Source organism: Nerophis ophidion, linkage group LG01 (genome assembly GCF_033978795.1).
Source record: "Nerophis ophidion isolate RoL-2023_Sa linkage group LG01, RoL_Noph_v1.0, whole genome shotgun sequence".
Classification (NCBI taxonomy): Eukaryota; Metazoa; Chordata; class Actinopteri; order Syngnathiformes; family Syngnathidae; genus Nerophis; species Nerophis ophidion.
Window position 1 is genome coordinate 17714347 of NC_084611.1, and position 72089 is coordinate 17786435.

The 72089-nt window shown below is 39.8% G+C and overlaps 2 protein-coding genes across 2 annotated transcripts; one reads left to right on the forward strand and one right to left on the reverse strand.

The window, feature by feature from the left end:
• Window positions 1–13084: 13084 nt before the first annotated feature.
• Window positions 13085–25976, reverse strand: smn1 (survival of motor neuron 1, telomeric). Its single transcript, XM_061897624.1, has 8 exons — window positions 25819–25976; window positions 20146–20217; window positions 19963–20070; window positions 18567–18758; window positions 17848–18027; window positions 17684–17758; window positions 13272–13379; window positions 13085–13208 (listed from the first exon to the last, which is right to left on the reverse strand). The coding sequence occupies exons 1-8, from the start codon at window positions 25864–25866 to the stop codon at window positions 13152–13154; spliced, it is 840 nt and encodes a 279-aa protein (XP_061753608.1). The 5' UTR covers window positions 25867–25976; the 3' UTR covers window positions 13085–13151.
• Window positions 25977–25980: 4 nt separating this feature from the next.
• hspb11 (heat shock protein, alpha-crystallin-related, b11) lies at window positions 25981–50487 on the forward strand. The gene is made up of 5 exons (XM_061897637.1): window positions 25981–26181; window positions 33550–33656; window positions 49507–49575; window positions 49660–49703; window positions 49806–50487. The coding sequence occupies exons 1-5, from the start codon at window positions 26090–26092 to the stop codon at window positions 49896–49898; spliced, it is 405 nt and encodes a 134-aa protein (XP_061753621.1). The 5' UTR covers window positions 25981–26089; the 3' UTR covers window positions 49899–50487.
• The last annotated feature ends 21602 nt before the right edge of the window (window positions 50488–72089 follow it).

The window sequence follows — 72089 nt, forward strand, 5'->3', positions numbered from 1 at the left end:
AATACAATGTTGGAAAAACATGCGTTTTGACAACATTTAATCAACGTTAGTTTCTGTCGTTTATTTGACCATTAAATTTTGGTCAATTCCCAACCAATATTCTACAACACAAATACAACGTTGAAACAACATGCTTTTTGACGACGTTTAATTAATGTCGGGTTGTGACGTTGATTTGACCATTGAATTTTGGTCATGTCAACGTGGATCCAACGTTAGACACCAGCGTTGTCTCATTTTAAAAATACAACTATTTTTCAACGTTGTTTCAAAGTGAGCTTTAAAGGACAAGTATCTATAACCAACGTTGTATCAACGTCTTGTGCCTGCTGGGCTCGGACTGTGAATCTTTGGGCACCACCCAATTTGATTCGAATCTCGATTCAAAGTCAGTACATTTTTTAATAACACTGGTTGCCAGTTTTATGATTTACTACATTCCTCCATATAATAGATAAACAGCTGTGGTAAATGTTTGTATCCCTTAAAAGAAAACTGGTTTTGTTTAATACAATCCTACGCAAACAATTAATGAAGTCAATTTTTGTTTGATTAGGAATGGTTACAAATTAGAATGGCGATGCATTCGACAATCGTTTTTTTTTTTTGCCCGTGCTAACACATGGTGAGTTGGCGTGGAATGCAGTGTCGTGATGATAGCTGCATGTTGGAGGGTGAAAGGAGCCATCTTCTTTAAAGGCTGGATGTTTGTTGACGGCTGCTTGTGTAAATAGCTGAAGGCTCTGCATCTCATGCAGCAATGTGATTCAACTCCGACATGTGTGTGTGCGTGTGTGTGTGTGTGTGTGTGTGTGCGCGTGTGTCTGCATGTGTGTTCTTGTATTTCTACCCATCTTGAGGCATCAACAAAGAAAAGTATCTTCCATATGAGGACCGGTGAACAAGTTAGGACCCAAATCATGGTCCCAATACGGAAAACCATTTAATCGAATAGAGAGTCAAATACTATAGTCCGTGAACATTGCTCCAAAGTCAGGATTTTTTTATTTATTTAATGTGCATACAAAAGTAAACATTGACAGTTACAAAGCCACCCATTGTGCAAGTTCTCCCACTTAAAATGATGACAGAGGTCTGTAATTTTCATCATAGGAACACTTCAACTGTGAGAGACAGAATGTGAAAAAAAAATCCAGGAATTCACATTGTAGGAATTTTAAAGAATTTATTTGTAAATTATGGTGGAAAATAAGTATTTGGTCAACCATTCAAAGCTCTCACTGATGGAAGAAGGTTTTGGCTCAAAATCTCACGATACATGGCCCCATTCATTCTTTCCTTAACACGGATCAATCGCCCTGTCCACTTAGCAGAAAAACAGCCCCAAAGCATGCTGTTTCCACCCCCATGCTTCGCAGTAGGTTTGGTGTTCTTGGGATGAAACTCAGTATTCTCCTTCCTCCAATCACAACGAGTTGAGTTTATACCAAAATGGATACATGGATGATACAGCAGAGGACTGGGAGAATGTCATGTGGTCGGATTAAACCAATGTAGAAATTTTTGGACATACTGATAGACATACTATATTAACTTCAAGTAAATAATGAAGATTAAAAACCAATTACAAACAGACAAACAAAATTAAAATGAATAAATTATCTAAAAGCAGTCTTTTTCTCACAATGTGTTGACTTCTTTCTGATAAAATTGGGAACTATTTCTCATATTCTTTCTGTTTCTGTGGTATTGCAATATTTTCTCGTAAAATTATTACTTTTTTGTGTAGAATGGCGACATTTGTCCTAAAAAATTCTGACGATAGTCATTTTTTTTGTTGTTCTTGTAAAATAGTGACATTTTTATTCACTTCATAATTTAGCATAGTAAAATTCTGATTATTATTATAATATTGCCAGATTTTTTTTAATTTTCTTATAAAAAATGTGACTTGTCGAGGAGAATTACCAATCTTCTCATAAAATTGCCAAAATGTTCAGCTTTTTTTGTAAAACTGCGACTGTTATTGAGTAAAATTCCAACTTTTATCATAATATTGCACAAATGTTCCGTTTTTCTAGCAAAACTTTGACCTGCGTTGAGTAAAATGACGAATTGTATCATAACACTGTAAAAATTCTAAGTTTTTCTTGTGAAATTGTGATCTTTTTCTTGTAAAATTCCAACTCATTTTTCACAACATGCTTTTTTATATTTGCATATTATGTGTATATTAAATAATGTTGTAAATAAAAATCTTTATATATCTAGAAAGGGTGGTCCTAAAGAGGTAGGCATTATTCGGAGGTCTCAAGAAGGTAAGAAATACAAAACTGTTTGTAAAATATAAAAATGTGCCCCCTTTGGCAAAAATTTATTTAAAAAATACAAATAAAATATGTATATGGAGACACACTTTAGTACATTCAAGTAAATAATGTAGATTAAAAACCAATTACAAAAAAAAGAAGAATAAATTAACTAAAAGCAGTCTTTTTTTCACAAAATTGGGAACAATTTCCAGTAATCTTTCTGTTTCTGTAATATTGCAATATTTTCTCGTAAAATTATTACTTTTTTGTGTGGAATGGCGACATTTGTCATGAAAAAAAATTCAGACTTTTATCACGATATTGCCCATTTTTTTGTAGTTCTTGTAAAATAGTGACATTTTTATTCATTCCATAATTTTGCATAGTAAAATTCCGATTATTATTACAATATTGCCCATCCATCCATTTCCTACCGCTTGTCCCTTTTGGGGTTTCGGGGGCCCAAATTATTTTTATTTCCATATACAAAATTAAATTTTTGTCAAGAAAAATTACCAATATTTTCATCCATCCATCCATCCATTTTATTCCCTCTGGGGTTGCGGGGGGCGCTGGAGCCTATCTCATCTACAATCGGGCGGAAGGCGGGGTACACCCTGGACAAGTTGCCACCTCATCGAAGGGCCCAATCTTTTCATAAAATTGCCAAAATGTTCAGCTTTTCTATTAAAACCGTGAAAATTCCAACTTTTATCACAAATGTTCCGTTTTTCTTGCAAAATTTTGACCTGCGTTGAGTAAAATGATGACTTTTGATATGAAACTGCCAAAATTATACGTTTTTCATGTGAAATTGTGACCTTTTTTTTGTCAATACAAATCGTTATAAATCTAGAAAGGGTGGTCCTAAAGGGGTAGGCATTAAATGGAGGTCTCAAGAAGGTAAGAAATACAAAAATGTTTGTAAAATATCGAAATGTGCCCCCTTTGGCCAAAATTTATAAAAAAAAAAAAAAAAAAAAAATATGTATAAGGAGACACACTTTAATAAATTCAGGTAAATAATGTAGATTAAAAAAACAATTACAAAAAAAAAGAATAGATTAATTAAAAGCAGTCTTTTTTTCACAAAATTGGGAACAATTTCCCGTAATCTTTCGGTTTCTGTAATATTGCAATATTGTCTCGTAAAATTATTACTTTTTAGTGTAGAATGGCGACATTTGTCATAAAAAAAATTCTGACTTTTATCACGATATCTCCAATGTTTTTGTTGTTCTTGTAAAATAGTGACATTTTTATTCATTCCATAATTTTGCCTAGTAAAATTCCGATTATTATTACAATATTGCCCATCATCCATCCATTTCCTACCGCTTGTCCCTTTTTGGGTTTCGGGGGCCCAAATTGTTTTTATTTCCTTATAAAAAAATTTGATTTTTGTCTAGTTAAATTAGCAATATTTTCATCCATCCATTTTTCTACATCCATTGTATTCCCTCCGGGGTTGCAGGGGGCGCTGGAGCCTATCTCAGCTACAATCGGGCGGACGGCGGGATTACATCCTGGACAAGTCGCCACCTCATCGAAGGGCCCAATCTTTTCATAAAATTGCCAAAAGGTTCAGCTTTTCTTGTAAAACTGTGAAAATTCCAACTTTTATTACAAATGTTCCGTTTTTCTTGCAAAATTTTGACCTACGTTGAGTAAAATGACGACTTTCGTTATATAACTGCCAAAATTCCAAGTTTTACTTGTGAAATTGTGACCTTTTTCTTGTCAATACAAATCGTTATATATCTAGAAAGGGTGGTCCTAAAGGGGTAGGCATTATTCGGAGGTCTCAAGAAGGTAAGAAATACAAACATGTTTGTAAAATATTGAAATGTGCCCCCTTTAGCCAAAATTTATTTAAAAAAATAAAAATAAAATATGTAAATGGAGACACTTTAATAAATTCAGGTAAATAATGTAGATTATAAAACAATTACAAAAAAAAAATTCCCGTAATCTTTCTGTTTTCTATAATATTGCAATATTTTCTTGTAAAATTATTACTTTTTTGTGTAGAATGGCAACATTTTTCATTAAAAAAATTCTGACTTTTATCACGATATTGCCAATTTTTTTGTTGTTCTTGTAAAATGGTGACATTTTTATTCATTCCATAATTTTGCATAGTAAAATTCCGATTATTAGTATAATATTGCCCATCCATCCATTTCCTACCGCTTGTCCTTTTGGTGTTTCAGGGGCCCAAATTGTTTTTATTTCCTTATACAAAATTAAATTTTTGTCAAGGAAAATTACCAATATTTTCATCCATCCATCCATCCATCCATCCATTTTATTCCCTTCGGGATTGCGGGGGTCGCTGGAGCCTATCTCATCTACAATCGGGCGGAAGGCGTGGTACACCCTGGACAAGTCGCCACCTCATCGAAGGGCCCAATCTTTTCATAAAATTGCCAAAATGTTCAGCTTTTCTCTTAAAACTGTGAAAATTCCAACTTTTATCACAAATGTTCCGTTTTTCTTGCAAAATTTTGACCCGAGTTGAGTAAAATGACGACTTTTGATATAAAACCGCCAAAATTACAAGTTTTTCTTGTGAAATTTTGACCTTTTTCTTGTCAATACAAATCGTTATATATCTAGAAAGGGTGGTCCTAAAGGGGTAGGCATTAAATGGGGGTCTCAAGAAGGTAAGAAATACAAACATGTTTGTAAAATATCGAAATGTGCCCTCTTTGGCCAAAATTTATTAAAAAAAAATAAAAATAAAATATGTATATGGAGACACACTTTAATAAATTCAGGTAAATAATGTAGATAAAAAAAACAATTACAAAAAAAAAGAATAAATTAATTAAAAGCAGTCTTTTTTTCACAAAATTGGGAACAATTTCCCGTAATCTTTCTGTTTCTGTAATATTGCAATATTGTCTCGTAAAATTATTACTTTTTAGTGTAGAATGGCGACATTTGTCATAAAAAAATTCTGACTTTTATCACGATATCTCCAATGTTTTTGTTGTTCTTGTAAAATAGTGACATTTTTATTCATTCCATAATTTTGCCTAGTAAAATTCCGATTATTATTACAATATTGCCCATCCATCCATCCATTTCCTACCGCTTGTCCCTTTTGGGGTTTTGGGGGCCCAAATTGTTTTTATTTCCTTATAAAAAAATTTGATTTTTGTCTAGTTAAATTAGCAATATTTTCATCCATCCATTTTATTCCCTCCGGGGTTGCAGGGGGCGCTGGAGCCTATCTCAGCTACAATCGAGCGGAAGGCGGGATTACACCCTGAACAAGTCGCCACCTCATCGAAGGGCCCAATCTTTTCATAAAATTGCCAAAATTTTCAGCTTTTCTCGTAAAACAGTGAAAATTCTAACTTTTATCACAAATGTTCCGTTTTTCTTGCGTTGAGTAAAATGACGACTTTCGATATAAAACTGCCAAAATTATAAGTTTTTCATGTGAAATTGTGACCTTTTTCTTGTCAATACAAATCGTTATATATCTAGAAAGGGTGGTCCTAAAGGGGTAGGCATTAAATGGGGGTCTCAAGAAGGTAAGAAATACAAGTGTGTGTGTGTGTTTGTGTGTGTGTGAGAGAGAATTGCAGATGATGTTTACAGGCTGGTCAGCAGGGGGTAGACCGGCGGGGTGAGGTTTAAGGGACGCTTTCTTTTTCCCGACCAACTTTCAACTCCTGTAGGGGGGTCGGGGGGGGGGCTCCGCGCCAGCCCTCTGGGCGGCTCAGAGGCCCGCGCGCGATGTGCTCAAGCGCACGCCTTGTCACGGCACATTTGAAAAACCATCTGGAAGGAGAAGATAGGCCTGCTTTTATCGCTTCTCGATAAAAACGCATCTTCCGTCTGTAAATCTGGCCAACTATATACTTTTTGCTCGGGGAAAAAAAAAACCCCAACAAAGAGTTGACACTAACGGGGCAGCTGCTCATCACGGAGAAAGAAAATGATTGCGCAGCTTTCTCACTTGCTTCCTGTAAATATACTGTACGCCGACTTCGATCCGTGTCAAATATACTCGGGATTTGGCTTCTCCGTGAACCAAAGTATCCAGGAGAATGACTGTGGCCTCTTCAGGCTAGCATTATGTGGTTGTCTGGCTTCTAAATATAGCCGACATAGTTGTAGTGCTTCCACTGCCCTCTTTACAACTTCTCACATAGTCAGGGTCTTATGTGGATCACACACCAGGAATGCAAATCTAAAAAGTCAAAGATTTATCACGCACCAAAACTCCAAAACCAGTGAAGTTGGCACGTTGTGTAAATGGTAGATAAAAACAGAATACAATGATTCGCAAATCCCTTTCAACCTATATTCAACTAAATACTCTGCAAAGACAAGATACTTAACGTTCGAACTGAAAAAATTTGTTTTTTTTGCAACTACTAGCTCATTTGGAATTTGATGCCTGCAGCATGTTGTCAAAAAAGCTGACACAAGTGGCAAAAAAGACTGAGAAAGTTGAACGCTCATCAAACACTTACTGTATTTCCTTGAATTGACGCCGGGGCGCTAATGAATTTAAAACCTCTTCTCACTCCTGCGCTTACCAAAGGCATGCGGTAAAAGTAAGCATGCGCTAACTGTTTTAAAACCTCTTCTCACCCCGGCACTTACCAAAGGTATGCAGTAAAAATTTGAGTGTGATGTAAGCTTGGACCTTAAATCCTACTGAATAGCTCCTAATCTTCTTCCCTTTATGCGATTTCAAATTACCGGTATTGAAATCAGACTCCTCGATTTTGAAAATGATGACAGGGTAAGTGTCAAAAGTTTGACCAGGCGGTTTTACTAAGCATGCGCTAATTATTTTGGGAAGCGAGTTTGACCCGGCAGTAATTCAAGGCAGGCGCATACTATATGCCCTGCGGAAATTTGAGGAAATACGGTAAATTCAATTGAATGGACTGCAAAGACAAGATATCTAACGTTCCAACTGAGAAAATGTGTTATTTTTTGCAAATATTAGCTCATTTGGAAAATGAGCAAATAAAGCTGGCCCAAGTGGCAAAAAAGACTGAGAAAGTTGAGGAATGCTCGTCAAACACTTATTTGGAACATCCCACAGGTGTGCAGGCTAATTGGGAACAGGTGGGTGTCATGATTGGGTATAAAAAGAGCTTCCCAAAAAATGCTCAGTCTTTCACAAGAAAGGATGGGGCGAGGTACACCCCTTTGTCCACAACTGCGTGAGCAAATAGTCAAACAGTTTAAGAACAACTTTTCTCAAATTGCAATTGCCAGAAATTTTGGGATTTCAACATTTACAGTCTATTATATCATCAAAAGGTTCTGAGAATCTGGAGAAATCACTCCACGTAAGCGGCATGGCCGGAAACCAACATTGAATGACCGTGACCTTCGATCCCTCGGACGGCACTGTATCACAAACAGACACCAATCTCTAAAGGATATCACCACATGGGTTCAGGAACACTTCACAAAACCACTGTCACTAAATACAGTTGGTCGATACATCTGTAAGTGCAAGTTAAAGCTCTACTATGTAAAGCGAAAGCCATTTATCAACAACATCCAGAAACGCCGCCGGCTTCTCTGGGCCCGAGATCATCTAAGATGGACCGATGCCAAGTGGAAAAGTGTTCTGTGGTCTGATGAGTCCACATTTTCAAATTGTTTTTCGAAATATTCGATATTGTGTCATCCTGACCAAATGGGAAGCGAACCATCCAGACTGGCATCGACGCAAAATTCAAAAGCCATGGGGGTATGGGGGTGCATTAGTGCCCAACGCATGTGTAACTTACACATCTGTGAAGGCACCATTAATTCCCAAAGGTACATACAGGTTTTAGAAGAACATATGCTGCCCCGTCTTTTTCATGGACGCCCCTGCTTATTTCAGCAAGACAATACCAAGCCACATTCCATCTTAAAGATCTAAAAAAAAAATATTTGGGAATGTGCGGCGGGCCCGATTGAAAAGCTTAACGAGCAGCATGTGGCCCCCAGGCCTTAATTTGCCCAGTTCTGTTCCTTGGAATGCCTGGTCGTTCACAAACAAGGATGGGGCGAGGGTCACCACTTTGTGAACGAATGCGTGAGCAAATGGTTTAAGAACAATTTTTCAACCAGATGTTGCAAGGAATTTAGGGATTTCACCATCTACGGTCCGTAATATCATCAAAAGGTTCAGAGAATCTGGAGCGAGGCGGTGACCTTCGATCCCTCAGGTGGTACTGCAGCAAAAAGCGACGTCGGTGTGTAAAGGATATCACTACAAGGGCTCAGGAACACTTCAGAAAAACACTGTCAGTAACTACAGTTCGTCGCTACATCTGTAAGTGCAAGTTAAAACTCTACGGTGCAAAGCGAAAGCCATTTATCAACAACACCCAGAAACGCCCCCGGCTTCGCTGGGCCCGAGCTCATCTAAGATGGACTGATGCAAAGTGGAAAAGTGTTCTGTGGTCTGAGGAGTCCACGTTGCAAATTGTTTTTGGTAACTGTGAACGTCGTGTCCTCCGCACCAAAGAAGAAAAGAACCATCCGGAATGTTATAGGCGCAAAGTTCAAAAGCCAGCATCTGTGACGGTATGGGGGTGTATTAGTGCTCAAGGCATGGGTAACTTACACATCTGCGAAGGTACATACAGGTTTAGGAGCAACATATGTTGCCATTCAAGCAACGTTATCATGGACGCCCCTGCTTATTTCAGCAAGTATATGCCAAGCCACTTATTACAACAGCTTCATAGTAAAAGAGTGCGGGTACTATATCTTTGGAACCCTCAAGATGCTGGCATGGCTACTCCAGCAACCGAGCTATACCGGCTCCGTAGTCGTGTAAATGATGCAAGACCGCGCTCACCCTTTAGAGCACAGCCGTAATTTCTAAACCTTTCTCTATGTTTATTTTTTCCAAACTATTTTCTTACACTTTATTTTTTTCTCGCATAATCCTTACTTTTGCACCTCCACTTTAAGAGCGTATTGTTAAGCGTTCAATGAGATTTTACTATTTTGTTGACATTCTCTTTTCCGCCTTGATAGCAGAGGAAAAATGTTTTATTCAGTTTTCTCCTAGGCAATATTTTTCATAGGTCATAACAAATATCAATAATCATCAATATCGAGCGATACAAAACTTATCGTGATAGTTTCCATCCATGCACGTGACTGGTTTCGGTAGGTTGTGAGTTCAAACCCCGACTATAAAAATGGGACCCATTACCTCCTTGCTTGGCACTTAGCATCAAGGGTTGGAATTGGGCGTTAAATCACCAACAATGATTCCCGGGCGTGGCCACCGCTGCTGCTCACTGCTCCCCTCACTTCCCATACTGGGTCAAATGCAGAGAATAATAACATTGGTACTTTAACTTTAACTAGGTGATGCTAAAATGTCTCTCCACCTCTTCTTCATTCTCAGCAGAAGAGCGCCTCATCATGACTGTGCGAGTCTGCCTCCTGCTGGACAACTCGCGCCATTACGACCACCGGCCACAACATTAGGTACACCTGCACAATATGCTAACTGAGAGAGGCGGGGTTGTCCAAAGTTAAAAATACTATTACAACAAAATAACTTTAAGAAGTGGAGTAAAATATTATCCAGGTGAAATGTGACAAGAAGAAGTTGCAATGTTGACTCTAAAAAAACACATGATGCTTTTCTTTAAAACTGTCACTGCTCAGACATAATAATGAATCAAAATCAATGTTGTTATGCATTATTGACATATTCAAGGCTCCAATTACTTCACATCAAATATTCCACTTTATAATATTTTTTTTCCCGGCACTGCATATTTTGTGTTTGCCATAAAAAAAATTGGTTGTCTTTAAAACAATGGCTACATTTTTTTTTAATATTAAAAATGTAAAATCTTGAAGTTGATTTTGTTGAAAATTTAAAAAAATAAAGAAAGAAAAAGGATGTATGGCTTGTTTTTAATAAATAACACCTAATCATTTTAGAGGGATGTTTTTGCCTTTTAATTGGTCAAAAAAAATAAAAATAATTATTGACAGATTTAAGGCTCCAATTACTTCACATCAAACATTTTACTTTGAAATTGTTTTTTTGTGAAAAATACTGCATATGTTTTGTTTCCCAATAAAATAACTGTGTTTTCTTTAATAAAAGAAACAACGTATAATCAACATAGATCCTGAAGTTGATCTAGAGATTTTAGTGTTGAAAGTTTAAAAAAAAAATTAAGACTTTGGAATTTTAGTCAAATTTTTCTTTAAAAAACCTCTTTGCTCCAAAAATATTATTGACCTATTTAAAGCGCAAATTACTTCACCAAAAATATTACACTTTGAATTTTTTGGGTGGGAAAATGTTGCATTTTTGCCATAATTTTTTTTTTTTTATTTAACAAAAAGGGCATTGAATATTAAAAAAATACATAGAAATTTAAACTTTTTTTAACGACAGATCTTAAGTTGATAATTAAGTGTTGAAAGTAAAAATAAAATAAATGTATGATTTATTTTTAACACTTAACACCTGATCATTTTAATAGGATGTTTTTTTTTTATAAATCACAAAAAACCTAAAAAAATATTGACCTATTTTTTGTGGGAAAATGTTGCAATTATTTGTTGGGCCCAAAAAAAAAAAAAAAGGGTTTCTTTAATAAAGAGGGCATAAAAATGTAAACTTTACATCAACAGACCTAAGTTGATTTAAAGAATTAAGTGAAACGTCAACACTTTAGAATTTTAGTGGGATGTTTTCTTTAAAAAAAAAAAAAAAAAACCTCATTGCTCCCCAAAAATATTATTGACCTATTTAAAGCGCAAATTACTATACAAAAAAATATTGCCCTTTGGAATTTTTTGGGTAGGAAAATGTTGCATTTTTCTTTAACAAAAAGGGTATGGAATGTAAAAAAAAATAAAAAAATACATACAAGTGTAAACTTTATATTAACTGATCTTAAGTTGGTAATTAAGCATTAAAAGTAAAAAAATTAAATATTGACCTATTTTTTGTGGGAAAATGTTGCAATTAAATTTTTTTTTACAAAAAGGGCATAAACCATAAAACAAACAACATATAATCAACAGATAGATCCTGAAGTTAATCAAGAGATTTTATTGTTGAAAGTAAAAAAAAAATAACACTTTGAAATTTTAATGGGATGTTTTTTTAAAAAAACAAAAAACCTTATTGCGCCCCAAAAATATTTTTGACCTATCTAAGGCGCAAATTACTTCACAAAAAATATTGCACTTTGATTTTTTTTGTCCAAAAATGTTGCATTTTTGTCATAGAAATGGGTTTCTTTGACAAAAAGGGCATAGAATGTAAAAAAATAATAATAATTCAACAGATCCTAAGTTGATAATTAAATGTTGAAAGTAAAAAAATAAATTAATGTATGATGTATTTTTAACACTTAATACCTGATCATTTTATTGGGAAGGTTTTTTTTAAATAAAAAACTAAACAAAAACGAACTTATTGCTCAAAAAATGTTACCTATTTAAAACGCAAACTACTTCACAAAAAATATTGCACTTTTGGGGGAAAATGTTGCATTTTTGCCATAATTTTTTTTTTAACAAAAAGTGCACAGAATAATAATAAAAAATAAAAAAATTAAACATTATATTGACAGATTTTAAGTTGATAATTAAGCGTTGAAAGTACAAATGAAATAAATGTATGATTGATCATTTTAGTAGGATGTTTTTTATTTTAAAAAACTAAAAAAACTCATTGCGTAAAGAAAATATTGACCTATTTCTTGTGGGAAAATGTTGCATTTTTGCCATAAAAATGGGCTTTCTTTAACAAAAAAGGCATAGAAAATACATTAATGAAATATACATACAAATTTTAACTTTATATCGACAGATCTTAAGTTATCTAGAGCAGTGGTCCCCAACCCTTTTGTAGCTGCGGACCGATCAACGCTTGAAAATGTGTCCCGCGGACCGGGGGTGGGGGGGGGGTTTGCTTTCTGTGGTGGATCGTCCGAAGCTTAAACAGCAAACAAAGTGGTTTTAATACAAAAGTTTTATTTAATCATATTCAAAAGTACAAGTTGGATTGAATTGCGAATGCAAACAGACAGCATCCTCCGAAGGATCCGGAATCAAGCAAAATTATGCAAATCATATCAAATATTGGTCTACTGGCTTTTTATATGTTTCTCTCATGTGTCAAGGTCTCGTTGTTTTGCAACTGCTTGCTCCAAAACAACCGTGGATCCCTTAGTAACAAACAATCAAAACATTTTGTAGAATGGTGAGAGCGACCACAAATTCAACGTTCCCATACATATGTTCTTCCAGTGATTCAGAGGCTTATAGATAGACTTTCTTTTTGGACTAAAACAGACATAAAATATGGTATAAAGGTCAGAAATTCCACTACATTTCATAAAGAAATACAATCATGTGTGCTTACGGACTGTATCCCTGCAGACTGTATTAATCTACATTGATATGTAATGTATATATTGTTTTTTTTATGTTGATTTAATAAATTAAAAAAAAAAACTTTTTTTTTTGTTATTTCTGGTGGTTGGGGACCACTGATCTAGAGAATTAAGCATTGAAAGTAAAAATAAAATAAATGTTTGACTTATTTTGAACACTTACCACTTGATAATTTTAGTGGGAAAATGTTCAATTTTTGTTTTGTTTTTAATGACATTTTGATTTTTCAGTGCAAAAAGTTTAGACACCCCTGACCTAAAATATATACCAACTAAATTTAGAAGTGGGTCTGTTACCCAGGGAGTGTAATCAGTAATACATTGTGTGTGAATAATTAATAAAGTCAGTGCTGAATTGTGGCAAAAAGTACATTACCAGAGCGCTTTTAATATCCTTTATTTTATTTATGTACAGAGAATACAAAAGTGTCCTAAACAAACTCAAGTCTTATTTCTGATTGGGTTTGGTCCATTTGGCCGCTTCTTTACGTCCTTGCTTTAAACCCTGGACAAAGATGAAGTGTGAACAAGTCTCCAAAGTGTTGTTCGTGTGACGACCCTTACTCACCAAGTAGTAACCCGTGTGATATCCACTCATGTACCAGGAGATGAGCATGCTGCCCATGGCCTCGTCATCACCCATGTCCGCACTCATGGGTGGAGGCGGAGGCATCATCTGGGGAGGGAATAAACATTTGTTTGATTTCCACCCGAGAGTGTGCTGACATGAGTGGAGGATAGTCACTGAATTAAAGGGGAACATTATCACAAGACCTATGTAAGCGTCAATATATACCTTGATGTTGCGGAAAAAATACCATATTTTTTTAACAGATTTCCGAACTCTAAATGGGTGGATTTTGGCGAATTAAACGCCTTTCTATTATTCGCTTTAGGAGCGATGACGTCACCTAGGTAGTCAATCCGCCATTTTGTCAAACACATTACAAAAACCGAGTCAAATCAGCTCTGTTATTTTCCGTTTTTTCGACTGTTTTCCGTACCTTGGAGACATCATGCCTCGTCGGTGTGTTGTCGGAGGGTGTATCAACACGATCAGGGACGGATTCAAGTTGATTTACGTGGAGTGTGTATCGATTAGCACGGCATGCTAATAGTTTGGTCTGCACATTTTACCGGCGATGCTACGACAGACATGGCACAGAGATGTATGGATATACTGCGACACTCAAAGCAGATGCATTTCCAACGATAAAGTCAACGAAATCACAAAGGTGAATTTTGTTGATGTTACTGACTTATGTGCTAATCAGACATATTTGGTCAGGGCATGACTGTCAGCTAATCGATGCTAACATGCTATTTAGGCTAGCTGTATGTACATTTGTAGCTATATTTGCATCCAGCCTTTCCTTCCACCCACATTTAATGCCAAACAAACACTTACCAATCGACAGATTTTAGTTGCTCTAGTGTCAAAAGATGCAAAAGTTCCTTGTTTGGTCTGCTACAACAGACATGGCAGAGATGTATAGATACCCTGCGACACTCAATCGTTGGTTGGAAGGCGATCGCCGAATAGCTTCAATAGCTATTCGCTCAATAGCTTTAGTTTTTTCTTCAATTTCGTTTTCGCCATCTGCCTCCATACTCCAACCATCTGTTGAATCGCTTTAGCCGCTGAAATCAGAGTCTGAATCCGAGCTAATGTCGCTATATCTTGCTGTGTTACCCGCCGTGTTGTTTGTATTGGCATCACTAGATGACGTCACAGGAAAATGGACGGTGGATTTTTCGGATAGCGAAAATCAGGCACTTTGAAGCCTTTTTTCGGGATATTCCATGATGGGTAAAATTTTGAAAAAATTTTCGAAAAATAAAATAAGCCACTGGAAACTGATTTTTTTATTGGTTTCAACCCTTCTGAAATTGTGATAATGTTCCCCTTTAAAAAAAGATAAGAAAATCATCAAGCGCGTCATTGCTAGCCTGCACCACGCTGAAGCAGAATGAGTCCAAGAATGTGAACATAATATCTAAAAGGTGGACATTTATCCATGAAAATATGAAGAAGCTGCTGACGGAGAAGCGGCGGGAAGGAAATGCTGTAAAAGTCCACTCTCCAAGGTATATTCTGGACCCCAGGAAGAATAGTCTCCACTAATTGGGATCCTTAATAAAAATAAACAAGTAAAGTATATTCTGCATATTATGACTACCTTATTTCATAGTTTAGAGCGGGGGTCAGCAACTCGCAGCTCTTTAGCACCGCCCTAGTGGATCCCTGGAGCTTTGGATGGAAATGTAAAAAGATGGGGGAAAAATGTCCATTCATCCATTTTCTACCGCTTGTCCCTTTTGGGGTCGCGGGGGGTGCTGGAGCTTATCTCAGCTGCATTCGGGCGGAAAGCAGGATACACCCTGGACAAGTCGCCACATCATTGCAGGGCTAACAGAATATAGTTGTATTTAATGTTTCCATAGGAGGACAGACAAAACCAAAACCTTTTTTATTGTTATAAAGCCCACTGTTTAATATGTTTGTGTTTATGCTTCATTGATGACAGTATTTGGTGAGCGCCGTTTTGTGCTACTAATTTTGACGATACTTGAACTCACATGAGTTGGTTTATGTGTACAACTTTCTCCGTCGCTGCCACAGAGAGACGTGATTATGCCACTCCTTCTTTGTCTAATTATGTCCACCAAACGTTTTATGCTGTGCGTGAATGCACAAAGGTGAGCTTTGTTGTTATTGACTTGCGTGGAGTGCTAATAATCTATGCTAACATGCTATCTGTGTGTACATATTGGTTCATTATGCCTCCTTTGTAGCTATATTTGAGTTCATTTAATTTCCTTTACTTATGTTCTCTGTGTAATTGATTTATATTTGCATGTCTCATGACACATTATCTGTATGTAATATTAGCTGCATTTCTGATTGTGTGCCATGTTGTTCCAGACCACAGCAAACATTACCCAGCTTGCAAAGATTGTAAGAAATCCATTGGAAGAAGACAGCCGGTCCTTTCCTTTAACTTGGGAACAAACATCTGTACCTTTGGCAGTTTTAAGCCAGTAGTTATCTCACCCTCTGAGACACTAACTCATTGTGTTGCCGTCATTATAACACTTACATAAGGCTTATACCTTTTAGCGGCTGCAGAAAGATTTGTTTTTTTTATTTTTAGTCCGATATGGCTCTTACAACATGTTTGCTGACTCCTGGTTTCGGGTGTTGTTTTCATACAATATTTATTATCGAAAAGTCATGTTCCGTGTAAAAATGTGCACTTTTGAGAGAACCAAACACCAATCAAATTGGTTCTAATGGAAGACGATGCGCGATACAACAGTTTTGATACGGAGCCAAAAACAGAACCACTTGTAAGTTGAGGTAAAGTTGTCCTGACTTTTGACATAGCGCTGATTTCAGGGTTCCTGCATGTGCCAGCAAATCTAATTCTATGCTTTTTAGTGCCTTTTCACTGCAACTTAAAACTAATGAAATGTCCATGTCCAACTGCAGACGTTATATACAATTAAAAGCACACAACCGACAACAAGAATGTTGAATAGTTGAAAAGTTGATATTAACTCTGGCCAAATTAAGAGCTAATGTAAGCAGAACAAAACAATAAAATTGTGTAACAAATAAAAATGTAAGTAACTTTAATGTGCAATAAACATATTTTTCAATACTGTGGTATATTGTACTATTTATTGTAAGTGGAATTTAATTATGCTAATTAGGTAAAGAAACATCAACACAAAATGGACTCTCAATATTTGTTAGCAAAAATTGCACTTTGATAAATATTGAAAATCTTAAAGTGCAGTTTTTCCCCCCAGATTGGAAAACTGGATCGGGTGGTTTGTTTTGTTGTCTTTTTTTGTTGCCATTTGCAATTGCATTATTTGTTTTCTAAAGGTCATTGGACATCAAATGTATTTTTAATGCCATTTTATGAATATTTTAATTATGCTAAATATGTAAACAAATATTTAAAAAAAATGGACTCAAATATATAGTTAGCAAAAATTTCACTTTAATAAATATTGAACATCGAGAAGTGCAGTTCCCCCCCAAACCCCCCACCCTAATTCGAAAAACTGAGTCGGGTGGTTTGTTTTGTTGTCTTTTTTGTTGCCATTTACAATTGCATGATATATTTTTTTAAATGTCTTTGGACATTAAAATTTTATGATTTTTAATGCCATTTTATGAATAATTTAATTATGCTAAATAGGTAAACATACATCCAAATAAAATTGGCTCAATATTTGCTAGCAAAAATTGCACTTCAATAAATATTCAACATCTTAAAGTGCAGTTTTTCGCCCCCCAGTTGAAACAACTGGGCTGAATGGTTTATTTTGTTGTCTTTTTTGTTGCCATTTGTAACTCTATGCTTTTTTAAAATGTCTTTAAACATCACATTTAATTATTTTTAATGCCATTTTATGAATAATGTAAGTATGCTAAATAGGTAAACAAACATCAAAATAAAATACACTCAATATTTCTTAGTAAAATTTGCATTTTAATAAATATTGCACATTGTGAAGTGCAGTTTTTATTTTTATCCCCATTGTAAAAACTGAGTCGGGTGGTTTGTTTTGTTGTGTTTTTTGTTGCCATTTGCAATTCCATGATTTTTTTAAAATGTCTCTTTGGACATTAAAATGTTATGACTTTTAATGCCATTTTAGAAATAATTTATTTATGCTAAATAGGTAAACTAACATCAAAATAAAATGGACTCAATATTTGTGAGCAAAATTTGCACTTTAATAAATATTGAACATCTTAAAGTGCAGTTCCCCCCCCCCAGGTAAAAAAAAATGGGTTGGGTTTGTTTGTTTTGGGGTTTTTTTTGTTGCCATTTGCAATTGTATGATCTTTTTTTTTCACATTTGTTTATTATGAATGTTATTTAAGGCCATCGTTTTCACAAAATCCTTTTTAAATGACCCGCGGAAACCCTGGATTTACTTCAATCTGTCAAAACTCACCGGTGGGCCAAAGTGCATCATGGGAGGCCAAGGGGGCGGCACAGGCCCATGACGACCAGATTGCTTTTTCCCACCCTGGAATAAAAGTAATAAGGAAAAGAGCCGTTAAGAGACTGTGGCTTTACCATCATGTTGAGGTGTCAAAGGAAGAGATGGCATCTCACCTGTCTGAATGGCGGCATAGGAGGCAGGCCAGGTGGGAATCCTGGACCCCACATAGGAGGAGGCGGACCTTTGTGGTTTCTGGCCTTTGGGCCTTTACTGTGTGGCTGTGGTTTGAACTGGGTCCGTTCTGGTGGAGACCTGCTGCCGCTCTCCTCTGTGGAGGAATCTACCTCGCATGTCTGAAATGTGGTAAAAAAAACACCCCGAAAATAAAGTATGTATTAATTAGTTTATTTAGGACAATGTGCATTATATGACATTGCTGCAAATGCACCGGAATTAGCATAAATGCTATTTTTCATCTCCGGTTCCAGGACAGATCTTCAAACGTTCTCCCCAATAACCGTGAAAATATTACACGGTGAACAATGCGAATACAAACGGAATTAGCGATCCACAGATTACACACAGTAATATGTTTGCACTGAGCGGATTGTCAGAAGAAAAAAAAAAGCCTTCAGGTTACACAAAACCGGGAGGTTTCAAGTTACGTCTTTAAGGCTGCAACGATTTATGGCTTTTCTTTGCTAGACTTCTTCAATAAAGGATTGTTAAAAGAATGACAAGATGAGAATATTTACATTGAGTGATACAAGCAGTAGAAAGAATCCTGATACTTTTGTCCTCATCATGCATGTCAGCACTCGTTAGCAAAAGTTAGTGTTTTCTTTTTTTACTTGCCATACAAGTATTTTTTTTAATATATACGATGCTTTACCTTGTAATTGTTTTCGTCATCCCCCTCAGAGATCTCTGAAAGCAAGTCCTCAAGGTTATGCTCCTCCTCATTGCCGTAGTCCGTGTAGACAACTACGCATGTTCCCTTTTTCTCGTCCAGAGAGGAGATGGTCGCTGAGTATAGTTGGCCATCTTCTGACCAGTAGGCAGAGCAGGAATCTCCAACCTGCCACTGTGACAAAAATGGTCCAACAAGAGGTTACTAACCAATTTTCCCTCCAATTTTTCATGTGTGAGCAAACGCCAAAACTCCTTGAGCATTCAGTGGTGCACGTGAGCGACGGCAGACGTGCACACTGTTATGCGCATATCTTTTCATTCGATTTTGTGCGCGGCCTAGATTTTCTGTGCGCAGAGGACGCGTGTGCACTGTGCAATTGCACAGGCGCGTACCTTAGAGGGAACATTTTTACTAACCAAAGAAATGTAAGGTCCTCATGTTTGGTATAAATTATAGAGATGGGACGTTCGCAAACAAATCCAGTCTTTTGAATGGCTCTTTTAGTTAAGCAAACGATGATAACCGATTCCCACTTGTGAGCCGTTCGTTTGTGAGCCGTTTTTCTGCACATGCAAATTTCAACTTTTTTTTAAATCAAATAAACCCACTAAAATCTATTCACATATATATACACACACAAATATATATACACACATATATGCATATATATATATATATATATACAAACATACATATATACACATATACATATATACAAACATATATATTTACGCGTACATATATGGTATTTTTGTAGTTTAAGCGTACATACACTATGTATGGTAGAATAATTTTGTACTCACATTTCTATAACATCCTAATTTTTATTGTAGTATTATTTACACTTTAATGCTCTTACTACTTGCATATTTTTTTAAGAGCATGGAAATACGGCAGCACCTTATGAAATGTTTACAATGACAACAACAACAAATAAAATGATAGCGAATATTTCCGAATAATTACCATCAAAGTAGTAATATTTGTGTAAATCCATCATTCAGATCTTTGTCTTATCATAAAACTGATACTATTGTTTAAATTGTTTACTTGTTGAACTTTTTTATTACAACAACAACAACCCAGTTTTTTTAATGGCTCCTTAGGATCCGACTCTCTTCAAAGAGCCATAAATCCCATCCTTAATAAATAAAGTGCGTCCGGGAAGTATTCACAGCATTTAGACACGTTACCTTTTTCAAAATTTCTAAGAAAAAAAAATTCCCCCCAAAAAAATTGTATGGAGTATTGTGTGCAGGATTTTGAGGATTTCATTCATTTATTCCATTTTGGATAACAAAATGTGGAAAACTTGAAGCGCTGTGAATACTCTGTCAATGGAAGGATTTTATGAACGCCGATTTCATATTCATACCTCTTTATCGGTCGATGCGTCTGCTTTTGTCCTTCTGTTGTTTCGTCGCTTCTTTCCCGGGGGTACTTGGTCCGTAGACTGAGGTTCTTCTTCACCCTTCAGGGCGGACTGTCGGCAAGAACAGACAGTGTGAGCAACAAACCAAAAACTAGGAGTATTTCAACATGACTTCACTCTGGATACCTTGAACGAAGCAACAGCTTTATCGTAGGCAATTATTAAGGCGGTGTCGTCCCAAATATCTGAGTCTTCACTCTGGAAAATAACAGTTTACAGGTGGACACAGAAGTTAATTTGACAGAAAATATGACATTTTAACACCCTCATTTTTTTGTCATAAAATGAGTAGTGGTTGCAAGGGCAGCGAAAAATGGAACAATATTTCGGTGTGTCACTAAATGAAGCATCCACTTTATTTTTACCTATTTTACAACCATAAACATGTTATTTAGAGTGGTGTAGACGCACTGCATGGAACTAAAAATTAGGCTCTCATATCCATACATAAATATATATATATATATATATATATATATATATATATATATATACATACATACACATATAAACACATACATACATATACATATGTATACATACATATAAACATGCATACATACATACATACGTACTTAAACACGTATGTATGTATATATATATATATATATATATATATATATATACATACATATACAGTATAGCGTGGCGCTCCAGACTATAATTGATAGCTGTGGTCTTACACAAATAATAAATGAACCGACGCATCGCAACGGTAATACGATAGACCTAGTGCTTGTCAGAGGTATCACCGTCTCCAAAGTTATGATACTCCCGTATACTAAAGTAATGTCCGATCATTACCTTATAAAATTCGAAGTTCAGACTCATGTTCGGCAAGCTAATAATAATAATAACTGCTATAGCAGCCGCAACATTAATGCTGCCACAACGACGACTCTTGCGGACCTACTGCCCTCGGTAATGGCACCGTTCCCAAAGTATGTGGGCTCTATTGATAACCTCACTAACAACTTTAACAACGCCCTGCGCGAAACCATTGATAGTATAGCACCGCTGAAGTTAAAAAAGGCTCCAAAAAGGCGTACGCCATGGTTTACTGAAGAAACTAGAGCTCAGAAATTATTATGTAGAAAGCTGGAACGCAAATGGCGCACGACTAAACTTGAGGTGCACCATCAAGCATGGAGTGATAGTTTAATAACTTATAAACGCATGCTTACCTTAGCTAAAACTAATTATTACTCAAATCTCATCCGCATTAATAAAAACGATCCAAAATTTTTGTTTAGTACAGTAGCATCGCTAACCCAACAAGGGACTCCTTCCAGTAGCTCCACCCATTCGGCAGATGACTTTATGAAGTTCTTTAATAAGAAAATTGAACTTATTAGAAAGGAGATTAAAGACAATGCGTCCCAGCTACAACGGGGTTATAGTAACACAGATACGATTGTATATACGGCGGATACTGCAAATATCCAAAATAGTTTCTCTCGTTTTGATGAAATAACATTAGAAGGATTGTTACAACGTGTAAATGGAATAAAACAAACAACATGTTTACTTGACCCACTTCCTGGGAAATTTATCAAGGAGCTTTTTGTATTATTAGGTCCATCAGTGCTAAATATTATAAACTTATCACTTTCCTCGGGCACTGTTCCCGTTGCATTCAAAAAAGCGGTTATTCATCCTCTCCTTAAAAGACCTAACCTCGATCCAGACCTCATGGTAAACTACCGACCGGTGTCTCACCTTCCCTTTATTTCGAAAATCCTCGAAAAAATTGTTGCAGAGCAGCTAAATGAGCACTTAGCGTTTAACAATCTATGTGAAACCTTTCAATCCGGTTTCAGGGCAAATCACTCGACTGAAACTGACTAATGATCTATTGCTAACGATGGACTCTGATGCGTCATCTATGTTGCTGCTCCTCGATCTTAGCGCTGCTTTCGATACCGTCGATCATAATATTTTATTAGAGCGTATCAAAATACGAATTGGTATTTCAGACTCAGCCCTGTCATGGTTTAACTCTTATCTTACTGATAGGATGCAGTGCGTCTCCTATAACAGTGTGACCTCGGACTATGTTAAGGTAACGTGTGGAGTTCCCCAGGGTTCGGTCCTTGGCCCTGTACTCTTCAGCATCTACATGCTGCCGCTAGGTGACGTCATACGCAAATACGGTATTAGCTTTCACTGTTATGCTGATGACACCCAACTTTACATGCCCCTAAAGCTGACCAACACGCCGGACTGTAGTCAGTTGGAAGCGTGTCTTAATGAAATTAAACAATGGATGTCCGCTAACTTTTTGCAACTTAATGCCAAAAAAACGGAAATGCTGATTATCGGTCCTGCTAGACACCGACCTCTATTTAATAATACAACTTTAACATTTGACAACCAAATAATAAAACAAGGTGACTCTGTAAAAAATCTGGGTATTATCTTCGACCCAACTCTCTCCTTTGAGTCACACATTAAAAGCGTTACTAAAACGGCCTTCTTTCATCTCCGTAATATCGCTAAAATTCGCTCCATTTTGTCCACTAAAGACGCCGAGATCATTATCCATGCGTTTGTTACGTCTCGTCTCGATTACTGTAACGTATTATTTTCGGGTCTCCCAATGTCTAGCATTAAAAGATTACAGTTGGTACAAAATGCGGCTGCTAGACTTTTGACAAGAACAAGAAAGTTTGATCATATTACGCCTGTACTGGCTCACCTGCACTGGCTTCCTGTGCACTTAAGATGTGACTTTAAGGTTTTACTACTTACGTATAAAATACTACACGGTCTAGCTCCAGCCTATCTTGCCGATTGTATTGTACCGTATGTCCCGGCAAGAAATCTGCGTTCAAAAGACTCCGGCTTATTAGTGATTCCTAGAGCTCAAAAAAAGTCTGCGGGCTATAGAGCGTTTTCCGTTCGGGCTCCAGTACTCTGGAATGCCCTCCCGGTAACAGTTCGAGATGCTACCTCAGTAGAAGCATTTAAGTCTCATCTTAAAACTCATTTGTATACTCTAGCCTTTAAATAGACCTCCTTTTTAGACCAGTTGATCTGCCGCTTCTTTTCTTTCTCCTATGTCCCCCCCTCCCTTGTGGAGGGGGTCCGGTCCGATGACCATGGATGAAGTACTGACTGTCCAGAGTCGAGACCCAGGATGGACCGCTCGTCGGGACCCAGGATGGACCGCTCGCCTGTATCGGTTGGGGACATCTCTACGCTGCTGATCCGCTTGAGATGGTTTCCTGTGGACGGGACTCTCACTGCTGTCTTGGAGCCACTATGGATTGAACTTTCACAGTATCATGTTAGACCCGCTCGACATCCATTGCTTTCGGTCCCCTAGAGGGGGGGGGTTGCCCACATCTGAGGTCCTCTCCAAGGTTTCTCATAGTCAGCATTGTCGCTGGCGTCCCACTGAATGTGAATTCTCCCTGCCCACTGGGTGTGAGTTTTCCTTGCCCTTTTGTGGGTTCTTCCGAGGATGTTGTAGTCGTAATGATTTGTGCAGTCCTTTGAGACATTTGTGATTTGGGGCTATATAAATAAACATTGATTGATTGATATACCGTATTTCCTTGAATTGCAGCCGGGGCGCTAATTACTTTAAAAACTCTTCTCACTCCTGTACTCACCAAAGGCATGCGGTAAAAGTAAGCATGCGCTAATTATTTTAAAACCTCTTCTCACTCCGGCACTTACCAAAGGTATGCAGTAAAAATTTGAGTGTGATGTAAGCTTCGACCTTAAATCCTACTGAATAGCTCTTAATCTTCTTCCCTTTATGCAAATTCAAAATACCGGTATTGAAATCAGCCTCTTCTATTTTGAAAATGATGACGGGGGAAGTGTCACTCGTGACGTCACGAGTTTGACCAGGCGGTAATACTAAGCATGCGCTAATTATTTTGGAAAGTGAGTTTGACCCGGTAGTAATTCAACGCAGGTGCATACTATATGCCCTGCGGCAATTCAAGGAAATACGGTATACACTTACATATGTATACATACATATATATACATACATATAAATATATACATAGATATATTTACACATATACATACATCTTTACATACACATATGTATACATCTAAATATACACACATATATACGTATATAGATACATACTATATATATATATATAACACACACATACATATATACATATATATATATATATATATATATATATATATAAAACACACACACACATACATATATACATATATACATATATATATATATATATATATATATATATATACAGTATTTCCTTTAATTGCCGCAGGGCATATAGTATGTGCCTGCCTTGAATTACTGCCGGGTCAAACTCGCTTTGCAAAATAATGAGCGCGTGCTTAGTATTACCGCCTGGTCAAACTCGTGACGTCTCGAGTGACACTTCCCCTGTCATCATTTTCAAAATGGAGGAGGCTGATTTCAATACCGGTAATTTGAAATCGCATGAAGGGGGGAAGATTAAGAGCTATTCAGTAGGATTTAAGGTCCACGCTTACACCACACTCAAATTTTTACAGCATGCCTTTGGTAAGTGCCGGAGTGAGAAGAGGTTTTAAAATAAATAGCGCATGCTAACTTTTACCGCAGGGGTCGGGAACCTTTTTGGCTGAGAGAGCCAAAAAGCCAAATATTTTAAAATGTATTTCCGTAAGAGCCATATAAAAAAATGTTTAACACTGAACACAACTTAACGCGTGCATTTTTAAGTAAGACCAATGTTTCTAGAGTATAATAGGTCTCTTATTCTTTGTAATAACATTGTTATTCTGAAGCTAACTGTGAAGGTGGCGTGGCCTGCCGGCCTGCAGTAAACTGGGGTGTGCCAGGACCGGCCTCTGAAAGAGCGACAGGTGCGTAGACGGCCCACCTGGGCCTTGTTATCTAATCACCTGTCGCTCTGTTATAAGCCGCAGCTAGGAGGAGAGACGGGGTTGGGGCTGGAGCCAGAGCGCGAGCGAAAACGAAAGAGAAAAAGACAATTGCTGGAAAACAACTGAGAGACTTATTGAAAAATAAAACAATATTGTAACCCTGAAACAGGCTCTCATGTCGGTGCTTGGTGGTCTGAAGAACCCCCAGGAGGGCAAGCCCCACACTAACCAATAATAAATAAATAACTTCTTAGCATTAACGCAACTTCTTGAATAGGTGCGGTAGAAAACTGATGGATGGATTAAAAACGCATGAGAATGTTTTATATTTTGAACCCGCCTTCCGCCTGATTGTAGCTGAGACAGGCGCCAGCGCCCCCCGCGACCCAAAAGGGAATAAGCGGTAGAAAATGGATGGATGGATTATTGTTAACACTGTGATTACAAGTGGATTTATTAATTACTTATCGTGTTAAGCAATGCCAGCTCAGATTTATCCGAGAGCCAGATGCAGTCATCAAAAGAGCCACATCTGGCTCCCGAGCCATAAGTTCCCTACCCCTGTTTTACCGCATGCCTTTGGTAAGCGCAGGAGTGAGAAGAGGTTTTAAATTAATTAGCGCCCAGGCGGCAATTCAAGGAAATACGGTGTATATATATACACATACTGTACATATATACATATATTATTTATTCCTTCAGGAAAAAAAAAAAATATATATATATATATGCCTAACTCTCTTATATGTTAAATATGACCTCCACCGCTACATTTATATTCAATATTTTCTGTCCAGCTTGGTTTGAGCGTTGTCTGCTAGCTCAGCAAGCTAGCTCATCCTTCCACACCAAAAAAACAGCTTCTTAAAATACTTTAACATTTGTTATTCTCATTCTACTCTTTCACAGTCCGGCATGACTCACCTGTCCACTCCCCCGCCTGAATAACTCTTCTTTGCATTCATTCGCCATTAGGAAAACATTACTTTTCAAAGACGGGCGCTAACCGACGTTCGTAGTAGCTGCATGCATGGAGGATGACGTCGGGGGGCGTCAACTAGCGTGATGACGTACCAACCGCGACGTGACGTCTGTATAATGCGACGCCGAGCGTTGGCTTGGCAACGCGCGGTTGTGGTTAATTATTAGACTTTATCCAGAGGTTCGAATCTGTGTCGTTTAGCACACTTTGACCATGTTCGATGCCCACCTTCGCTCTTTGGGTGCGAAAGTGGTCGTGGCCACCTCCAGCGACGAGAACCACCCGTCAGAAAACATCATTGACGGGTAAGTGTATCCTTGTGCTTGTCTTGTCAGAGTGAATCCATCCATCCATCCATTTCCTACCGCTTATTCCCTTTCGGGGTCGCGGGGGGCGCTGGCGCCTATCTCAGCTACAATCGGGCGGAAGGCAGTGTACACCCTGGACAAGTCGCTATCTCATCGCAGATAGACAGACAACATTCACACTCACATTCACACACTAGGGCCAATTTTTTAGAGTGAATCGATTTCTCCAATTTCTCTCTCAAGCTGTAAATTTTGTTTATTCAAACTAAACATCACACTTCATTCTAACGCACGTCTGACATGTACTTGTTGGTTACAAAAAAACATTCATGGAGTTTGGTTCTTTTATGAATTTATTATGGGTCTACTGAAAATGTGAGTGTCAAAAGTATACGTACAGCAATGTTAATATTTGCTCACATGTCCCTTGGCAAGTTTCACTGCAATAAGGCACTTTTGATAGCCATCCACAAGCTTCTGCTTGAATTTTTGACCGCTCCTCTTGACAAAATTGGTGCATGGACTTGTTTTGCTAAATTGCTAAATTTGGTGGTTTTCTGACATGGACTTGTTTCTTCAACATTGTCCAAACGTTTAAGTCCGACCATTCTTAAAACCCTAATTCTATCAATCAATCAATGTTTATTTATATAGCCCTAAATCACAAGTGCCTCAAGGGTCTGCACTAACCACAACGACATCCTCGGTAGGGCCCACTTAAGGGCAAGGAAAAACTCACCCCAGTGGGACGTCGACCATGATGACTATGAGAAACCTTGGAGAGGACCACATATGTGGGTAACCCAAATCCACAATTAATTCTTCATTTTGGCTTCTGTTTTTTCGACGAAGAATATTTGTGAAATATTTCTTCAAACTTATTATGATTATCAATCAATCAATCAATCAATGTTTACTTATATAGCCCTAAATCACTAGTGTCTCAAAGGGCTGCACAAACCACCACGACATCCTCGGTAGGCCCACATAAGGGCAAGGAAAACTCACACCCAGTGGGACGTCGGTGACAATGATGACTATGAGAACCTTAGAGAGGAGGAAAGCAATGGATGTCGAGCGGGTCTAACATGATACTGTGAAAGTTCAATCCACAATGGATCCAACACAGTCGCGAGAGTCCAGTCCAAAGCGGATCCAACACAGCAGCGAGAGTCCCGTTCACAGCGGAGCCAGCAGCAGGAAACCATCCCAAGCGGAGGCGGATCAGCATCGCAGAGATGTCCCCAGCCGATACACAGGCAAGCAGTACATGGCCACCGGATCGGACCGGACCCCCTCCACAAGGGAGAGTGGGACATAGAAGAAAAAGAAAAGAAACGGCAGATCAACTGGTCTAAAAAGGGAGTCTATTTAAAGGCTAGAGTATACAAATGAGTTTTAAGGTGAGACTTAAATGCTTCTACTGAGGTGGCATCTCGAACTGTTACCGGGAGGGCATTCCAGAGTACTGGAGCCCGAACGGAAAACGCTCTATAGCCCGCAGACTTTTTTTGGGCTTTGGGAATCACTAACAAGCCGGAGTCCTTTGAACGCAGATTTCTTGCCGGGACATATGGTACAATACAATCGGCAAGATAGGATGGAGCTAGACCGTGTAGTATTTTATACGTAAGTAGTAAAACCTTAAAGTCACATCTTAAGTGCACAGGAAGCCAGTGCAGGTGAGCCAGTACAGGCGAAATGTGATCAAACTTTCTTGTTCTTGTCAAAAGTCTAGCAGCCGCATTTTGTACCAACTGTAATCTTTTAATGCTAGACATGGGGAGACCCGAAAATAATACGTTACAGTAGTCGAGGCGAGACGTAACAAACGCATGGATAATGATCTCAGCGTCTTTAGTGGACAGAATGGAGCGAATTTTAGCGATATTACGGAGAGGAAAGAAGGCCGTTTTAGTAACGCTTTTAATGTGTGCCTCAAAGGAGAGAGTTGGGTCGAAGATAATACCCAGATTCTTTACCGTGTCGCCTTGTTTAATTGTTTGGTTGTCAAATGTTAGAGTTGTATTATTAAATAGAGTTCGGTGTCTAGCAGGACCGATAATCAGCATTTCCGTTTTTTTGCCGTTGAGTTGCAAAAAGTTAGCGGACATCCATTGTTTAATTTCATTAAGACACGCCTCCAGCTGACTACAATCCGGCGTGTTGGTCAGCTTTAGGGGCATGTAGAGTTGGGTGTCATCAGCATAACAGTAAAAGCTAACACCGTATTTGCGTATGATGTCACCTAGCGGCAGGATGTAGATGCTGAAGAGTGCAGGGCCAAGGACCGAAACCTGGGGAACTCCACACGTTACCTTAACGTAGTCCGAGGTCACATTGTTATGGGAGACACACTGCATCCTATCATAAAATTCAAAAAACTTATTCTGGCAAGTCTAGAAAATCTTTAGAATCAAATTTAAATCTAATTTCAAAGTATTTTGAATTTCTTTTAAAATTTTTGTTTTGGAAAATGTAGAAGAAATATTGATTTTTCTTTGTTAGAAATATAGTTTGGTCAAATTTGTTATATAATCTAACAAAGTGCAAATTGGATTTTAACGTATTTAAAACATGTCATCAAAATTCTAAAATTAATCTTAATCTGGAAAAATTACTAATGATGTTCCATAAATTATTGTTTTTATTTTTTCCAAAAATTTGAATCAGCTTGTTTTTCTCTTCTTTTTTTCGGTTGGATTTTGAATTTTAAAGAGTTGAAATTAAAGATAAACTATGTTTAAAAATGTAATTTTCATTTTTTTTCCTGTTTTCTCCTCTTTTAAACCGTTCAATTAAGTGTTTTTTTCATCATTTATTCTCTACAAAAAACATTCCGTAAAAAGGAAAAAAAATGTACGACGGAATGACAGACAGAAATACCCATTTTTTTAATGTATATATCGATTTATTTATTAAAGGTAATTTGAGCAAATTGGCTATTTCTGGCAATTTATTTAAGTGTGTATCAAACTGGTAGCCTTTCGCATTAATCAGTACCCAAGAAGTAGGTCTTGGTTTCAAAAAGGTTGGTGACCCCTGATCTAACGTAACTGTGAGAATCAAGTCCAAAGTGGATCCAATATAGTAGCGAGAGTCCCATCCAAAGTTGACCCAGCAAGAAACCATCCCAAACGGTGGCAGATCAGCGGCACAGAGATGTCCCCAACCGATACACAGGCGAGCGGTCCATCTTGGCTCCCGACTCTGGACGAGCGGTCCATCCTGGGTCCCGACTCTGGACAGCCAGTACTTCGTCCATAGCCACCGGACCGGACCCCCTCCGCAAGGGAGGGGGGGGCATAGGAGAAAAAGAAAAGAAACGGCAGATCAACTGGTCTAAAAGGGGGGTCTATTTAAAGGCTAGAGTATACAAATAAGTTTTAAGATGAGACCTAAATGCTTCTAGCCTGATTTTGCCATTCCTTTACCCCTTTTGACGTGTGTTTGGGATTATTGTCCTGTTGGAACACCCAACTGCGCCCAAGACCCAACCTCCAGGCTGATGATTTTAGGTTGTCCTGAAGAATTTGGAAGTAATCCTTCTTTTTAATTGTCTCATTTACTCTCTGTAAAGCACCAGTTCCATTGGCAGCAAAACAGGCCCAGAGTATTATACTATCACCACCATTCTTAACGGTAGGAATGGTGTTCCTGGTAATAAAGCATTCTTGCCAACCCTCCCAATTTTTCCGGGAGACTCCCCAATTTTAGTGCATCTGCTTTTTCTGTGCGACACATTGAATGCGGCTTCTGCAGAAAGACATTCTTGATCACCAGCCATACAGGTCAACCTGAGGGTGGCCGTATAATCAACTTTAACACTGTTCCAACTATGCGCCACACTGTGAACCCACACCAAACAAGAATGACAAACACGTTTCGGGAGAACATCCGCACCGTAACACAACATAAACACAACAGAACAAATACCCAGAATCCCTTGCAGCCCTAATTATTTCGGCACACTACAATTATACACCCCCGCTACCACCAAACCTCGTCCACCTTCAACAACACACACACCTCAAAATACCCCCCCCCCCCCCCCCCCCCTTGCCGCCCTTCTCCCGAATTCAGAGGTTTCAAGGTTGGCAAGTATGGAATAAAGGCCTCACCTGGCAAAACAGCTCAGTTTTTGTTTCAGATAAACACAGAACTTTCGTCAAAAAGGTCTTATCTTTTTTCATGTGTTTTCATGTGGACAATGCTGAAAAAACAAGTCAATGTCAGAAAACCAACACATTTAGCTGAACTACACCAATTTTGTCAAGAGGAGTGGTCAAAAATTCAACCAGAAGCTTGCCAGAGGTTAAGTTAAAGTACCAATGATTGTCACACACACACTAGGTGTGGTGAAATTTGTCCTCTGCATTTGACCCATCTCCTTGATCACCCCCTGGGAGGTGAGGGAGCAGTGGTGCCGCGCCCGGGAATAATTTTTGGTGATTTAACCCCCAATTCCAACACTTGATGCTAAGTGCCAAGCAGGCAGGTAATGGGTCCCATTTTTATAGTCTTTGGTTTGAACTCCCAACCTACCGATCTCAGGGCGGCCACTCTAACCACTAGGCCACTAAGTAGACGAAGCTTGTGGATGGCTACCAAAAGCGCCGTATTGCAGTGAAACTTGCCAAGGGACATGTAACCAAATATTAACATTACTGTATGAGGGAGGTGTTTAGGGCACGTCCAACCGGTAGGAGGCCACGGGGAAGACCCAGGACACGTTGGGAAGAATATGTCTCCCGGCTGGCCTGGGAACGCCTCGGGATCCCCCGGGAAGAGCTAGACGAAGTGGCTGGGGAAAGGGAAGTCTGGGCTTCCCTGCTTAGGCTGCTGCCCCCGCGACCCGACCTCGGATAAGCGGAAGAAGATGGATGGATACTTATGACCCAGCACATTTGGTCACATTTTCAGTAGACCCATAATAAATTCTAAAAGAACCAAACTTCATGAATTCACTGTATATCACAAAAAAAAAAAAGAGTTGTAGAAATGATTGGAAACGCAAGACAGCCATGACATTATGTTCTATACAAGTGTATGTAAACTTTTGACCACGACTGTGAGTATGCGACAACAGCCAATTGCTAATTTCCACTAGTCCCTTGGAAAGTTGATGTTAAGATGAAAACAAACCCATTCGAAACACAGTACACTAACTAAACAACATTTATTTGTGGCGGCCCGCCACGAAAGAATTATGGCCAATTTTATTTTTTTATTTTTTTGGCTTTTGGCTCACTCGACCGCTCATAAAAGCAATGGGACTCTGTCTGTGAATGGAGCTTGTAGTTACATATTATATAAATAGGTAAATATTATATAAATATGTATATAAATATGTACATTAAGGGTTGTAATTATATTCCAAGTCTGCGTTCTTCTTGGTCATTGCCACCATACACCATACAGATAATGTGTCATGAGACATGCAAATATAAATTAAAAACACAGGGAACATAAGTAAATGAAATTAAATAAGCTCAAATAAACCTACAAACCAGGCGCAATGATGCAATACGTACATACAGCTAGCCTAAATAGCATGTTAGCATTGATTAACTTGCAGTCATGCACTGACCAATTATGCCTGGTTAGCACTCCACACGAGTCAATAAAACCCCTGATTAAAGGCGTTGCTACAAAAAATAGCATTACTGCTAATATGTAGCATCATTTGAAAAGTCACGTGCTATAGAACGAAGAGTGCTTACTCCGCATTTCAACATCTCCGTTCGATGCCACACGCCCACACCAACAAAATGCAGAGGCAACCATTTCCAGATCAACACTGTATGAAAAAAATAGTCAACAACAGAAGGTGATAACGTCCGCATGAACCTACCACATAGTGAAGGACATACACTATTTCAGTGGATTTCAAATGGGGGGTACGCTTACCCCTGGGGGTACTTGAAGGTATGCCAAGGAGTACGTGAGATTTAAAAAAAAATATTCTACAAATAGCAACAATTAAAAAATCCTTTATAAATATATTTATTGAATCATACTTCAAGAAAATATGAATGTAACTGTGAAAAGAAATGCAACAATGCAATATTCAGTGTTGACAGCTAGATTTTTTTGTGGACATGTTCCATAAATATTGATGTCAAATATTTTATTTTCTGTGAAGAAATGTTTAGAATTAAGTTCATGAAATCCAGATGGATCTCTATTACAATCCCCAAAGTAGGCACTTTAAGTTGATGATTACTTCTATGTGTAGAAATCTTTATTAATAATTGAATCACTTGTTTATTTTTCAACAAGTTTTTAGTTAGTTGTATATCTTTTTTTCTAAATAGTTCAAGAAAGACCACTACAAATGAGCAATATTTTGCACTGTTATACAATTTAATAAATCAGAAACTGATGAGATAGTGTTGTATTTTACTTCTTTATCTCTTTTTCAACCAAAAATGCGTTGCTCTGATTAGGGGGTACTTGAATTAAAAAAATGTTCACAGCGGGGTACATCACTGAAAAAAGGTTGGGAACCACTGCACTCTATTATTTCCTATTATGCAGCTCATTTTTATTTGACAGATTTTGAAATATCTTGTGTGACATCATGTACAAATGTGCACTTTATTTGTTTTAAACAATGGTATTGGCGTTCTGTACAAAAAGTGCACTTTTAGTGTTGTTTTCACATGTCATCTTAGTGACATCATGCACAAAAGTACACTAACAGCTTGTTTTAAAATTGTCTCCGACAATCCTCTATTTTCTGTTTTGAAATGACATAAATGTTTATGCCACTGCTTAATAACTGCTCAATAAATACAGTTTTGCTAAATTGACTTATTTGTGATTTCCTTCTCTGCATGAAAGTTTAAAATGAGCATATATTAATGCAGTATGAACAAGAATGTTTTAATGTAGACACATAGAATCATCATACTGCTGTGATTATGTGCATCAAGTGTTCATTCAAGGCTAAGGCAACATATCGCGATATATATCGTGTATCGCGACATGGCCTAAAAAATATCGAGATATTAAAAAAAGGCCTTATCGCCCAGCCCTACGCTCAATAAGAAAATGAGAGTTGCTCAACCCCATTTTTCTAAAAAGACCTCCTACGCTCAATAAGAAAATGAGAGTTGCTCAACCCCATTTTTCTAAAGAGACCTCGTTGTCCAGTTGGCATTTCTCCTTACAAAGTTTTTGAGAGGAGACTGGTGCTAGATCATTAATAATTAGTTCATTAATTCATCAATTATACGCAAAGCTATTTTTACTTTTGGCGTTTTCTAGGGCTGCACAGTAGATCCCACTTTATTTGCGGTTTATATATTATTATGTTTTCGCACTAAAACGACTGATTTTGTTTCCTTTTGTTTGAACCAGAAACACAAAAACCTTCTGGATGTCCACCGGGATGTTTCCTCAAGAGTTCATCATTCGCTTTGCTGAAATGACAAATGTTTCGTCGGTGACATTTGACAGCTACAACAGTAAGTCGGAGTCCATCAAACAATAAAGTCTTCAATTACTCTGAAAAGCTCATTAAACATAGAATCTTTATATATGGCAGCTCATAACTTTTAGACGTCCAAACACTATTAAAGACATTTATTTAGATATAATATACACTAACTTGGCACAAAAGTGGGTTTTCAATCCATCCATCCATCCATCCATTTTCTACCGCTTATTCCCTTTCGGGGTTGCGGGGGGCGCTGGCGCCTATCTCAGCTACAATCGGGCGGAAGGCAGGGTACACCCTGGACAAGTCGCCACCTCATCGCAGGGCCAACACAGATAGACAGACAACATTCACACTCACATTCACACACTAGGGCCAATTTAGTGTCGCCAATTATGAGATTTTGTTGACAGTACCAGAGAGGTAAGGGCTTTTATTCTAGAGTGCATATAACCAGTCCACTCCAGTCTAATTAAGCACACAGAAAGCTGAATGAATATGGAGGTTAATTTGTGTATTTATTATAAAAGCGTTTTTTGGACATGAATTTATGTACAACATTTTTTTACGTTTGGATTTTGAGAACTGATTTTTAATTTTTTACTTAAAAAAACAAAACAGTGTTTTATAATGGAGTGTATACAAATTCGGTCTAACACCTGGTGGTCAGGTGCTAGTGTGTGTGACATCACACCTGGCGGTCAGAAGTGTTTATTATCTTTTTATCCTCTCCTGCTCCTGTCCGGCTGCGCCAAACATGAATATTAATACATTTAATAAAGTCCATGACCCTGACTTAAACAAGTTAAAAAACTTATTCGGGTGTTACCATTTAGTGGTCAATTGTACAGAATTTGTACTGTACTGTGCAATCTACTAATAAAAGTCTCAATCAATCAAAGTCAAATACAATTAAGGCAACAAGAGATTTATCCCACACTTCTCTTTTGTAAAGTATATATGTACAGAAAATATAATCTTCTACAAACCCAGTTTCCATATGAGTTGGGAAATTGTGTTAGATGTAAATATAAACAGAATACAATGATTTGCAAATCCTTTTCAAGATTCAATTGAATGCACTACAAAGACAAGATATTTGATGTTCAAACTCATAAACTGTTATTTTCTTTGCAAATAATTATTAACTTAGAATTTCATGGCTGCAACACATGCCAAAGTAGTTGGGAAAGGGCATGTTCACCACTGTGTTACATCACCTTTTCTTTTAACAACACTCAATAAACGTTTGGGAACTGAGGAAACTAATTGTTGAAGCTTTGAAAGTGGAATTCTTTCCCATTTTTGTTTTATGTAGAACTTCAGTCGTTCAACAGTCCGGGGTCTCCGTTGTTGTATTTTACGCTTCATAATGCACCACACATTTTCGATGGGAGACAGGTCTGGACTGCAGGCGGGCCAGGAAAGTACCCGCACTCTTTTTTTTTTACGAAGCCACACTGTTGTAAGACTTTTCTTGCTGAAATAAGCAGGGGAGTCCATGATAACGTTGCTTGGATGACAACATATGTTGCTCCAAAACCTGTATGGACCTTTCGTTTTGATGATTTTATGGACCGTAGCTGGTAAAATCCCTAAATTCCTTGCAGTAGCTTGTTGAGAAATGTTGTTTTAAAACTGTTCGACAATTTGCTTACAAAGTGGTGACCCTCGCCCCATCCTTGTTTGTGAATTACTTAGCATTGCCTTCACAGATGTGTAAGTTACCCATGCCTTGGGCAATAATACACCCCCATACCATCACAGATGCTGGCTTTTGAACTTTGCGCCTATAACGATCTGAATGGTTATTTTCTTCTTTGTTCTGGAGGACACTACGTCCTCTGTTTCCAAATATAATTTGAAATGAGGACTCGTCAGACCACAGAACACCTTTCCACTTTGCATCTGTCCATCTAAGGTGAGCTCGAGCCCAACCAAGCCGGCGGCGTTTCAGGATATTGTAGATAAATGGGTTTGGCTTTGCATAGTAAAAAAAACAAACTTAGATTTATATCGCGCTTTTCTAAACACTCAAAGTGCTCACAATGAAGTGGGACTCAACATGCATTCACACCCGGTGGTGGTAAGCTACATCAGTAGCCACAGCTACCCTGGGGTGGACTGACGTACAGTTTTAACTTGCACTTACAGATGTAGCGACCAACTGTAGTTACTGACAGTGGTTTTATGAAGTGTTCCTGAGCCCATGTGATGATATCCTTTACACACTGATGTCAGTTTTTGATGCAGTGCCGCTTGAGGGATCAAGTCTGTAATATCATCGCTTACATGCAGTGATTTCTCCGGATTCTCTGAACTTTTTGATGATTTTATGGACCGTAGATGGTAAAATCCCTAAATTCCTTGCAATAGCTCGTTGAGAAATGTTGTTCTAAAACTGTTCGACAATTTGCTTACAAAGTGGTGACCCTCGCCCCATCATTGTTTGTGAATTACTTAGCATTTCATGGAAGCTGCTTTTATACCCAATCATGGAACCCAACTGTTCCATGATTGTTCCACTCTTCCACGGCGTGGCGCAGTGGAAGAGTGGCTGTGCGCAACCCGAGGGTCCTTGGTTCAAATCCCACCTAGAACCAACCTCGTCACGTACGTTGTGTCCTGAGCAAGACACTTCACCCTTGCTCCTGATGGGTACTGGTGGGCGCCTTGCATCAGTGTGTGAATGTGTGTGTGAATGGGTAAATTGGGAAGTAATGTCAAAGTGCTTTGAGTACCTTGAAGGTAGAAAAGCGCTATGCAAGTACAACCCATTTAATTAGCCTGCACACCTGTGGGATGTTCCATATAAGTGTTTGATGAGCATTCCTAAACTTTATCAGTATTTATTACCACCTTTCCTAACTTCTTTGTCATGTGTTGCTGGCATCAAATTCTAAAGTTAATGATTACTTGCAAAAAAAAAATGTTTATCAGTTTAAACATCAAAAATGTTGTCTTTGTAGCATATTCAACTGAATATGGGTTGAAAAGGATTTAAAAATCATTGTATTCCGTTTATGTTTACATCTAACACAATCTCCAACTCATGTAAACAGGGTTTGTACATCAACAATATGAGTGGCTGGACAGGACAACCAAAATAAAGTGTTTATTTTGTATTATTCAAATCAAATAAAACAACTTTATTAATCCCTTAAGGGGCAATTAATTTTGAGCAGCAGTTCGAAAAGCCCACAATAAATAAATAGTCAATAAATGCATAAACAGTACAACAGTACAATACTGTGAAAATTGTTAAACTTTAAGAGTCTGAGTGCAGAGGGGACAAATTATTTGGAAAATCAATATGTTTTTACTCAATAGAAGGCCATAACGTCACCCTGAAGGCATCAGAGAGTATTCACCTGCAAGGACATGGCTCTGGGAGGCTAAAATGCTCTTTGCTTTTCAGATGATTTGCTGGTTGCAGAGGAAGTTTAAGTCTCTAAGTTTTAATCTTAGAGCAAGACTTAACAATACTAGACAGGCTGTTTCAGTCTTTAACTGAGAGACAGTGAAACCAACAAAAAAAGACAAAAAACACAGTATAACAGGCCTGACAGAGAAATAATTTAGTTTCCAGAGAAGGTTAATTCTCTGTTGTGCTCACATCAAACTCCAGCTGGTCGTCAAAAAAGGTCCCCAAGTATTTATACCAGGGGTCCCTAAACTACGGCCTGCGGGCCAGGTACAGCCCACCAGCGTCCAAAATCCATCTTGAAGAAATAAAAAAATATGTTTTTTTAGTTTTTTTCATTATTGTGTGAATGCTCCAAACATTCATACATATGTTTTTTCTACACCAACATTCATCTATTTCTTCTTCTTCTTCTCTAGATTTTGGCGTGCTCTACCTTCTATATTTTTCACCCGATTCAAACCGTTCCAACTTCAAACTGTTCAGCCTATTCGGGAATCGCTGGTTTTCAAATTCCAAAAATTCCCAGATTTCCCAGGATCTCAGGTTTTCCGAGACATTTTTTCCCATTCAAAAATAATTGGCCATTTTTCAAACTTCCACCATTTCCACATTTTTCAACCCATTCATACCATTCCACCTTCAACATATTCCACTCATTTGAGAAATTCAAACTGCCTTTTTTTTCCAAGTTTAAAAAAATTCCAGGATTTTTTCCAGAAACCCTGTTTTCCAAAGGTTTTCCCACCCTTTTTTGTGGCGACTACTCCTTCAACATTTTTGAACGCATTTCAACCGTTCTATCGTCAAAACATTCCTATTAATTAGGACAAAAAAACAAAGTTGTTTTTGAACTGGAAAAATTCCCAGTTTTCCCCAAATTCCAGGAATTTCGTAATACCATTTCTCAATTCAACATGTTACTACTTCAACATTTCTCAACCGATTTGAAAAATTCCAACACCAACCATTTCAACACATTCAAGTTTTTTTTACTTTTTTGAAAAAATATTCCCGCATTTCCCGAAATTCCCACATTTTTGAGAAATTCCCGTTAAAATCAATGGAACATTCTTTAAACTTCCACAATTCTTCTTAAATTCAAACTACATTCCGTCAGCATTTCAGTTCAACTTTAGCATTAGAGCATTCACACGCAATTCCTTTTACCATCTGTCCTTTCTAATCCATTTTTATATATGCGTATATACAGCCCGGCCCCCGGCCAAATTGTTTTAACCCAATGCGGCCCCCTAGTCAAAAAGTTTGGGGACCCATGTTTAATAAGATGAAATAGTGTCAACTTTTTTGTTACGTATGATGCACTCCGTAGAAATGTCCTTCTTACGTCTAAAATCAATAATTAATTATTTGGTTTTAGGTACATTTAAATCCAAAAAGTCACACCAGGAGATAAAATCTTGCTTTGATTGTGAACCATAGAGGAGGGACAGCAATGTCATGTCATCAGAAAATTTATTCAGATAGGTCTACGCCTGCATTCATCAGTGTACATCCTAAAAAGCCAGGGAGGAAGGACGCATCCTTGGGGTGGATCCGTGGATACGATTACAGAGTCAGAGAGACAGCTGTTTACAGAGACTCTTTGCTCTCTGCCAGTTGAAAATTCTAAAATCCATAGCACAAGCTGGTGAGACACTTCAAATGTAGACACAAGCCTCTCTATTAAGAGCTGTGGCTGCATTGTGTTAAATGCTGAACATAAATCCGCAAATAAGAGCCTTGTGGCTCCTCTAAGTGTTTGTAGAGGTGGTTGAGTATACAAAGCTTGGCATCACCTACACCTCTCACTGCTTGATAGGCAAAGTGTGGTGGACCAAGTCCCTCTATAGAAGACATGACCAGGCCTTTATAACTATTTTTTCAAAAACTTTCATGATTAATGACAGGCCTCGAATTTTTACTTTTTAAGGTCAATGCAGGTGTTGCCTTAAAAGGGAGGGCTCAGAATTTAGGGCACCCAAGGCAAACATTATTTTTTTTCGAGGCATAGGCTTTAAAGCATGACTGCATTACATATGTATGTATATATGTATGTATATATATATATATATATATATATATATATATATATATATATATATATATATATATATATATATATATATATATATATATATATATATATATATACATCCATCCATCCATCCATCTTCCTCCGCTTATCCGAGGTCGGGTTGCGGGGCTAACAGCCGAAGCAGGGAAACCAAGACTTGCCACTCCCCAACTACTTCGTCTAGCGGGAGACATAGTCTTCCCAACATGTCCTGGGTCTTCCCCGTGGCCTCCTACCGGTCGGACGTGCCCTAAACACCTCCCTAGGGAGGCGTTCGGGTGGCATCCTGATCAGATGCCCAAACCACCTCATCTGGCTCCTCTCGATGTGAAGGAGCAGTGGCTTTACTTTGAGTTCCTCCCGGATGACAGAGCTTCTCACCCTATCTCTAAGGGAGAGCCCCGCCACACGGCGGAGGAAACTCATTTCGGCCGCTTGTACCCGTGATCTTATCCTTTCGGTCATGACCCAAAGCTCATGACCGTAGGTGAGGATGACAACGTTGATCGACCGGTAAATTGAGAGCTTTGCCTTCCGGCTCAGCTCCTTCTTCACTACAATGGATCGGTACAACGTCCGCATTACTGATATATATATATATATATATATATATATATATATATATATATATATATATATATATATATATATACAGTGGGGCAAAAAAGTATTTAGTCAGCCACCGATTGTGCAAGTTCTCCCACTTAAAATGATGACAGAGGTCTGTAATTTTCATCATAGGTACACTTCAACTGTGAGAGACAGAATGTGAAAAAAAATCCAGCAATTCACATTGTAAGAATTTTAAAGAATTTATTTGTAAGTTATGGTGGAAAATAAGTATTTGGTCAACCATTCAAAGCTCTCACTGATGGAAAGAGGTTTTGGCTCAAAATCTCACGATACATGGCCCCATTCATTCTTTCCTTAACACGGATCAATCGTCCTGTCCCCTTAGCAGAAAAACAGCCCCAAAGCATGATGTTTCCACCCCCATGCTTCACAGTAGGTGTGGTGTTCTTGGGATGCAACTCAGTATTATTCTTCTTCCAACCACAGCGAGTCCAAAATAGAACTTTTTGGTATAAACTCAACTCGAATATATAAACTATTTTTATTCTTTATTAAAATCTACTTGTCAGCTTTTTGTCATTACATGATGCCTCTAGGAGCTATGCTGTCCAGGGGCATAAAGCCCCCTGGTAGGGTCTCCCAAGGTAAACAGGTTCTAGGTGAGGGATCAGACAAAGAGCAGCTCGAAGACCTTTATGAAGAAGGAAAATCATGGACCCAGATTTCCCTCGCCCGGACGCGGGTCACCGGGGCCCCCCTCTGGAGCCAGGCCCGGAGGTGGGGCACGATGGCGAGCGCCTGGTGGCCGGGCCTGTTCCCATGGGGCCCGGCCGGGCACAGCCCGAAGAGGCACCGTGGGTCCCCCCTCCAATGGGCTCACCACCCATAGCAGGGGCCATAGAGGTCGGGTGCAATGTGAGCTGGGCGGCAGCCGAAGGCAGGGCACTTGGCGGTCCGATCCTCGGCTACAGAAGCTAGCTCTTGGGACGTGGAACGTCACCTCACTGGGGGGGAAAGAGCGTGAGCTAGTGCGCGAAGTCGAGAAATTCCGGCTGGATATAGTCGGACTCACTTCGACGCACAGCAAGGGCTCTGGAACCACTTCTCTCGAGAGGGATTGGACTCTCTTCCACTCTGGCGTTGCCGGCAGTGAGAGGCGACGGGCTGGGGTGGCAATTCTTGTTTCTCCCCGGCTCAAAGCCTGTACGTTGGAGTTCAACCCGGTGGACGAAAGGGTAGCCTCCCTCCGCCTTCGGGTGGGGGGATGGGTCCTGACTGTTGTTTGTGCTTATGCACCAAACAGCAGTTCAGAGTACCCACCCTTTTTGGGAACACTCGAGGGAGTACTGGAGAGTGCTCCCCCGGGTGATTCCCTTGTCCTACTGGGAGACTTCAACGCTCACGTTGGCAACGACAGTGAAACTTGGAGAGGCGTGATTGGGAAGAATGGCCGCCCGGATCTGAACCCGAGTGGTGTTTTGTTATTGGACTTTTGTGCTCGTCACAGTTTGTCCATAACAAACACCATGTTCAAACATAAGGGTGTCCATATGTGCACTTGGCACCAGGACACTCTAGGCCGCAGTTCCATGATCGACTTTGTAGTTGTGTCATCGTATTTGCGGCCTCATGTTTTGGACACTCGGGTGAAGAGAGGGGCGGAGCTTTCTACCGATCACCACCTGGTGGTGAGTTGGCTGCGATGGTGGGGGAGGATGCCGGACAGACCTGGGAGGCCCAAACGCATTGTGAGGGTCTGCTGGGAACGTCTGGCAGAGTCTCCTGTCAGACAAAGTTTCAATTCCCACCTCCGGAAGAACTTTGAACATGTCACGAGGGAGGTGCTGGACATTGAGTCCGAGTGGACCATGTTCCGCACCTCTATTGTCGAGGCGGCAGATCGGAGCTGTGGCCGCAAGGTAGTTGGTGCCTGTCGGGGCGGCAATCCTAAAACCCCTTGGTGGACACCAGCGGTGAGGGATGCCGTCAAGCTGAAGAAGGAGTCCTATCGGGTCCTTTTGGCTCATAGGACTCCGGAGGCAGTGGACAGGTACCGACAGGCCAAGCGGTGTGCAGCTTCAGCGGTCGCGGAGGCAAAAACTCGGACATGGGAGGAGTTCGGGGAAGCCATGGAAAATGACTTCCGGACGGCTTCGAAGCGATTCTGGACCACCATACGCCGCCTCAGGAAGGGGAAGCAGTGCACTATCAACACCGTGTATGGTGCGGATGGTGTTCTGCTGACCTCAACTGCGGATGTTGTGGATAGGTGGAAGGAATACTTCGAAGACCTCCTCAATCCCACCAACACGTCTTCCTATGAGGAAGCAGTGCCTGGGGAATCTGTGGTGGACTCTCCTATTTCTGGGGCTGAGGCCCCAGGGGTGGACGAGATCCGCCTGGAGTTCCTTAAGGCTCTGGATGCTGTGGGGCTGTCTTGGTTGACAAGACTTTGCAGCATCGCGTGGACATCGGGGGCGGTACCCCTGGATTGGCAGACCGGGGTGGTGGTTCCTCTCTTTAAGAAGGGGGACCGGAGGGTGTGTTCCAACTATCGTGGGATCACACTCCTCAGCCTTCCCGGTAAGGTTTATTCAGGTGTACTGGAGAGGAGGCTACGCCGGATAGTCGAACCTCGGATTCAGGAGGAACAGTGTGGTTTTCGTCCTGGTCGTGGAACTGTGGACCAGCTCTATACTCTCGGCAGGGTTCTTGAGGGTGCATGGGAGTTTGCCCAACCAGTCTACATGTGCTTTGTGGACTTGGAGAAGGCATTCGACCGTGTCCCTCGGGAAGTCCTGTGGGGAGTGCTCAGAGAGTATGGGGTATCGGACTGTCTTATTGTGGCGGTCCGTTCCCTGTACGATCAGTGCCAGAGCTTGGTCCGCATTGCCGGCAGTAAGTCGAACACATTTCCAGTGAGGGTTGGACTTCGCCAAGGCTGTCCTTTGTCACCGATTCTGTTCATAACTTTTATGGACAGAATTTCTAGGCGCAGTCAAGGCGTTGAGGGGTTCCGGTTTGGTAACCGCAGGATTAGGTCTCTGCTTTTTGCAGATGATGTGGTCCTGATGGCTTCATCTGACCGGGATCTTCAGCTCTCGCTGGATCGGTTCGCAGCCGAGTGTGAAGCGACCGGAATGAGAATCAGCACCTCCAAATCCGAGTCCATGGTTCTCGCCCGGAAAAGGATGTAATGCCATCTCCGGGTTGGGGAGGAGACCCTGCTCCAAGTGGAGGAGTTCAAGTACCTAGGAGTCTTGTTCACGAGTGAGGGAAGAGTGGATCGTGAGATCGACAGGCGGATCGGTGCGGCGTCTTCAGTAATGCGGACGTTGTACCGATCCGTTGTGGTGAAGAAGGAGCTGAGCCGGAAGGCAAAGCTCTCAATTTACCGGTCGATCTACGTTCCCATCCTCACCTATGGTCATGAGCTTTGGGTCATGACCGAAAGGATAAGATCACGGGTACAAGCGGCCGAAATGATTTTCCTCCGCCATGTGGCGGGGCTCTCCCTTAGAGATAGGGTGAGAAGCTCTGCCATCCGGGAGGAACTCAACGTAAAGCCGCTGCTCCTTCACATCGAGAAGAGCCAGATGAGGTGGTTCGGGCATCTGGTCAGGATGCCACCCGAACGCCTCCCTAGGGAGGTGTTTAGGGCATGTCCAACCGGTAGGAGGCCACGGGGATGACCCAGGACACGTTGGGAAGACTATGTCTCCCGGCTTGCCTGGGAACGCCTCGGGATCCCCCGGGAAGAGCTAGACAAAGTGGCTTGGGAGAGGGAAGTCTGGGTTTCCCTGCTTAGGCTGCTGCCCCCGCGACCCGACCTCGGATAAGCGGAAGATGATGGATGGATGGATGGATGATGTCTTAATCTCTATTTTTACAATTTGATCTGTGTTGGCCCTGCGATGAGGTGGCGACTTGTCCAGGGTGTACACCGCCTTCCGCCTGAATGCAGCTGAGATAGGCTCCAGCACCCCCTGCAACCCTGAAAGGGGCAAGCGGCAGAAAATGGACTAATGGATGGATGGATGGAGGTATTTAAAAAAAATAATATTTATTATATTTAAGTTATGTACATTTATATGTACAACATGTAGATGATGTATTGGGACATATCCATTAAGAGTTTAAGCATAAATATGTCATATAGGAATTCACTATACACAATAATAAATTAACAAAATGCTTTGTCACATGAACGGTTTTTGAAGTTATACCTTTGTGACATAAAAAAAAAAACATTGGTGTTTCCTTTTTGATATCAATATAAAACTCAAAGCAGTTGGGCTCATGAAGATAAAGTCTAATAAACAAGCTTTGTTCTTCTCCAGCAACGCCTGCTTGTGGTTCAGTGCAACAGTTTGGCCAACAAAAACAAAGAGTGACAGATCTCACACCTCATACCTAATCTGCGTTCAATTCGATGAGATTACAAAACATTTTAGCTAGCTAGTTATTTGAACACTGATCCAGTTTGCAGTTAAATAAAGCACGAGTGAACATCCCAGTCAACAAACTAAGGACTTTATAAACAAGTTGGGATAACGTTCACAACACATCACCTGCGGCATGTTTCTTCACCTCATTAACTCTCAGTCACAGCATCTGTCGGACGAGGTATTGAGAAAATAAAAGCAACATCAAATAGTTTTCTCCTTCGATGTTTACTTTTAGTCTGAGGACAAGTGTGTCTGTCTCCAATATTGTCGACACTTGTCTCCATCTAAAGACAGCAGTGCGCTCCTAAACACATGCCGGGAAAGCGAGGGGAAAATATACGTTAAACCAAGCCGTTTACTCTGAGGGCAAATCTCCGGATCAAAGTCTGTGCAGTCATATCGCCATGATTATCAAGCCAAACGACGCTAGTGCACATGCGCCTGGCTTCGTGTTGCTTAAAGTGTATTAATAAAGGACGTTTTTTCGGTAGTTAAAAAATTAGACGGTATGTGAACGGCTTCTTGCCGCCATCGTGCGGGTTGTATGGACCATTGATGGACTACACCGCTGAGCAGGTTTGACTCTCGTTTATTATTTCAATAAACCATTCTGGGTCCCAGTCGGTCGCGCCGATTTCCAGCGCTTCCTCCTCTGCTGCCCGTCTCGGCTCGCCGGTGACTCCGTCTTCCTCGGGGGCTCATCGTTCGTCTGGTCTCGCTCGTCTTGTTCGTCTGCTGGTTTTCCTACTCCTTTTGCCCCGATTGCTCCTCCTTTTCCCCTTTTATACAGCAGGAGGAGATGCACAGATTGAGAGCAGGTGTGTGTGTGTTACGCACCTGGTTCTGATCGCTGCAGCGTCGCTCCAGGCACGTCCCGCCTCTCCGTTCCGCTGCATACTCCGAATCCTGGCCGCCATCTTGAGTAGGACCATGGTTTGTCCTACTCCGCTGTCGGCCCATCGGTTCCGTCTCTCCACACGGTGTTACTAACCTTCAGGAATTTTATCGCAAATTATCATTAAACAGTTTACCGTTACATCACTAGTCCATTAATTAAAAGTCAAGAGTGTTCACGGCATGTTCTTGCCGTCGATGTTGGTAAATTTTATAGGGCGTTACGGCAAGTGATGAGGGCGGTCGCTTCGTTTGTCCCCACACCGTTGTTAAATTCGAGCCCTGTAATGACGTTAATGAAACTGGTCTGAAATCCCTAAGTTGTTTGAATTTACATGTTTTTGGGATGGAAACCCCAGTAGAAGATTTATTTCCAAATTCCAGGAATTTGAAATTTTATGAAATATTTGAAATATATGTTGGAGGATACTGCAAAGCTGGTCAGCACAATATTGGAGCGTGCGCCCACAAATAAGGTCTGGACCAGGGGCCCTAATTATTTTAACTCGTTTTAAAAGCTCTCTAACATGCTCCTGCTTGATGATGATGTTTGGTTTAGGAGTAAGAGACTCTTTAAGGAGGGAAATATTATCGGAAAAGTCATTATTTTCGAAGCGAGAATAAACACTATTAAATTCATTTGGGAGGTCAGCCATATTTATTCCCTCAATTCTTAGAGGATCACTACTTCCCTGAGAGATGGAGGTCATTGCTTTTATTCCTTTCCAAGCTGCCCGAAGATCTCCACTGGTATATTTGTGTTCTACCTTTTCCCTATAAACTCTTTTAGCTTCCTTTATCTCGAGACAAGGACTTCATTCAGTCAGTCATAATACTGGGGTAAATATATTTGATCTATGGTATTTAAGTTTATCCATCAATCCATTTTCTACCGCTTATTCCCTTTGGGGTCGCAGGGGGCGCTGGTGCCTATCTCAGCTACAATCGGGTGGAAGGCGGCGTACACCCTGGACAAGTCGCCATCTCATCGCAGGGCCGACACAGATAGAGAGACAACATTCACACTCACAGGTGTAATTGCTTGTTACTGTATGACTGTTGACTATTCCAGCAGACTTCCACTCAAGCTAGTTAGCTGTTCCTGTACTTTTTAAATGATTTTGGGGCCAATCTCTCTAGCTAACTAGGTTTATGTACCACCAGTTTCATAATGAACCGAAAATATTAGCCGTGATGCTAATTTTCTCTGTTAAATCCCATTCATTTATGCTAACAGCGTTAGCGATCTGAATTGACCTTTTTTGTGATCTGTAAAGTTTAACTAGCAAATACTAAATCAAAACGGGTAGTTTTCTCTGCCTTCTCTTCTGCGAGCCATTCTGTTGTCATACAAGAATGTAGGTTATAGTTTGATTCAACATGCTGATTGATTTATTCATCTCTAGCCTATTTCTATTCATTTGTCTATCAGTAAAATATTTTTTAAAGACTACTCCAATTGTTCAGCTGACTATTTATATCTGTGTGTGGCATTGCATTTGTGTTTTACATGCTTCTCATCTTATTCTACACAATAATATGGACGGTGTCCAACTTTGAATAATAAAAAAATGGGCAAACTTCCCGAGCTTAACTTCCCGTGGTAAATTTCCGGAAATTTACCGGAGACTTTCCACCCCTTTCCAACCCTATTTGTGATTCAGTTTATGCCCAGCTCGCCCAGTTAACTGCCTTTTTATAGTTCTGAGACCAAATTGTCTGCTTCATACTTAATTTACCGGAAGTTAGGCTTGTTTTTTTGAAGCAGCAAATTTTCCGGCATTGAGTTTTTCTGCACTGAATGTTTTTTTTACACTTAATTTTTATACAATGATTTTTTATGCACTGAATTTTTACACACTGATTTTTTTTTTAGACTAAATTTGTTTTCAATGAAATTGTCAGCATAATTTGATAATTTGCGCAAAATTTAAACGCAAAAAATTCAGTTGTATAAATTCAATGTCAAAAAAAAAGGTTTCATAATAAAGACAAAAGAATTAACCTCCATAATAGAGGGTCCACAAACTGCCTGTATCAGGTGTTTTCTATATGTTGTACGCCTACTTTTTGGTACAAATTGTTTTCCTATTTCACAAAGCCCCTTGAGAATTGACAAACCACCTCCATATAACTTGTCTTCATGCATACACTTTCACAAATATTTATTTTAAATATGATCTATTATGCTACTTTTCAGCTTTTACTCTTTTAGATAAATACTAAAGGTCCCACCAGAGCGTATTAAAAGTCTGTTGCCCAAAGTCTATCCCTGATGCTGGAAATTTAGAAAGTGATTTTAATAAGACCTACTGGGAATTATTGGGACCCTCCCTTTTGCAGAGAAGAGTGCTCCCAAATTATTTTATTCGAAGGCTGTCTATGTATAGAGTGGTAACTCGAAATGAATATGAACAATTTATTCTACAAAAAGGAGTAAGTAAAAACAATAGCAATACTAGGACTGGAGAGAGGACCCGAGCCTTCTCTAAAATGGCCAGTCTCCTCATATGTCTTTGTCCATCTTGCAGCCAGCCTTGGCAGGGATCGAAACCGAAAGTTAGCTTGGCATGGGTGTTGGAAACACACACACACACACACACACACATCTGTCCACTCTGCCTTTGTCTCGTCCCTGGTACCTCTTGTTCCGGAACTTAAATGAGCTACATTGTTTGTATTTTCTAAGATAGAACACACAGGGTACATTCATTGTCATGTCCTTGAAGATAATGAGATGAGATCTCATGCACAGTTCCCTCTGTCCCAAAGTTAGAAAATATTCCCCTAACAGAATACACCGTTTTGTATCTGCAGCTTCGAAGCTAATGAGCTGTGTTTGCCCCAAGAAGAACACATCTTAATGTATTGCTAATATCTTTACGGAATCAAACAATGGCAAAATTAGCATGTTTATTTTAGCTACTTAGCATAAATAAAGATGAAAATATATACATACACATACACAGTCGTGGTCAAAAGTTTGCATAAACTTGTAAAGAACATAATGTCATGGCTGTCTTGAGTTTCCACTAATTACTAAAACTCTTTTTTTTTTTTTTTTGATAGAGTGATTGGAGCACATACTTGTTTGTCACAAAAAACATTCATGAAGTTTGGTTCTGTTATGAATTTATTAGGGGTTTTCTAAAAATGTGACCAAATCTGCTGGGTCAAAAGTGTACATACGGTAATGTTAATATTTGCTTACATGTCCTTTGGCAGGTTTCACTGCAATAAGGCGCTTTTGGTAGCCATCCACAAGCTTCTGGTTGAATTTTTGACCACTCCTCTTGACAAAATTGGTGCAGTTCAGCTAAATGTGTTTTCTGACATGGACTTGTTTCTTCAACATTGTCCACACGTTTAAGTCAGGACTTTGGAAAGGCCATTCTAAAACCTTCACTAAACCGGATTTAGCCATTCTTTTACCATTTTTGACGTGGGTTTGGGGGTCGTTGTCCTGTTGGAACACCCAACTGCGCCCAAGACCCAACCTCCGGGCTCATAATTTTAGGTTGTCCTGAAGAATTTGGAAGTAATCCTCCTTTTTAATTGTCCCTTTTACTCTCTGTAAAGCACCAGTTCCATTGCCAGCAAAACAGACCCAGAGCATAGAGGTACCACCACCATGCTTGACGGTAGGAATGGTGTTCCTGGGATTAAAGGCCTCACCTTTTCTCCCCCAAACATATTGCTGGGTATTGTGGCCAAACAGCTCAATTTGTGTTGATGTTCATGCGAGTATACAGATCTCAGTGTTTTTTTTTCTTATTTTGTATTCTATCCATCCATCCATTTTCTACCGCTTGTCCCTTTTGGGGTAGCGGGTGGTCGCTGTAGCCTATCTCAGCTGGGGTACACCCTGGACAAGTCGCCACCTGATCGCAGGGCCAACACAGATAGACCGACAACATTCCCAATGTTTAATTATTTTGTTTATCGCTACTTATTTTTATTTTATCTTATTTATTCATTTATTTTTAATACATGACATTCACTGTTTAATTCTTTCAATAAGCGCAATGTTAAAAGACCACATATAATATGATTTTGTGAAACCATTGCAATAAAGTATTAATATTAACATCTTTAAAATAAAATAAAAAAATATATGTGTGTTATCGTCTCTATAGTGAGTGTAAACCACTGGCAAAATTCCAAAAACGTAACTAACATACTAAGTGTCGGCCCACGTCTGCCTAAACAGAGTTAGAGTCTTTTTAAGGCTTCAGGTGCGCTTCATTAATGAGCGGCAAAAAAGTCTTTATTGCAATTACACATGACTCACCTACTTCCTGTTAGAATGTTCCTCCAAGGCCTTTATGTCCTCATCCGAACGCAGCCATTGTTCATTTCATTTCAGTGACAGGTCCTCTGCATTACGTGGTGTGATAATTAATTCCCCCGGACAGGACCGATGACTCTTCCTCTCCCTTCCCCTCCCCGTCTTTTCTTGCAGTCCAACACCTACAAGTGGAAAAGAACACATCAGAGAATGCCTCTCACTTTGAGTTTGTGGCGGAGAAAGGTAGGGATGATGAATGTCGACGGGTGCTATTAGTCACCCGCTTGTTGGTTTCTTTTTTTAAAGCATAATGAACTTTCTCCTTAGAGTTCAAACACACCGAGGGACATCTTCAGTCAAATGCTATTTCGGTAGGCTGAAAATGAATAATCAAGTTTTAAATGGGATGAACCAGAAGGCAAATTCCGAACTGAACTTGTTTGCTTTTTTTTTTGTTCTCCCCCCACCCCCAGCTAAACGGAACCACTGCGACTCACCTTCGCTTTATCATCGCCTCAGGATATGATCACTTCGTCTCGGTGCACAGAGTCAGTGTGCAGAAGTGACACGCGCTTTCGCTGGTATGCTCAGCATTGTCAACACTCTCACAAATTACATGTTATTTTGGATTTATTGTCACTGTCCAATGAAAATTGTGTACTTTAACTCCAATTTAACGTTTTTATCTTTTGGACACGCAATAAGAGGCTGTTCAAAACTAGGAAGACTATTTTTTATGATCATAAAATAAGATATTTTTCATCTCAGATGTGAATCATAACTACAATTGAGAGATTTGTTGAGTTTGATTGATGCAAATTGTGTTGCAAGATGAGGACAGGAAGTGAATATATGTGTCAGTAATTGCAACGAAATGGAAAAGGGGTGGGATTAAATATGCTTGGCTACTTCCTACTCCTTTTTGAACATGTTGTGAAGCAGTGGCGGGCCGTGCGTTTCCCACCTAGGTCGTCAAGTGATGTCCGACTTCAAAGAATACTTCTCAAAATACCATAGTTTTTGTCATCACATGACCTTTGCTGGAGAAATACTATACTATATTATGGTGTCCGTATACCAATATTTTGGTACCGGTACCAAAATTATTTTGATACTTTTCTGCACTTTTCTAATAAAAGGGAACACAAAAAATTGCATTATTGGCTTTATTTTTAACCAAAAAATTTAGGGTACATTAAACATATGTTACTTATTGCAAGTTTGTCCCTAAACAAAATAGTGAACTTACTAGACCAGTGGTTCTCAAATGGGGGTACGTGTACCCCTGGGGGTACTTGAAGGTATGCCAAGGGGTACGTAGCACGGTTGGGGCGGTATAGCTCGGTTGGTAGAGTGGCCATGCCAGCAACTTGAGGGTTGCAGGTTCGATTCCCGCTTCAGCCATCCTAGTCACGTCCGTCGTGTCCTTGAGCAAGACACTTTACCCACCTGCTCCCAGTGCCACCCACACTGGTTTAAATGTAACATAGATATTGGGTTTCACTATGTAAAGCGCTTTGAGTCACTAGAGAAAAGCGCTATATAAATATAATTGACTTCACTAAAAATAGCAACAATTCAAAAATCTTTTATAAATATATGTATTAAATAATATTTCAACAAAATATGAATGTAAGTTCATAAACTGTGAAAAGAAATGCAACAATGCAATATTCAGTGTTGACAGCTAGATTTTTTGTGGACATGTTCCATAAATATTGATGTTAAAGATTTCTTTGTTTGTGAAGAAATGTTTAGAATGAAGTTCATGAATCCAGATGGATCTCTATTACAATCCCCAAAGAGGGCACTTTAAATTGATGAATACTTCTATGCGTAGAAATCTTTATTCATAATTGAATCACTTGTTTATTTTTCAACAAGTTTTTAGTTAGTTTTATATCTTCTTTTCTAAATAGTTCAAGAAAGACCACTACAAATGAGCAATATTTTGCACTGTTATACAATTAAAAAAAAACAGAAACTGATGACATAGTGCTGTATTTTACTTCTTTATCTCTATTTTTCAACCAAAAATACTTTGCTCTGATTAGGGGGTACTTGAATTAAAAAAATGTTCAAAGGGGGTACATCACTGAAAAAACATTGAGAACCACTGTACAAGACAACTTGTCTGTTTGTAGTAAGTAAACAAACAAAGGCTCTTAATCAGTCTGCTGACATATGCAGTAACATATTGTGTCATTTTTCATTCTATTATTTTGTCAAAATTATTAAGGACAAGTGGTAGACAAGTAAATATTAATATATTTTTTTATTTACTGTTAATATCTACTTACTTTCTCTTTTAACATGTTCTATCTACACTTATGTTAAAATCTAATAATCACTTATTCTTCTGTTGTTTGGATGCTTTACATTAGTTTTGGATGATACCAAACATTTGGGTATCAATTCGATACCAAGTAGTTACAGGATCATACATTGGTCAGATTCAAAGTCCCCATGTGTCCAAGGACACACAGTGGGCCAAAAAAGTATTTGGTCAGCCACCGATTGTGCAAGTTCTCCCACTTAAAATGATGGCAGAGGTCTGTAATTTTCATCATAGGTACACTTCAACTGTGAGAGACAGAATGTGAAGAAAAAAAAATCCAGGAATTCACATTGTAGGAATTTTTAAAAATAATTTATTTGTAATTTATGGTGGAAAATAAGTATTTGGTCAACCATTCAAAGCTCTCACTGATGGAAGGAGGTTTTGGCTCAAAATCTCACGATACATGGCCCCATTCATTCTTTCCTTAACACGGATCAATCGTCCTGTCCCCTTAGCAGAAAAACAGCCCCAAAGCATGATGTTTCCACCCCCATGCTTCACAGTAGGTGTGGTGTTCTTGGGATGCTACTCAGTATTCTTCTTCCTCCAAACACGACGAGTTGAGTTTATACCAAAAAGTTCTATTTTGGTTTCATCTGACCACATGACATTCTCCCAATCCTCTGCTGTATCATCCATGTATCCATTTTGGTGCGCCTCATAGTCACCTCTGACCTGGAAGTGTATTCTTACCGTGTTTCAATGTAGACTATGGCCACATTTCTTTTAACAGTAAACCTTGCTTGCCTCACCATCAGCAGCTGTTAGACTATTGTAGTGAATCACACCTGAGCCATCATACATGAATCATATCTTTAAAGGCCTACTGAAATGAGATGTTCTTATTTAAACGGGAATAGCAGGTCCATTCTATGTGTCATACTTGATCATTTCGCGATATTGCCATATTTTGCTGAAAGGATTTAGTAGAGAACATCCACGAAAAAGTTCGCAACTTTGGCGCCACGCCTGCTGTTTGGGTTGGGCTCTCTGGGCGGCTGGGTCCGCACTCTGGCTCCCACGCACACTGGGGGTCAAATATATTGTACATACAAACACACATATACTCACACACACACACCGTTATTCATACATACAAACGTCCATACATTAGTACCTACGCTCCCACATACATACACAAATACATTACATACCCACATACTCCAAGTCCGTCCATCCACGCGCACATTCACGGTACAAACATACATATACTGTACATATACATTCACTGTACAAACAAACATACATATACTGTACATATACATTCACTGTACAAACATTCATATACACATTCTGTTCATATACAAGTACATATACATCAATCAATCAATGTTTATTTATATAGCCCCAAATCACAAATGTCTCCAAGGACTGCACAAATCATTACGACTACAACATCCTCGGAAGAACCCACAAAAGGGCAAGGAAAACTCACACCCAGTGGGCAGAGAGAATTCAAATCCAGTGGGACGCCAGTGACAATGCTGACTATGAGAAACCTTGGAGAGGACCTCAGATGTGGGCAACCCCCCCTCTCTAGGACCGAAAGCAATGGATGTCGAGCGGGTCTAACATGATACTGTGAAAGTTCAATCCATAGTGGCTCCAACACAGCCACGAGAGTTCAGTTCAAGCGGATCCAAGACAGCAGCGAGAGTCCCGTCCACAGGAAACCATCTCAAGCGGATCAGCAGCGTAGAGATGTCCCCAACCGATACAGGCGAGCGGTCCATCCTGGGTCCCGACGAGCGGTCCATCCTGGGTCTCGACTCTGGACAGCCAGTACTTCATCCATGGTCATCGGACCGGACCCCCTCCACAAGGGAGGGGGGGACATACGAGAAAGAAAAGAAGCGGCAGATCAACTGGTCTAAAAAGGGGGTCTATTTAAAGGCTAGAGTATACAGATGAGTTTTAAGGTGAGACTTAAATGCTTCTACTGAGGTAGCATCTCGAACTGTTACATACACTCGTGCACATAATCATGTTTCATCAAACATATATCAACGTTGTTGCCCTAGGGTAAACTGGGTAACACAAGGCATATTGACAGAGCTTAAACCATTGTTACTATAACAATCTACAAGATTAATATAGGTTGCCTCTCTCTCTTCCCTTTCATTTTTCGGTATTCCTTCTTTCTTTTTTTTTTTTTTTCATTTCTTCTTTTTTTTTAAATTATCTTTCCAGCTATCATTATGTATACGTATTGTTGCATTTGAACAACTTTATTGTTGATAACAGAACAGAACAGATGATGTGGTCCTGATGGCTTCATCTGGCCGGGATCTTCAGCTCTCACTGGATCGGTTCGCAGCCGAGTGTGAAGCGACCGGAATGAGAATCAGCACCTCCAAGTCCGAGTCCATGGTTCTCGCCCGGAAAAGGGTGGAGTGCCATCTCCGGGTTGGGGAGGAGACCCTGCCCCAAGTGGAGGAGTTCAATTACCTTGGAGTCTTGTTCACGAGTGGGGGAAGAGTGGATCGTGAGATCGACAGGCGGATCGGTGCGGCGTCTTCAGTAATGCGGACGTTGTACCGATCCGTTGTGGTGAAGAAGGAGCTGAGCCGGAAGGCAAAGCTCTCAATTTACCGGTCGATCTACGTTCCCATCCTCACCTATGGTCATGAGCTTTGGGTCATGACCGAAAGGATAAGATCATGGGTACAAGCGGCCAAAATGAGTTTCCTCCGCCAGGTGGCGGGGCTCTCCCTTAGAGATAGGGTGAGAAGCTCTGCCATCCGGGAGGAACTCAACGTAAAGCCGCTGCTCCTCCACATCGAGAGGAGCCAGATGAGGTGGTTCGGGCATCTGGTCAGGATGCCACCCGAACGCCTCCCTAGGGAGGTGTTTAGGGCACGTCCAGCTGGTAGGAGGCCACGGGGAAGACCCAGGACACGTTGGGAAGACTATGTCTCCCGGCTGGCCTGGGAACGCCTCGGGATCCCCCGGGAAGAGCTAGACGAAGTGGCTGGAGATAGGGAAGTCTGGGCTTCCCTGCTTAGGCTGCTGCCCCCGCGACCCGACCTCGGATAAGCGGAAGATGATGGATGGATGGATGGATATTGTTGATAATAGAGGTAAACTATTGGTTTTGTTCATGATCAATAGCGCTTTTTCTATTGGTATTTGTATTGCTCCAGTTTTAGTGTAAAAACGCTCATTGTCATTACTATATAATTTATTTCACTAACTGCTTATTTGCTATCACTTTTACGATCATATTTGTACGTATTGTATGTACTGGTGTTGTTCTATTGTTGTTGTTGTGATTGTTGTATTTGCTGTTGTTGTTTTCGTCTCTCTGTCTAATCCCCCTCTTATCCCCACAATTTCCCCCTCCGTCTTCCTTTTTTTCTCTTTCTATCCCCTCCTGCTCCGGCCTGGCTGCACCAAATGATAATATAAATACATTTAATAAAGTCAAATTCAAATAAGGCAACAAGAGAAGTATTCTACACTTCTCTTTTGTAAAGTATATCTGAACAGCCGATATGGGCATCTACATCAACTATATGATTTGCCTGAGAAGCTGGACAGGACAAAAAAAAAAGTTCGTAACTTTTGGTCGCTAATAGAAAAGCCTTGCCTTTACCGGAAGTCGCAGACGATGACGTCACATGTTGATGGCTCCTCACATCCTCACATTGTTTTTAATGGGAGCCTTCAACAAAAAGTGCTTTTCGGACCGAGATAACGACAATTATCCCATTAATTTGAGCGAGGATGAAAGATTTGTGTTTGAGGATAGTGATAGCGAAGCGCTAGAAAAAATTAATAAAAAATCAAGTAAAAAAAAAAAGGCGATTGCATTGGGACGGATTCAGATGTTTTTAGACACATTTACTAGGATAATTCCAGGAAATCCCTTATCTTTCTATTGTGTTGCTAGTGTTTTAGTGAGTTTAATAGTACCTGATAGTCGGAGGGGTGTGTCCACGGGTGTCTTGAGGCCAGTGTCTGAGGGAAATCGAAGGCAGCTGTATGGGCGGCACAAGCTCAGCTGATCTCCGGTAAGAGGCGACTTTTTATCACAATTTTCTCACCGAAAACTGCTGGTTGACAAGTGGTCGGGATTCATGTTCGCTTGACCGCTCTGATCCATAGGAAAGCTTCACCTCCGGGAATTTTAAACAAGGAATCACCGTGTGTTTGTGTGGCTAAAGGCTAAAGCGTCCCAACTCCATCTTTCTACTTTGACTTCTCCATTATTAATTGAACAAATTGCAAAAGATTCAGCAACACAGATGTCCAAAATACTGTGTAATTATGCGGTTAAAGCAGACGACTTTTAGCTGTGTGTGTGCGCAGCGCTAATATTTCCTTACGGTCCGGGACGTCCCGCGTACACGTCATCATTCCGCGACGTTTTCAACAAGAAACTCCAGGGAAATTAAAAATTGTAATTTAGTAAACTAAACCGGCCTTATTGGCATGTGTTGCAATGTTAATATTTCATCATTGATATATAAACTATCAGACTGCGTGGTCGGTAGTAGTGGGTTTCAGTAGGTCTTCAATGGACGTGTGAAAATAAAAAAAATGATAAAGAACATTTTACAACTACCAACAACAGGACGCTGTGCTTGTGGGCTGAAAATTGGCGGTCGTACTTGATGGCATCGACCACTTCATTGTTCCGCAATAGTTATGGAGTACAAAACTAGACGTTGAGTAATCGCTCGACATACTTTGCGGACAACAACTGACAGTCTGTTTTGACAGTCCAAATGCATTCGCTATTTTTTTTCGTAGTCTTCCCTTGTCCGCGGGAGCCCGCATAGAATCACAGCCGACCTGGACATTTGAAAGTTCTCTTGCCATTCCTCTGACACAACACACTCGGTGACAGACTTATCCCACCATTCTGCCGTTCTTCCAGGCCTTATCCAAAACCATTGCTCAACATTGCTATGTTGCCGTCTGAGATGTGTTGTATCCCAAATAGCTGCAATCAATTGATGTGGGATTTCCAAAAGCGCCTGTGCATGTAAAAGAAGGAGAAACACAGAATGTCTGGATTACTCACCTCCATCTTTCTAGAGCAGGGGCGCTCACACTTTTTCTGCAGGCGAGCTACTTTTCAATCGACCAAGTCGAGGAGATCTACCTCATTCCTATTTATAATTTATATTTATTTATTTATGAAAGAGACATTTTTGTTAACAAGTTAATGGTGTTTAATGATAATACAAGCATGTTTAACACACATAGATTCCTTTCTTTCATGAAGACAAGAATATAAGTTGGTGTATTTGATTCTGATGACTTGCATTGATTGGAATTAGACAGTGGTGCTGATAACGTCCGCATTTTCAAATGGAGGGGAAAAAAAAGTCCTCCTTTCTGTCCAATACCACATGAAAGTGGTTGGATTTGGCATCTCATTTGTCCAACTTGCATACTCGGTTTTTAAACACTTTGTTATGAGAGTAGCATATGTGTGTGGCCCTTTAATGTCTGGCAGCAGGTGAGTGACGTCAGTGAGTGTGCGGGTGGGCAAGCAAGTGAGAAAGCGGTCGCTGAGGGCGGGGGAGAAATACATTGGCATCAAACTCCGTAGCTTGCTAGCTTGTGCACGCTAGCTATTTTATTTTTTTTCCCAAGATGGCGCTGCTGTAGTGGCTGCTGTAGGCAGGAGCTCTGTGTTCTTGTATCATCCTTTTGTGTTTCCCTCTTGTTTTCATGTGTTATTATATTTTTTTGCCTTTTGGTCCGGGACCCTTTGGGACTGTGTGACAAGGGGTGGCACTTTCGTGACCTCTGTGGTGCTTTTTTTGTGGACTTCTGGATCTGCCTCCCGGGAGCCTTTTGGCCATGGAGACCAGCTGCTGGGTCTCTGCCACACCGGAGTCGCTTTGGAGGGACTGGAGGAGATGTGGATGAGGGGACAGGGCTGCGCAGCTAGCACTGAGCGCTGGGACGGAGAGGCTTCGCGGTGTCTTGGCTGGGTGAGCAGGTGTCGGACACCTCAGTCTCCTTGGACGTCTCATCGCTCATCCATGCGGACTGGACGCTGGCCGAGAGTGGAGTCGGCTGTCTTGGTTGCTTTGTTGGGTCTGCTCCTGTCTCTGGCCATGCTCCCTCCACCCCAGCGGACGATGGCGTGGAACACCGCAGAGGCCACCACAGTGGATATGTTTCTTTTACTTTTTATTCATAGCTGTATGTAGAAGTGTCTGGTTGTATCTGCTGCTTTAATGTCTTTAATGTCCTCTGTGTTCTTTGATGTTTGATGTTTCCCTCTTACACACATGGAAAAGGGATGTGTACTATGGCTATGAGTTGTTGTTTTTTTCCTTTGGCCTCAGTCTGCACCCCCTCTCCAGGGCCCAGGCTAAGACCGATTTTTTTAATTTTATTTTAATCTTCTATTTTTTTCTCCCCCCCCTTGTTTACCTGTATCTCATCTTTTTTTGTAAGGGGCGCTGGAAGCCGGCAGACCCGTCAGCGATCCTGTTCTGTCTCCCTGTAATGTTTGTCTGATCTTGAATGGGATTGTGCTGAAAATTGTAATTTTCCTGAAGGAACTCTCCTGACGGAATAAATAAAGTACTATCTAATCTAATCTAATCTAAGTTTTCTGAGACTCTTATTTTGTTAGAACAGGCAGGATGAAACAGGTCTTTTATGGTGAAGACAGGAACTGTGCAGTCGGTCTTTAGAGTTTTGACAGTAGGTACGGAGTCTCTAGAAATAAAATGTGTTTCTCTGCGTCCGCCCTGTTAGTGATTTTTTTCTTAAATATGAGCTCGCAGCAGCCGGCGTCATCTCACAAGATCCTCGGGTGCCGAGAACGTCAAACAACTGACGAAAGTGAAGTCTTGGTATGATTGATGATTGCTCATTTTTATGTCTATTTTTTAATGCCTGGCTTGAGATCGACTGACACACCATCCGAGATCGACCAGTCGATCGCGATCGACGTAATGGGCACCCCTGGTCTAGTGTTTGCCGCCGAGTTACCGAACGGTTTGCTGAGAAGCTGGCTGTGGCGCGTTCTTTCTGATGTCACTTCCTGTGTGACATTAAATTATGGAATGGATTAAGCAAATAAGTCAATGTGCTAATATGATCCAATTTAAGAGGTAGTTTAAGCTACAAATGTTCACAAAGTACAAGGAAGAAAAACTGCAAAAAACGTCTTGAACTTATTGAAAATAAGATAATATTCATCTCATGAATCACACCATCAGTGTGTGAATGGGTGAATGTGGAAATACTGTCAAAGCGCTTTGGGCTCCTTAAAAAGCGGTAGAAAAGCGCTATACAAGTACAACCCATTTACCATGAAGTGAATCATAACTGACTTAAACTATTTATGAAGAGAACTGTTGTATTAAGAATGAATGGATGTAGATTCTGTACAAATTAAGAAGAGGAAGAGAACATATGTGTTAGTAATTGCCATGAAGTAGAACAGGGGTAGGATTAAATAAACTTTGCTTCTTCCTACTCCTTTTCGGACATGGTGTAAAGAAAAAGAAACAATTAAAATATCTGATTTATATTACTGAAACGGTATACATGTTTGAAATAAACTTTTACCGAAACAAACCAAACGTAAGTAAGGTAAGGCTCTACTTTTACAGAAATAATAATAATAATAACTTAGATTTATATCGCGCCTTTCTAAACACTCAAAGCGCTCACAGAGAAGTGGGACTCAACATTCATTCACACCTTGTGGTGGTAAGCTACATCAGTAGCCACAGCTGCCCTGGGGTAGACTGACGGAAATGCACTAGCCTGATGCTAATATACATTGGTTTTGCTATTGACTGGCTACCGATTAGCATTAGCGGTTTTACATGGCGATTTCAACACTTCCAAATTTTTTAATGAAAACAACCTCTGATATGGGGCTTCACGGTGGCAGAGGGGTTAGTGCGTCTGCCTGACAATACGAAGTTCCTGCAGTCCTGGGTTCAAATCCAGGCTCGGGATCTTTCTGTGTGGAGTTTGCATGTTCTCCCCGTGAATGCGTGGGTTCCCTCCGGGTACTCCGGCTTCCTCCCACTTCCAAAGACATGCACCTGGGGATAGGTTAATTGGCAACACTAAATTGGCCCTAGTGTGTGAATGTGAGTGTGAATGTTGTCTGTTTATCTGTGTTGTCCCTGCGATGAGGTGGCGACTTGTCCAGGGTGTACCCTGCCTTCCGCCCGATTGTAGCTGAGATAGGCGCCAGCGCCCCCCGCGACCCCGAAAGGGAATAAGCGGTAGAAAATGGATGGATGGATGGAACCTCTGATATGCAGGCTAAAATCAAACAGCTGCTGTGTAATAAGTACAATACTTACAATATTAACACTTTTTAAGATGCAGCAAAAGAATATATGTCAAAGACTGAACTGATTAGCCAACACGCCATAGACCAGTGTTTCTTAAACAATTGTTGGGTCGCCCAAAAATATCTCTTTCTCAGCTCTCCCGTCCAACGGCAAAACCTAGTAACTCACTTCTAGCTGATTTTGAGAAAACAAAGGAAAACCAATCTATCTTGATGCTGTCTCACAAAGATCTACAAAGTCATCAAACGTATAGATGTTTTTCTTGAGCTTTCATTTTCTTGGCGATCGAGCCATGGATTGAATCTGCTCTCATGAACGTGTGTCCTCTCTCCAGATATTTTATCACAATCTCGGGTGGGCCCCATTCTGCGTTTGCACGTCGGGCAAGAGCCGTGCACAGCGTCCACTTTTTATTTTGACCTCCACAGTTATCTGCCCAAAAGAGTATGCAAGGGGAAGAATCAAGAACAATACATTTAATGAAGGTGCTTGCAACGTCCTGGGCCGATCTTCCAAATATCCCCTCGTGCCATAATATCACATAATCAGGTTGACCGTCGGCCCCCATTCGTGCAAATGTCTCATTAAAGACAATAAGGCGACTGACAAAGAAGCTCCGATTGGTCCCTTGAGATACTAGGTTTTTCTGTTGTATCTACGCGATTATGTGGTAGTTGCTAGGTCCTGCCACGCGCGTAACAGCTTACTTACGGAAAAAATTACAATATCGCATACACTAATGTAAAGCATATCACCTAGGAACTCCAAAATTATTATCAGCTCAGTTCTGACCAAAATTGAGTTACTGGGTTTTGCCTTTGGACGGGAGAGCTGTGGTCTATATAGGCCGCAGCGGTAGTCAGTTGTAATACACTTTACCACCACTTGTGGCAGTACTGACAATATTAAACAAACAGAACAAGTCTGGGGCTAAATTTTTAGATATATTTCTTAAGCACAAAAATTATAAATGGTAAATGGGTTGTGCTTGTCCATTCACACACACACACATTCACACACTGACTGACTGACACATTATGACTAAGGTAGTGGCGTATTATCTTAATTTACACTTTAATTTTATTGACAGTTTATTTTAAAAAAGTATTCATGAGTAATCAAGTTTATCTATTTTAGCACAACATTTTATGTAAATACATTTTTCATCAGTCCCTTATTATGCAGTTTCATCAATCAATCAATCAAAGTGTATTTATATAGCTCTAAATCACAAGTGTCTCAAAGGGCTGCACAAACCATACCGACATCAGATCCCACATCAGGGCAAGAAAAAAACTCAATCCGATGGGGTAACAGTGAAACCTTAGAGGGGACCGGGCGACCTGTGCAATGGACGTCGAGTGGATCTAGCATAATAGTGTGAGAGATCTGTCCATAGTGGATCTAACATAATAGTGTGAGAGTCCAGTCCATAGTGGATCTAACATAATAGGGTGAGAGTCCAGTCCATAGTGGATCTAACATAATAGTGTGAGAGTCCAGTCCATAGTGGATCTAACATAATAGGGTGAGAGTCCAGTCCATAGTGGATCTAACATAGTGTGAGAGTCTAGTCCATAATGGATCTAACATAATAGTGTGAGAGCCCAGTCCATAGTGGATCTAACATAATAGTGTGAGAGTCCAGTCCATAGTGGATCTAACATAATAGTGTGAGAACCCAGTCCATAGTGGATCTAACATAATAGTGTGAGAGTCCAGTCCATAGTGGATCTAACATAATAGTGTGAGAGTCCAGTCCATAGTGGATCTAACATAATAGTGTGAGAACCCAGTCCATAGTGGATCTAACATGATAGTGTGAGAGTCCAGTCCATAGTGGATCTAACATAATAGTGTGAAAACTCAGTCCATAGTGGATCTAACATAATAGTGTGAGAGTCCAGTCCATAGTGGATCTAACATAATAGTGTGAGAGTCCAGTCCATAGTAGGTCTAACATAATAGTGTGAGAGTCTAGTTCATAATGGATCTAACATAATAGTGTGAGCCCAGTCCATAGTGGATCTAACATACTAGTGTGAGAACCCAGTCCATAGTGGATCGAACATAATAGTGTGAGAGTCCAGTCCATAATGGATCTAACATAATAGTGTGAGAGTCTAGTTCATAATGGATCTAACATAATAGTGTGAGAGTCCAGTCCATAGTGGATCTAACATAATAGTGTGAGAGTCCAGTCCATAATGGATCTAACATAATAGTGTGAGTCCAGTCCATAGTGGATCTAACATAATAGTGTGAGAGTCCAGTCCATAGTGGATCTAACATAATAGTGTGAGAGTCCAGTCCATAGTGGATCTAACATAAAAGTGTGAGAACCCAGTCCATAGTGGATCTAACACAATAGTGTGAGAGTCTAGTCCATAAGGGATCTAACATAATGGTGTGAGAACCCAGTCCATAGTGGATCTAACACAATAGTGTGAGAGTCTAGTCCATAGTGGATCCAACATAATAATGTGAGAGCCCAGTCCATAGTGGATCTAACATAATAGTGTGAGAGTCCAGTCCATAGTGGATCTAACAAAATAGTGTGAGAGTCCAGTCCATAATGGATCTAACATAATAGTGTGAGAGTCCAGTCCATAGTGGATCTAACATAATAGTGTGAGAGTCCAGTCCATAGTGGATCTAACAAAATAGTGTGAGAGTCCAGTCCATAGTGGATCTAACATAATAGTGTGAGAGTCCAGTCCATAGTGGATCTAACATAATAGTGTCAGAGTCCAGTCCATAGTGGATCTAACATAATAGTGTGAGAGTCCAGTCCATAGTGGATCCAACATAATAGTGCGAGAGTCCAGTCCATAGTGGATCTAACATAGTGTGAGAGTCTAGTCCATAATGGATCTAAAATAATAGTGTGAGAGCCCAGTCCATAGTCGATCGAACATAATAGTGTGAGAGTCCAGTCCATAGTGGATCTAACATAATAGCGTGAGAGTCTAGTCCATAGTGGATCTAACATAATAGTGTGAGAGCCCAGTCCACAGTGGATCTAACATAATAGTGTGAGAGTCTAGTCCTTAATGGATCTAACATAATAGTGTGAGAGTCTAGTCCATAATGGATCTAACATAATAGTGTGAGAGCCCAGTCCATAATGGATCTAACATAATAGTGTGAGAACCCAGTCCATAGTGGATCTAACATAATAGTGTGAGAGTCTAGTTCATAATGGATCTAACATAATAGCGTGAGAGCCCAGTCCATAATGGATCTAACATAATAGTGTGAGAACCCAGTCCATAGTGGATCTAACATAATAGTGTGAGAGTCAAGTCCATAATGGATGTAACATAATAGTGTGAGAACACAGTCCATTGTGGGGCCAGCGGGAGATCATCTTGAATGGAGAAAGGTCAGCAGCGCAGTGACGTCCTCAAATGATGCACAGATGAGTGGTCCACCCTGGGTCCTGATTTTGAACAGCTAGCGGATCAACTGTGGTCACTTAATCAGTGCGAAGGAGCAGAAAAGAAACGGCAGATCAACTGGTCTAAAAGGGGGGTCTATTTAAAGGCTAGAGTATACAAATGAGTTTCAAGGTGGGACTTAAATGCTTTTACTGAGGTAGTATCTCGAACTGTTACCGGGAGGGCATTCCAGAGTACTGGAGCCCAAACAGAAAACGTTCTTTAGCCCGCAGACTTTTTTTGGGCTCTAGGAATCACTAATAAGCCGGAGTTCTTTGAACACAGATTTCTTTCTGGGACATATGGTACAATACAATCGGCAAGATAGGATGGAGCTAGACAGTGTAGTATTTTATACGTAAGTAGTAAAACCTTAAAGTCACATTTTAAGTGCACAGGAAACCAGTGCAGGTGAGCCAGTACAGGCGTTATGTGATCAAACTTTCTTGTTCTTGTCAAAAGTCTAGCAGCCGCATTTGTTACCAACTGTAATCTTTTAATGCTAGACATGGGGAGACCCGAAAATAATACGTTACAGTAATCGAGACGTGATGTAACAAACGCATGGATAATGATCTCAGCGTCGCTAGTGGACAAAATGGAACACATTTTAGCGATATTACGGAGATGAAAGAAGGCCGTTTTAGTAACACTCTTAATGTGTGACTCAAACGAGAGTTGAGTCGAAGATAATACCCAGATTCTTTACCGAGTCGCCTTGTTTAATTGTTTGGTTGTCAAATGTTAAAGTTGTATTATTAAATAGAGGTCGGTGTCTAGCAGGACCGATAATCAGCATTTCCGTTTTTTTGCCGTTGAGTTGCAAAAAGTTAGCGGACATCCATTGTTTAATTTCATTCAGACACGCCTCCAGCTGACTACAATCCGGCGTGTTGGTCAGCTTTAGGGGCATGTAGAGTTGGGTGTCATCAGCATAACAGTTAACGCTAAGTTAACACTGGTCAAAATTTTACAAGAAAAACTGATAATGTGTGCAATATCATGATGGAAGTTGGAACTTTACTCAATAACAGCTGCAATTTTACAAGAAAAGTTTAACATTTTGGCAATTTTATGAAAAGAGTCATAATTGTACTTGACAAAAGTCACCATTTTTTAAGAAAACTTTAAAATGTTTTAAATACTGTAATAATAATTGAACAACATTCATAATTTTACTCCAGAAATTTTACTTTTTTACAAGAATTAAAAAAAAAGGCAATATTGTGATAAAAGTCAGAATTTTATATGACAGATGTCACCATTTTGCATTAAAGAGTAATAATTTTACTTTAAAAAAGTAATAATTTTACGAGAAAATATTGCAATTTTACGGAAACAGAAAGAATATGAGTAATTGTAACCAATTCTATAAGAAATAAATCGACACATTTTGAGAAAAAGACTGCTTTTGGTAATTTTCTTTTAATGTTTTGTTTGCAATTGGTTTTTAATCTTCATTATTTACTTCAAGTTATTACAGTATGTCTATATATATATATATATATATATATATATATATATATATATATATATATATATATATATATATATATATATAAAACATTTGTATTAATTCAATTAATTTTTGTAATTTATTAAAAATTTTATTTATTTATTTGTTTTATTTATTAATTTTGCCCAGGGGGGGGGGCGCATTTCAATTTCTTAGACACACTTGAGAGTCATAATTGTACTTGACAAAAGTTACAATTTTTAAAGAAAATTTTAAAATATTTTAAATACTACAATAATAATTGGACAACATTCATAATTTTACTCAATAAATTTTACTTTTTTACAAGAATAAAAAAAATGGCAATATTGTGATAAAAGTCAGAATTTTATATGACAAATGTCACCATTTTGCATTAAAAAGTAATAATTTTACATTAAAAAAGTAATAATTTTACGAGAAAATATTGCAATTTTACAGAAACAGAAAGAATATGAGGAATTGGAACCAATTCTATAAGAAAGAAGTCGACACATTTTGAGAAAAAGACTGCTTTTGGTAATTTAAAAAAAATGTTTTGTCTGTAATTGGTTTGTAGGCTTCATTATTTACTTCAAGTTATTACAGTGTGTCTATATTTTATTATTTTTTAATTTTTTTATGTTTTATTTGTTTGTATTTTTTATTAATTCATTTTATTTATTTATTCTTTTAAATAAATTTTGCCCAAAGGGGTCACATTTCATTTGGGCAAAATTTATTTAAAAAAAAAAAATAATAATAAAATAAAAAAATAAATTAAAAAAAATAATAATAAATAAATTTAAAAAATAAAATAAAAAATAAAGACATTTTGCCCAAAGGGGTCACATTTCACCCTGCGATGAGGTAGCGACTTGTCCAGGGTGTACCCTGCCTTCCGCCCGATTGTAGCTGAGATAGGCGCCAGCGACCCCGAAAGGGAATAAGCGGTAGGAAATGGATGGATGGATGGGGTCACATTTCAATTTCTTACACATACTTGTTATTACATATGTTAGCCAGAGGAGGAGCAGTTCAAATTTTTTACACACACTTGTTATTTCATAAGTTGACCAGAGGGGGAGCACTTTTGAAACCGACACACAGTCAAATTGAAAAATCCCTAATTTTTGGGACTGCCCTAATTTTGATAGATTTCACCACCGGGGGGGTGCAAATGAGACATTCTCTATTAGATGCAACGTTTTTTCGTATCGGGACCAAGATTTGTGTCCTGACTTGTTCATCGGTCCTCATATGGAAGGTGCTTTTCCTTGTTGATGTCTCAAGAAGGGGGCTTCACGGTGGCAGAGGGGTTAGTGCGTCTGCCTCACAATACGGAGGTCCTGCAGTCCTGGGTTCAAATCCAGGCTCGGGATCTTTCTGTGTGGAGTTTGCATGTTCTCCCCGTGAATGCGTGGGTTCCGTCCGGGTACTCCGGCTTCCTCCCACTTCCAAAGACATGCACCTGGGGATAGGTTGATTGGCAACACTAAATTGGCCCTAGTGTGTGAATGTGAGTGTGAATGTTGTCTGTCTAGCTGTGTTGGCCCTGTGATGAGGTGGCGACTTGTCCAGGGTGTACCCCGCCTTCCGCCCGATTGTAGCTGAGATAGGCGCCAGCGCCCCCCGCGACCCCGAACGGGAATAAGCGGCAGGAAATGGATGGATGTGTCAAGAAGGGTAGAAATACAAAAACACACACACAGTCCAATAAGCATGTTCTAATAATATGTGGACAAATTACATTCCAAATAACTTCAAGGCAAAAAAAAAAAGATGCATTGCCGCACGGGAGGCCGTTTTTGAACGCGGCGTGAACATTTTCCATTTGCTTCGACCCAAATGAATTAAAGATAGGGATTTACTTCAGAGACCGTTTTCATCTGCTTCTGCTAATTTGGCAAAGCTTCAGAATAAAAAGAGTTGGATTATGACGATACGGCACAAATACAAAGGGCCTCGCTCTCGCTCACTCTCTCTTAGAGACACAGTTAATTAACTAATTTCCAGCAGAAGGAAGGCAGGCTTGAGCTGGCATCTGGACAGACCCCCATGTGCAGATATTGACATCCCCCATAGAAATAGGGGGGACCACGGGTGATGCAACTGGGGGTTGGGGGAAACCAGATGGCTTCTCAGCCAACCGGCAAGTCTCTGAAGACTGCAGGCCTATTCTCTCTCTCACACACACACCGCCACACGTTCGCTACCCTCCTATCTACCTCCACTGCCATGTCATCTTATCAGGTTGCGCAGTGTGCGAGGACCCTCTGGGACTCCCTCCCCAATTACTTTGCTGACTGCAGAGGAGCTCGGGGAATTGCTGAGGCGGTGTTTGCTGTAGCACGCTCCTCCAAATAAACCAATAAAAGTGTAAAATACACTCCTAAATAACAAGCCCCCTGATATTTTCGGAGCAACTAATTGCTCAGGGGTACGACCGCGATGTAGCACATTGGAGTATGTGAGCGTAATGAGTAATGAGGGCGAAGTAACAACTGATACGATGTTATTGACTCATCTATTATTCACCGGTGTGGAATGTTCTTTCTGTGGTCATGAAGTACAACGGGGGTATTTTTCTGATGTAAATATGATTCCGTCCGGCACTAATACATTCGGGCCCCTTTGTGCTCGACTGTCAGCCGATCAGGAGAATCACAGCAGGATATGAGAGTGGCATTGTCCTGTCACTGCAGGGCGGCGCTAATCTCTCAGCCGGTGTCTTCTCACGGCCCGTCCAATGACACCGAGGCGCCTGTCGGACCACGACTCTCTGACTGTGTTTCCTTCGTTGTGCTAAATTAGTCTGATTTGTCGAATAGTTCGGGGTTTTTTTTGTATTGCCACACTTACATGTGAAGTCCCAGTGTCCATGCACTCCGTTTAATGCGACTATTGGTCATTGGTTTGTGACGCTTGGCTGGCATCGAGGTGTGGATTGCGTTCTCTCAATGGTGTGCTTTGGAATGGAACACAGCGTGAAAGTAGTGAAGTGTGAAGTGAATTATATTTATATAGGGCTTTTTCTCTAGTGACTCAAAGCGCTTTACATAGTGAAACCCAATATCTAAGTAACATTTAAACCAGTGTGGGTGGCACTGGGAGCAAGTGGGTAAAGTGTCTTGCCCAAGGACACAACGGCAATGACTAGGATGGCGGAAGCGGGAATCGAACCTGCAACCCTCAAGTTGCTGGCACGGCCGCTCTACCGACCGAGCTATGCCGCCCAAGTAAGGATGATGATTTATTTATACACTATAAAACAGACTTAAGAACCAGAAGACTTGGATAATGGGACTATAAACAAACCAACGGAACTAGCATGAGCTTAGAAGAAACAAAAGACGCTAGCATGTGAGCTAGGGAAAACGAATAAACAAAATAGCATGGAAGCTAATCAAGTACAAAGGGTATTTACCACAATGCGCGAATGCGACGTCACCTGTTGCGTGAAAAGCAAACTAGAGTCCGAGAACGAATGGCGAACAAAGGCAGGCTTGTATTTGACAACCGAACAATTAAACAAGGTGACTCGGTAAAGAATCTGGGTATTATCTTCGACCCAACTCTCTCCTCTGAGGCACACATTAAAAGCGTTACTAAAACGGCCTTCTTTCATCTCCGTAATATCGCTAAAAGTCGCTCCATTCTGTCCACTAAAGACGCTGAGATCATTATCCATGCGTTTGTTACGTCTCGTCTCGAAAACTGTAACGTATTATTTTCGGGTCTCCCCATGTCTAGCATTAAAAGATTACAGTTGGTACAAAATGTGGCTGCTAGACTTTTGACAAGAACAAGAAAGTTTGATCACATTACGCCTGTACTGGCTCACCTGCACTGGCTTCCTGTGCACTTAAGATGTGACTTTAAGGTTTTACTACTTACGTATAAAATACTACACGGTCTAGCTCCATCCTATCTTGCTGATTGTATTGTACCATATGTCCCGGCAAGAAATCTGCGTTCAAAGGACTCCGGCTTATTAGTGATTCCCAAAGCCCAAAAAAAGTCTGCGGGCTATAGAGCGTTTTCTGTTCGGGCTCCAGTACTCTGGAATGCCCTCCCGGTAACAGTTCGAGATGCCACCTCAGTAGAAGCATTTAAGTCTCACCTTAAAACTCATTTGTATACTCTTGTCTTTAAATAGACTCCCTTTTTAGACCAGTTGATCTGCCGTTTCTTTTCTTTTTCTCCTATGTCCCACTCTCCCTTGTGGAGGGGGTCCGGTCCGATCCGGTGGCCATGTACTGCTCGCCTGTGTATCGGCTGGGGACATCTCTGCACTGCTGATCCGCCTCCGCTTGGGATGGTTTCCTGCTGGCTCCGCTGTGAACGGGACTCTCGCTGCTGTGTTGGATCCACTTTGGACTGGACTCTCGCGACTGTGTTGGATCCATTATGGATTTAACTTTCACAGTATCATGTTAGACCCGCTCGACATCCATTGCTTTCCTCCTCTCCAAGGTTCTCATAGTCATCATTTTCACCGACGTCCCACTGGGTGTGAGTTCTCCTTGCCCTTATGTGGGCCTACCGAGGATGTCGTAGTGGTTTGTGTTGTGGTTTGTGCAGCCCTTTCAGACACTAGTGATTCAGGGCCTTATAAGTAAACATTGATTGATTGATTATATAAGGAGCTAAATAATCAAAGGCAGATGCGCGTGATCAAACAGAAGGCAGGTGACACAAATGCGTTGCTAAGGAAATGGAAACAAAACCGGAAGTGCCACCAGTAACTAAGGGAGTCAAATAACAAAACGAGATACCAAACAGAACCAAAACCAGAATATGACAAGGTCGAGTGGCTCGCGTACATATATATAGGGGGAGGAGTATATTTATAGCTAGAATTCACTGAAATTCAAGTATTTCTTTTATTTATACATATATATGTATATATATTATTTTTTTAAATTGTATTTATGGCTAGAATTCACTGAAATTCAAGTATTTCTTTTATTTATACTTTATACACACACACACACACACACACACACACACATATATATATAAAAGAAATAATTTAATTTTAGGGAATGTACTTGAATTTCATAGAATTCACTGAAATTCAAGTATTTCTTTTATTTCTATATATATATATATATATATAAATATATATATATATATAAACACACATGTATATATACATATATATCAATCAATCAATCAATCAATGTTTATTTATATAGCCCTAAATCACAAGTGTCTCAAAGGGCTGCACAAACCTCGGTAGAGCCCACATAAGGGCAAGGAAAAACTCACAATGGGACGTCGATGACAGTGACAATGATGACTATGAGGGCTAATCGATGCTAACAAGGTATTTACTGGCGGTGCTAAAGCAGACATGGCACAGAGATGTATGGATAACCTGCAGATGCATTTGCAACTATATTACGTTTCCTTCCACCAACATTTAATGCGAAAAAAACACCAATCGAAGGATTTAAGTTGCTCCATTGTCACGAGATTTGAAAGTCCTGATCGTTTGGTCCGCACATTTTACCGGCGATGCTAACGCAGCTATTCGGCCATGCTATGGCTATGAATAGCGTCAATAGCTATTCGCTCAATAGCTTCAGTTTCTTCTTCAATACTTTCATACTCCAACCATCTGTTTCAATACATGCGTAATCTGTTGAATCGCTTAAACCGCTGAAATCCGAGTCTGAATCCGAGCTAATGTCGCTATATTTTGCTGTGGTATCTGCCATTGTTTGTTTACATTGGCAGCACTGTATGACGTCACAGGGAAATGGATAGTCGCATCGCAAATAGCGAAAATCAAGCACTTTAAAGCTTTTTTTAGGGATATTCGGGGACCGGTTAAATTTTGAAAAAAACTTCAAAAAATACAACAAGCCACTGGGAACTGATTTGTATTGTTTTTAACCCTTTTGAAATTGTGATAATGTTCCCCTTTAACCTTGTTAGAGGTACTGAACCCCAGCAGTTTCATATGCGCATCCACCGAACCCTTCTTTGGTGAAAAATAAAATGTTTTTCAAATTCAAGACAAAGTTATATGATCTTTTACTGGTGCACAAAATGAACCGTGCATGAACATCACCTTGTTCAAAGAACAAAACCGACACAATGTATGAACTCATAACAAATTACACAACTTCTGCTGTTGCCGTATCCATAATATGCCGATAGGGAGAAGTTTTTATGTACACGATGAGTCGGGTGTCCTTGAGTGGAGGCTCGACTGAACCCCTAGGGTTCGATCGAACCCTGGTTAAGAACCACTGATGTAGAGTAAATGTAAAAATATAAAAAAGTACAAAACGAACAAAGACAAGAGACAAGGACGGAGCAAATTTCAGCAGTGGCCGTCTAAATCGACGCATGCGCACTATTAAATACAGTATATAAATACGGTATATATTTAACTAACAACGGAAGGCTTTATATCAGGGGTCACCAACGCGGTGAGTCGCCCGCTGGCCTGTTCTAAAAATAGCTCAAATAGCAGCACTTACCAGTGAGCTGCCTCTATTTTTAAAATTGTATTTATTTACTAGCAAGCTGGTCTCGCTTTGCATGACATTTTTAATTCTAAGAGAGACAAAACTCAAACAGAATTTGAAAAATCCAAGAAAATATTTGAAAGACTTGGTCTTCACTTGTTTAAATAAATTCATAATTTTTTTTACTTTGCTTCTTATAACTTTCAGAAAGACAATTTTAGAGAAAAAAATACAACCTTGAAAATTATTTTAGGATTTTTAAACACATATACCTTTTTACCTTTTAAGTTCCTTCCTCTTCTTTCCTGACAATTTAAATCAATGTTCAAGTAATTTATTTTTTAATTTTTTTTGTAAAGAATAATAAATACATTTTTATTTAATTCATCATTTTAGCTTCTGTTTTTTCGACAAAGAAAATTTGTGAAATATTTCTTCAAACCTATGATTAAAATTAAAAAAAAATATTCTGGCAAATCTAGAAAATCTGTAGAATCAAATTTACATCTTATTTCAAAGTCTTTTGAATTTATTTAAAATGTTTTGTTCTGGAAAATCTAGAAGAAATAATGATTTGACTGTGTTAGAAATATAGCTTGGTCCAATTTGTTATATATTCTAACAAAGTGCAGATTGGATTTTAACCTATTTAAAAATTGTCATCAAAATTCTAAAATTAATCTTAATCAGGAAAAATCCCTAATGATGTTCCATAAATTCTTT

Excerpts from the sequence above, each read along its gene's own strand:
- hspb11 (XM_061897637.1), top strand. The coding sequence starts at position 26,090 with ATGTTCGATGCCCACCTTCGCTCTTTGGGTGCGAAAGTGGTCGTGGCC. Across the intron at positions 49,576-49,659 it reads TGAGTTTGTGGCGGAGAAAG|AGTTCAAACACACCGAGGGA; the intron begins GTAGGGATGATG and ends CTTTCTCCTTAG. Across the intron at positions 49,704-49,805 it reads TTCAGTCAAATGCTATTTCG|CTAAACGGAACCACTGCGAC; the intron begins GTAGGCTGAAAA and ends CCCCACCCCCAG.
- smn1 (XM_061897624.1), bottom strand. The coding sequence starts at position 25,866 with ATGGCGAATGAATGCAAAGAAGAGTTATTCAGGCGGGGGAGTGGACAG. Across the intron at positions 20,218-25,818 it reads TCAGGCGGGGGAGTGGACAG|AGTGAAGACTCAGATATTTG; the intron begins GTGAGTCATGCC and ends GTTATTTTCCAG. Across the intron at positions 18,759-19,962 it reads ACGCATCGACCGATAAAGAG|TGGCAGGTTGGAGATTCCTG; the intron begins GTATGAATATGA and ends TTTTTGTCACAG.